Below are 60,948 nucleotides of genomic sequence, written 5' to 3'. Positions count from 1 at the left end.
TTCTGGCTTTGACCTTTTCAGGGGGTTCATCTACTCTCCTTAGACTTCAGCCAAAGAGGCAGCACATGCCTGTAAAGACAGACACTGGAGGGCTGGGCTGCTTGGAGTTCTTGATTGGGGCTCTTGATTTCCAGCATCCTGCTTGGTTGAGGTGCCTCAGTCTTTAAGGCGGAGTGGAGGTGGGGGGGTGGGACAGGGGATTCCAGCCCTTCCCACTCCACTGGGTCCCAGCCCAGGGCCCTGTGTAAGTCAACTCCTGAGTAGGGGACCTCCCTACATCCACTGCCCAGGGCTACTTCCTACCACTGTCCCTTCAATTTGGGGTGTGACCTCTATAGTCCAAGCCACTGTGGCGGCTTGTCTCTAGTAGTGCCCCCTCATGGACCATGAGTGGCGCCCTGCCATGGTCCCAGGTTCCTCTGGGCAGGGCAGACATAAGTTTGGCAGGGTCAGAACCCCCACAAGGTCTCTGTGCTTCGGTCAGCTGGGTTTCTCTTAGGCTGGGTGATCCTCAGCCTCTTCCTTAGACTCCCTTGATTCTTTCCTGGTGTCTGCCTTCGCTGCCAGGATAGTGACCCTTCCCCTCAGGTAGGGAGGCAGCCAGCTCCTGCCTCTTCGCCAGTCAGCCCCAAACTGAGCCAGGTTCTCTCTTTTTCTCTCTCCTCTGGGCCTGACACTGGCTGCAGGTATAATGGGGCAGGGCTAGCTGGGCACAAAGGCTGTCCTTAACCCTTTCTATGCTGGTGGACAGTTTCTCTGTTTCATGGCAGACGTGCTCAGAGAATACAATACACTTAAGTGCATGTAACATGTTTGTAGTGGCACTATGTAGTGAAGACAGAGAAAATATGGCATTTTAAATAATAACATTCTGTACATCCACACATAGGCCAGAATGCTTGTAATAATTTAGGCCTAAATTTAGGCCGAGTGTCTCCAACAACCTTTGGATAATTGGGGTATACTTTTATTTTGGAACAGAGTGTCCACATAAGGCACTATTGAGGAAACGCTTATTCTGCAATAGCTATGCTGGTCAATTTCCCTGTGTAGACAAGGCCCAAGTGACTAAAATGCATGATGTTTTGTTAGCTGTATTTCACTTACAAGTTTAGTCTTGTCTAGAAATTATGTTAAATCAGTAAGTAGTTCAGAGTACTGAGGCTGGAGAAACTAATTACATTAACTAAGCCTGCTACTACTATTTGTTATAGGAAACTGTGCTTATCTACAGCAAAAGTGAACAATGAAAAACCCTGAGTGTTTCAAAGAGTTTAGCTTAGAAATCACATCTCTTTTTCATGGTCAAGAGAATTGATAGTTCTTAGAGAGAAAAAAAGCAAAAAGGAAGAAGCTTTGAACTGGCTTGTAAACTAAAGATTTTCCCATCACTTGTACCTTTACTTAAAATAAGGCTTTTATTTTAAGTAATAAAAAAATTTAATTCCAGAAAAATTAAAATAGTTTCAAAATGATACCTGCATATTGTATTTTGTGTATAATGGGAGATAGTCTTATGCTGGTATAGGTGGCAAAGCTTGGCTATATATACCTGGAAAAGGTAATTTCGAGCTGTTTGGGGATTGTTTGATAATTCATTTTCCCGAATTTTTAAACTCTACTTTAGAATTGTATGGTTGAACTGACACAAGCAATTCCATAATTCCACTGGCTGATAAACTTGCTTGGAGATAAATAAGGATCTATATTTAAGGATCCTATAGTTCCACACTGGTGCCAAAATAGCATAGAACTAGGATAAAAGTTTGTCGTTGTACCATGGTTGTGATTAGACCCTGAATTAATGTAACTGATTTATTATGTCTTTATAAACTGTAACATCCCCTGTTCAGGTTTTCAACATTGTAAACACTATCAGCTAAACATTTTTATTTTGCTTTCTATAATTTCTCATTAGCTTTTTAAATGCCATTTTGGCTGATGAAACACATAAATTCATAGTAATTCTCCAGCCTGTACTTTATGGACAGAGAGCCAAAGAACAGCAAGAAACCTAATAGAAGTAACTAGCTGATTCAAATTCTTCAACCAATATGTGTGTGTTTTTAATAACATCTTTCTCACAACTAATAAGGTTAAGTGAACTACCCACTGTGATGTGTATCTAGTGGAAAAGAGGCTTATTTAAATGACGAAGGCAAGAGGATCTCTCACAGTGCGCAGAAGGAAAATGAGCTCCACAGAAGACCTTGACTATCCTCAGATCTTATTTCAATACAACAATGGGTTTTTAGTCTCAAAGGTAAGAATTACAAATAATGCCTGGAAATTATATTAAAACTAGGTAGGTAGAAATTTCCAAACTCAGTTTAGATGGTTATTTTAAATCTTGAGAAAGGAACAGACTCAATACAAGGGGTCCCAATTTTAACCTCAATCTCCTAGTAGTTTGTCAGATTTTAACTTGAAATAGGCATGATGAAAGTTTGCAGGAAAAAAACCCTGTAAGAGACCTTCAAGGATGGGCCAACTCTGAGATAATTTATCCAACTCCTGGAATTTAGGGGTTTTGGGTAAAGGGAACCCAGATCTGAACCAAGTTGTATTATTATAAAGTCTTCCAAATTATGCTTTGCTAAATTAAAATCACCCACAATCGTGCCAGTCTGTTTTGCGAATAGAATATCTCCACATAACTCTACATTTTGGGTTTTTCAGATAAACAGACCACAGATCCAAATGACCCTTGGTTTTGATTTTGAAAAATCCAACCCCAGATAACACAGTTTTGCAAAAATATTCTCAACTACAGTGAATTTTGCATATCTGTACTTACCTTGTGCTGCAAAAGAGAACACAGTGGCTTAGTTATATTTTGGCAAATTATATCCATGGGCGGGGAGGGAAAACAGATCTAGTTTAATAACTGCCTTTCAAGAAACAGAATGGTAGTAAGGCAGAGGTGGAAACCCAGAGATTTCATTTCCCTCTTTGAAGATTTTTTTACAAACCATGTGTTCCAATTAGTATTTAATATTTCCTGCTCTGTCAAAAGCCAACACAGCAAAACAAGAAATACCATTCATAGGTGTGTGTGTGTGGGGGGGGGGGGGAAATTAAATGCCCAATGAGTCTCCTTTCCACTGTGGAGAGAATATAGGGTAGTTTAAACAATAACAGTTTTTTAAGCACTCAGAGACGCAGTGGATGGCCAACATTTTTCAAATTCACACTCTTAAAATATATTTTTGAAAGATAATCTGAAGATAATTTTGATTCTGCTGGATAGTGTTATGTTATCTCCGAGAGGGAGAGGGGGAACTCTGTGGAGATTTACAAAGGATCATGGCAAGAAGGAGATTAGAACTGCTACATCTGGCATTTTCGTGAACTTTTTCTATGACAATAAAATACGCAATCTAGCATTATGTGTTCCATGCTAGATAGAAAAACATAAATAAAAAGACATTTGTTACAATTTGGGGATAGTCTATTAGATCTATCTAAGGGCTCCAAAGCTTTTAGGATTGTTTCTGGCTTTGATGCATGAGACTTATTGTTTTTTTAACAATATGTCACATCATCAGTCCCTTAATCATAGCACAGTGCCTTTAAAAGGTGGTATTGTAAGGGTCTGTTCTAAACCTATAAAGGCAAAAAAAAAAAAAAAAAATGCATACACAATACCGGCCTTAATATGTGATCATTTAATGGGTAGTTCAGCAGGGAACAGAAATAAAAGAAGCAGTGCAACTTAAGCAATGGTCTCAGTGCTAAAAGCAACTGCAGCATTTTGATGGTTGAAAAACACTTTAATGGTGGTTTTTACAATTCTTGTAAAAAATTTTCACCTAAGGAGCTGCTCATCAGGGGGCATCAGCACTTTTTCTTACTCCACTGTTTCCACCGCCGTTTGCTTTCAGATTATGTTTACCGCCTGTGAATTGGGAGTGTTTGATCTATTGCTGGAGTCAGAAGGGCCCCTGTCTTCAGATGCCATTGCTGACCGTTTGGGCACCAGCGCCAGCGGAATGGAACGGTTGCTTGATGCCTGTGTGGGATTAAAGCTCCTGGGAGTCGAAATGAAAAGTGAAGGAGGTAATGTTGTCGGGAAGGGAGAAGACTAACAATTAAATCACTGTTGGTTTTAAGGCCTCATTCAATAGTATGTGTGTGACTGAGTTATAATATTAAAAGCAAAAATGCCAGAATGAGGGAAGAGGTACAATGTGGTTTGAGAAATCTCAATGCAGCAGATTTACAAAAACTGAACGTGGGTAGGAGTAAGAGAGTAAAACAGATACATAGTCACTCTTCTACCCCTCCTAAGAACCTATTTAACTCATTGGACCAAATTCACAAGCAATAGTAATTACCCATGTGTAAGGGAATTTGAATTTAAGCAGCTGTAAGGGAATCTAAGAGAATGTTGTAAGATGTGTAATGAATATATAGTCTGGAGGCCAGAGGATGGTATTAGTTACACTAATTTAGACTTCTTTAAGATCTCCCGCTAACTTGGCCAATTGTCTTTATATCTTTATATCTTTATTACATAAAGTGCAGTTTCAGATTTCCTGAGCTAAAGACAAGAGGTCAGATCCTCAGCTGGTATAAATGGGTGGAACTCCATTGAAATTGACAGAGCTCTGCCTGTTTACGCTGGTATGGACCTCTGCAGTGTGAAGTGCACTTTAGAAATATTTACAGATAGCCTAGAAAGAGATGTGTTAAGACAAAGTAACCCTGATTGAAAATCCTATGTATACAAAGAAACTTCTTTGCTGTGTGTTCTCTGCTTTCAGCCTGAATTGTGCCCTCAGTACACGATTTAGCAGGCAGAAATGAGGAGAAAAGCCCACAGACAGCAGGAAAAGACTGTACCTGATACATCTACTCTTCCTAATCTGTTGTATTCCATATGCAGCAAACATCGGTGGATCTCTCTGTAAATGCCACTCACACATTTTGCTGACAGAAGCTGCAGTAGGTGTTCTCCCCATGGGAATCAAGCAGTGTTCTAAGGATTAATATTATCCCATTGGTACACAGGGACTGCTATAATAAACATCCAAGAAGAGTGGCCTTTTTACAAGTACCTTCTCTGCTCTTAGGCCACGTCTACATGGGGAAGTTATTTTGGAGTAAGGAAGGGGGAATTTAAAGCGCTATAGCCATTACACAGTAGCTCCCCGTGTGGATACTCTTATTCTGGAATAAGAGTTGGCTTGTTCCAGTTTTGCTTGATCCACTTCCAAAATGGATTAATCTAAATTGGAAGAAGATACTGATATTCCACAATAATAGTGTCAGCATGGGGAGCTCTTACCAAACAGCTATTCCAGTCCATTTCACCATGTAGACAAGCCCTTAGATATCTGTGGCCACTTCAGAAGCCACCTACACCCTTTCCATGGCAACCAGCCCAGCTGCAGGAGCATAAATGAGGCAGCATCCACCCTACTAATGGAAATTCAGGTGGATGCTTCAGAGGAACTTTTCACCTCCGTGGCAGCTGCCTGGGTGTAGAGCACACACAGCGACTCTCCTGGAGCTGCCCAGACCCCAGTCTTCCCATCACACAGAGTTGAAGAATAGATTTAAAGCCTAACCTGGCTCTCATTGAATTCAGTGGGAGTTTGCCTGTGCTGTAAGAGAGAGAACACATTCTATACCAGCCCATATATCTGTCCACGAAAGAAATATTGTAAGCATAGTAAGAGCCCAAAGCTTTGCATCTGTCAGATGACTCCCATAATCAGCCAGTGAGAATATTGAAATTCAGTAGCACTAGATGACCTCAGAAGTGTCTGAGCTTTTCAAGTTAGGGATTATGGGTGGTATTATGTCCTGGGGACTTAACTCTCCCTCTTGGTTTCCTCACCAGACGAAAAAAGACTGGTATGTTAGGTATTATTGCTGAAATAAGATGCTTTTGAGCACCTACACTAAAAAGCATAGTGGAAAGAGATGTCACCACAGGCGTTTGGCTTATACACTTTCACAAAGAAATGGTGATGGTGATGGGGTGTGCTTTTTACATCCTGGAATCCTTCATTCCAGATCTTGCAGAATCTGATGGGTAGATATGGTATGCTATGCATGCGTGCTCCCAGACCTTCCTCCATCTCTGGTCTATCTAGAGTGGGGAATCTCCTGCAGTTTCCTTTTTGCTTTGGTTGCATTCCTACAGCTTGTTCTTGTTACACAGATTATGCTGTAAAACAGGCTTTGCACAATGACAAGTTTGTAAATGTTAACTTACCTTCTTTTTCCCTTTAGCCTTTTACAGGAACACAGAGCTTTCCAACCTCTACCTTACAAAATCAAGTCCCAAGTCTCAGTATCATAATTTGATGTACTACTCCAAAACTGTCTATTTGTGCTGGCACTACCTGACAGATGCTGTGAGGTAAGGAGATGAAATCTTATGTCGTTTGTACAAAACTCATGTGCCAACATCCATTGCAATAAAGCACTTTGCTACATTTGTGAGCCTGCTCAGGAAGAGGCGTGTCTTTGGAGAAACAATAGAAAATGAAGATATATGTAACCCACACACTTCCTGGGTGTGGTGCTCTGTCCCATGTAGTAGCACTGAGACCACTTGGAGATTAATGAATCTGCTACAGTGTTAGCTAACAGCCATGTGGCTTGAGGGGCATGCATTTAGCTCCAGAAGTCCGAGGTTCAATCCTGCCTGCTGATGATACAAACACCTCTACCCCGATATAACGTGACCCGATATAACATGAATTTGGATATAAGGCGGTAAAGCAGTGCTCTGGGGGGGGGCGGGGCTGCGCACTCCGGTGGATCAAAGCAAGTTCGATATAACGCGGTTTCACCTATAACGCAGTAAGATTTTTTGGCTCCCAAGGACAGCGTTATATCGAGGTAGAGGTGTATTGACTGGTAATTGTTTCAGAAGTTGAAACAAAGTATCACTATCAAAGTATACTTGTTGAAGTGCAAAGTATCACTATCATTACATGAGCTTATGTTTGCTAGTGCTTCAGTGGATGAATTCACTGCAGATTCAGGAAACAGACTTTTATACTATGCTTCTTTGTTGTATCCCAAGGGGAACATTTAATCATGATAATAGTTTCTGTGGAGGGAAGCCCTCGGCCAGGCAAATGATGATGAGGGATGCTTGCAGGGATCCTAATTGGTTGTGTTGCCAAAGGCAGAAGAAAGTGAGGAAGGAAGTCAGTGTATATTGGGCCAGAATCTCAGCCGGTACAAGTCAGCACAGCTCTTTATGGCGCTGTGTCAATTTACACCAGCTGAGGATCTGAGCCCTGTCTCTGGTACATCAAATAGCAGTTGTGTTTCCTTCCTCTTAGTGGTGTCCAATAATGAACTTTAAATAATAACAAAGTAGAGACTGATTTCCTTTTTGAATCTTTTGGTGTGGCACAGACAGTTTTCAGAATGATTCAAGCAATCAAAGAGTAACCCTTGTAATGCCAAAGGTGATTTCCTTTTTCCTGAATAAGTTTAATTAAATAGGTACCTTAATAAAATTGCCACCAATGCAGCAAGGTGTTAAACCAAAAATATGCTCACAATTTTGTAATTTTTTTTAAGAGATGGGAAAAACCAGTATGAGCGAGCATTTGGCGTTTCATCAAAAGACCTCTTTGAGGCTCTCTACAGGTAATAATCAATTTAGTGTTGGGACGACTTTTCTATTTTGTATTACTACTTCAGTGGTGAAATATGATGATTAGTCCTATTCACATGAAAACCCTGTCATTTCAATGGTATCCAGTATTGAGAATATCTGGTATTTCTAATATGCTTGTCATTTGGTATCAAAGCAAAAAATTCTTACTTGCAACCTATCATGAAAAGTTTGTTATGTACCATAGTTGGTATAATGGAAAATTCTGTTAAATGAGAAACATCTGGGGACCCTTAGGCTTAGCATCAGAACACACTGCTAGATGATAAGTGTAACATGTTTTTCTTCCAGTTAGTCTCATAAAAATGTAGGAAACAGGGTGGATATATTTTTAATGTTTTGAATAGCTACTAGTGTAAGTTTTTTTTACTAGTGGTCACCGTAGTCTATTGTGCATGCTGGCTGAGAAGCATTAATAATAATTAATAATATAGTATTTGAGATAAAAGTTAGTGAAAGAGTAATATTATGCTAGCCATCAATGAATGTGTCATAATTTACTTGTGCTACAAATAATGTTCTTTCAAATCACTAGATCAGAAGAAGAGATGATCAAATTCATGTATGGTTTAAATGCAATTTGGAGTATATGTGGCAGAGATGTGATTGGTGCATTTGACCTTTCACCTTTCACCGTCATTTACGATCTGGGAGGTAAGTGTCATCAGAACATTTAACTGTCTTCTTTTGTAAGCTATGGATAAGTAGCACTTATACTACGACCTGTGTGAGCAATGGAAAAACAGGACAGACTTCAAGGCCAGGATCAATCACAAGGGAAGCATTTTACATTTTGAGCCAAAGTCGTATAAAATTATGAAAATGATAAAAGCATTAGAAAGTGGAATGTTTTTCTCAGTCTAAAGAACCCCATAGATCTAAGCAGCAGCTTATTTTCCTTCTCATTGATTGGGTAGGTTTTTCTTCTTCCATTGCTTAAGAAATTCTACCAAAATAGCTTCCAGGCTACTCTTCACTTCATTCAGTGACTTTAGGTTGATGAATTGCCTACATACTTCTTACCCCCAAACAGCTTTACCGTTGTCTCTGTATTTCGATCCTGTCAGGATTTATAGCACCATGCAATCTCCATTACTACGTCTCCCCTGATGTTTTGCTCTCCCAAGTTTCTAAAACACAGAAAGCAGAAATGAAGTCTGGCTAATCTGGTCTGGCCATTTTCACTTCTCATCCTCTAAAGCCATTCAGTATGCCTCAGCTGTGTCTTGTTCTTCTTTGCAGTGGCCTTACCTATGATTTTCTGACTAATATTGATGACAAATTTCTCCTGGAGCTGTGCATAGCATTAGACCAGCCTCTGCCAATGTAGTTCCCTTATGGCAGCAAATATAGCCCCGTAACAGGGGTAGGCAACCTATGGCATGCGTGCTGAAGGCAGCACGTGAGCTGATTTTCAGTGGCACTCATACTGCCTGGGTCCTGGCCACAGGTCTGGGGAGTTCTGCATTTTAATGTAATTTTAAATAAACTTCTTAAACATTTTAAAAACCTTATTGACTTTACATACAACACTAGTTTAGTTATATATTATAGACTTATAGAAAGAGACCTTCTAAAACCATTAAAATGTATTACTGGCACGCGAAACCTTAAATTAGAGTGAATAAATGAAGACTCGGCACACCACTTCTGAAAGGCTGCCAACCTCTACCCTGTAATTTGGCTGTAAAAATTCTGCAGATATTTTCAGTCACACAGCAATCACGTCTGTGCTTTTCGTGATGCGACTGATGTATTAAGGTCTGCTGCAGATTATGATGATGATGATGTTTTCAGTGTTGTGTATTATTATTTCAAATTTTTCTTGGCTACATTTGTTGGGTTACTTGCATGCCCTTAGCCCTGATTCAGCATCAATGGGAATGATCATGTATTTAGGGATAGACCTGTACTTAAGCACCTGGGTGAATCAGGGTCCGTAAGCATGATTTGTTCTGCCCTCTGACTACTTCATTTTAAGTAGATCTTGCTGGGAAAATGAATCTCACACTGCAAAAGTTTCAAGGTTTTAGAAATAAACTGTATCCCAACTTGGGATGAAAAGCCAAAATCTCAAACATTTTTGCAGAAGAGAAATTCTGGAATACTTCATTTTAGAAACACCAAAGTGTTTCACTGTTTCCCAAATGAAAGATGCTTCTTGGGAGCCCTGCTCTGAGGCAACCTCACCACAGGAGCTGCAGAGGAGCCAGAGAGCTGGGGGATCCCGGAAAACTGCTCACCAGATGGGCTGCTGGTGAGGCAGAGTAGGCAAGCTGGCAGGAAACCAGGCAGGCTTCTATTGAAAACTCGTCTGGTTTCCTTTTGAAAGATTTGTTGAAAATGACATATTCCCATGGAATATTTTGCATTCGACGAAGTAGCATTTTCTGATGGAAAAAATGTGTTGTGGAAAATTGATCACCAGCTCTATTTTAAGTACGTTATCCTGAAGCTCAATGTGTTCAGAGCCATGGAATCTTTCCAAAATGTCCCATGCCCCACCCATCACTTGAACACAACTTATAGTTCCTTTTCCCCTCTCCTGCCTTCTCCCCAAGACAAATGTACTGGTTGTCTTGCAATTTCAGTCCTCTGCTTCCCAGACTGGAATCAGTGTTTTTATTACAAGGGATTTAAAAGTGTTCTTGGTGGCTGTTTGTATAGAATTAATATTGAAGAGCCACTATACAATTTGGTAGTCTCAAAATTTGGACCACTTGCTTCCCTCCCATCCTTCTTTCTGTTTGCAAAGTCCATGTACAGAAAATCTTTTGGTGCCCTTTTTCGGTCTGAATCCAAACCCTAAAATAGTTGATGGGAATTGTCCCATTGACTCCACTGATCTTTGGAGAAGGCCATTGTTGAATGCTCACTGCCCGCAGTCTTATGCAAATGAATAGCTCTGCAGGAACAAAATCATGTGTTTGTGGGATGGAGCAAAAGCAGCCGAAGCAGAGAAACCAGATCCGTTTTCAGTTCACTGTTGTAAACAGTGAGAAAAACATGAATTTAAATATCATGGGAAAAATAACCTCAACATATGCTGTCCTTTTAAGGTAAACTAACTCAACTCATGCTCCTCACCAGTTTCTTTCCCCCTCTGGGCTTTGTTTTTACAATACAAACAAAACCCATCCTGAACATTAACTGTAATGTTTTGAATGGTGAATACTGGATGTGAATCTTTCACATTTTTAACAATTCAGTTATTTTGCTCATGTCTCAGTGTGGCATTTTCTATATACCAAGACCTGGCTTTGGTGTAAACCTAATGGGAGGAGGTAAGGGCTTTTGAAATCCAGCTTGTAGGGAAGGGTGCCTAGAGTTCTAATGCATTGCTGCAGCGACTGTGCTGATTGTGACTATGCTGGGACACAGGAGACTTGTGTTCTATCCCAGCTCTGCCCCTGGCCTGCTGGATGACCGTAGGCAAGTCATTTCCCCTCTGTGGGCCTCTGTTGTCCCATCTGTACAATGGAGATTATGATATGTGCCTTCTTTGTGAAGTGCTTTGATATTCATAGATTAAAAGCACTATAGACTCATAGACTTTAAGGCTGGAAGGGACCACTGTGATCATCTAGTTTAATAGCACTATATAAGAGGCTAAGTATTATTATTTGCTATATGCATTCCTAAATATTGAAGATGGGAGCTTTAAAACAGAAGAATGGTTCATCGATTTTAGATAAGGGGAAGCTTTTAGTTTCATGCAGTGCTGGTTGAAATTTTTTCAGAATGTTTTCATAAAAAATTGAGGTTTCTGTTTTCCAGTGTTCAAAACAGACCCAATTTTATTGGTTTAACACCTCATGTTTTATGGCAAACACTGAAATGGTTATCTCCATTCCTGTTTAACAAAATAGAGGGTTTCAGTGAAATAAACTTCCAGTAACTGCTTTCATTTAAAAAAAAAGTCCTAAAAAGTTAATGAAAACTAAAATTTAGAAAAAGTCAATATTTCATAAAGTTTTCATATTCAAACTGGTCATTTTTTGAAAGAGAAAACTCTTCATTTGAAAATTTCTAGCCAGCTATAGCTGCATCACACTGTGTTGTTAAAACAATATCCTTTACAGGCTGGTGGTTAGATCAGAGGACTGGGAGCAGGGAAAATTGGGTCCTATTTCAGAGAAGACAGATAGGATGGGAGACCATGAACAAATCACTTATCTCTTTTGTACTTCAGTTTCTACTTCTGTAAAAATGGATAGTAACATTAACCTACCTCTAAAGGCATCATGTGTCTGAGTTCATTGCAGTCTAAGTTTCTTAGATGGAAGATATTATAAAAATGACCAATATTGTTATATTTGAGCATTTACCCTGTATTTCACTTTCACTATAAGGATGTGCAGGTGGTTTGGCCCAGGAATGTATTTCTTTGTACCCAAATTCTACAGTCACAATTTATGACCTACCTAAAGTAATACAAGTGGCAAAGGAGCATTTTGTACCCCCAGAAGAACGTCGGATCACTTTCCATGAAGGTAAACTTGGTTCATTTTGTGTGTGCTCATATGCAAAGAAAAATGTGCTGAAGGGACCATGTTTCATTATAATAGAGTGTAATGAGCAATGTACGCCATTTGAGCTTGGTTACTCACCTGGGAGAAGCTGAGCTATTAATTGCCAAGGATGCAAGTATATTCCAAGGCCTTGAACATCATCCCAATTAAACAGCAACGTAAAAATTAAAAACCAAACTCCATGCTGTGTGCCTCCTAGCCCTTCGGTGTCACGTGGTGGGGATGCAGCTTTACTGAACAATTGTGGGGAGGTCCAAAGTGTGCAAAATTGTTGAAAACAGTAGGTTGTGTAGATTAGTGCAATGTGACTGGCAACAAAGGCCCATAAGGAAGTCCATGTTACATTTGAAGGGATAAATGCTGTTGGGGTCCTGTTATGATATAAATTGAGTGTTGAGACATCTTGCTTTTAGATGTCTATTTTTACCGTTTAAATAAAAATAAATGGTCAGTTTTGGGGGAGTGGGGGTCGGAGGAGGAGGGGAGAGACAGAGAAAGGGGATCCAGCAGTGAAGAAGGGGAAAAAGTAGAGGGGGGTGATGACCTAAAAGCAAAGACAGAGAAGTGTGACAGACGGTTTATATGGGTGAAGCAGACAGGAAAGAGAAAGAGAGAGAGAAATGAAATTGGCATTCAAGTGGATGGATAAAGAGCACACCAGCAATTATTCAATACTGGGAGATTTGCCCCCTAAGTGGGCTGTGAATCTTCTTTATTTGTATTGTGGTCCCACCTAGATTGGAGGAGGTTTTTTAAATGTAATTGATGTAGAAGAAGGTGAAAAATAACTTTTTTTGGTTTGTTTAGAGAACTCTCGCCATCCCTTTCTTTTTACTGCATTACGTGTACGTTCATTTCTGTCTCTTCGGAGAAATTGTGAAGCACTAAAATTTTCCCAAAGAATCAGATATGTCTCTTAAATGTTTGGCTGCTTACATTTTTCAGGCCTCTTCCACACTTAACACGAACAAACCCCCTTCACACTGCCACACAGCATTGAGAATTTTTGCCATACACGCTTAGCATTGGCCGTGAGCATGACAAGCCAAAAGAGTGTAGTTTCCCAGCAAGTCTTTTGAGTAGTTTTGGAGCTAGCTTGTGCTTTTTGCAACACCAAATTTAAAATGTTTGCTTATTTAGGCCTGTTTTTTGCATTGTTTTTCTTTTTTGTTACAGGAGATTTTTTTAAAGATCCAATTCCAGAAGCTGACCTGTACATTTTGGCTAGGATCCTGCATGACTGGGCAGATGACAAGTGTATGCAGCTACTAGCAAAAATCCACAAGGCTTGCAAGCCTGGTATGTTTTCCTCTTTGCAAAATACAGACTTATATGCATCATTTGGTTTGGACAGGGTTTTTGTGCTTTTTTTAAAAGGTCCATTTGAATGAAAGATTAAGTAAAGAAACATACACTGAAAACCTTTCTCCTTTTAAGTCAGTGATTTGCATCCAGGCCATGTGAGTAATAATGGCCAATGTGAAAATTTTCACAATTGGTTTCTAGGTTTGGGCACTTCACGTTAGACATGGAAGGCCAGATATTTAAAGTTATTTAGGTGCCTAATGATGTTGACAAGCACCTCTTCAATTTCTGAAAATTGCTAATCTGCATTACTACGTGCCATGGGGTTTGATTTTCAGAGAGGCTGAGCAACCACACCTCTGGGGTTCATTTCTGCTGGCATAAATAAATGTTTCAATCCCAGCTACTAGGTTCCCCTTCAGTCTCTACTTTTGAAGTACAGGAAATAAGTTAATTGATGCACAGAATCCCTCTTGCTATTTCATTAAATACTAGAGCAATATAACGTGATTTTTCTTTTCATTTAAGGGAGATCACTAAGGTTTTGGAAATACCTAAAAATGCAGTTGAAAAATAAGCTTTAGCGTCCTCCTCTGACAAATTAACGTGTTTGTTTTTAAATCTCTTTATCCCACCAGGGGGAGGAGTGCTGCTGGTTGAAACACTTTTGAATGAAGACAAAACTGGGCCTTTGGAAACCCAGCTTTACTCTATGAACATGTTGGTTCAGGCTGAAGGAAAAGAACGAACGCCAACCGAGTACAGCAAGCTCCTCGCTGCAGCTGGTTTCAGAGAGATTCAGGTCAAGAAAACAGGAAAGCTCTATGATGCCATTTTAGGAAGAAAATAATTCTGTCTCTTCTTTCTTGCCTCTTGTTAGATGTGTAAATGCAGTGACGTGACCAGCTTTTACTAGACTGCAGCAGTGAACCCCGCTCATAGTTAACCTTGTCACTTTCTTTGTACAACAATACACTGCTAGAACATTCATTCATTATGTATGTTGAGCCTACAGGGATTGACAGTGCTTGAATGTGACTCCTGTTTGGTTCTGGACTCTAACTGTGGGAATAAAGTAATTAACACATGTTTAACAAGAAATAGCATGAGAAAGCAACACTATGGAAAGCTTATACTCCTTGCATTATACATTTTTTCTATTCTGTCAGACTTTGTACTTTCCCCACTTTTTGCATATTTAACATAATGTCTGACCCGTCTGGGTTTGTACTCAGCTTTCTTCTTGCAAATATAAACTGTACATCACTGTACTGATTACTGTTGGATGCACTGAGATTCTATGAAAATTTATACAGTGTAAAGGGAGTGAACTCTCTCTTGTCAAGATTTGCCATCTTTCAGTTTCTTCAAATGTTCCTTAATTCAGTCTCACATCAGAACAACAAGAGGACAGTCAGTATAATGAAAAGTATGAGATTCAAAACTAATTAAATGAAGTGTTTCCCCCCACACTGTCTGTGGCACTCATTGCTACAGGATACCACTGAGGCCAGGAGCTTAGCTGGATCCAGAAAAGTAGTCAACTTTTATATAGATAAGACTATTCCCCCTGTTCCCTCCTCCTTCTTAGCAGGCCCAAATATGCCTGCAATGCACTCCCACAGTCCCACCCCTTACAGCTTAGGGTCATGTACCATTTTGGGCCTGGGATCTTTATCCCAACCCTTTTGTACCCCATGGGAGGGGTAAGGAGTGAGGTTGTGCTCTTGTCAGTATTTCTTTGGTCTTTTAGTGTTTTATACCTCCCCGACCCTCACACCTTTGCCCCTCCCAACTGGTTGCTTGATTTTGCCTTGAGATAGTGGTTGAGGCAATCTTAAAGTGTGCTCTGAGTAACACTTTAACTGCTCTATTCTGTTCCCATTGTACTAACAAATCCAGCTGACTAGGCAGAAGCAACATCACAGTGTCTTTGTCCCTTGTTTACACAGATTAGTATAAGAGTATCAAAAAGTCAACCCCAAAATTCTATTCCAGGCTAACAAACAGACCTATATATTAACACTGATTCCTGGGTATTGGGAGTTAGGAGGATAATTTTTCTGGAAGCAAGTCATCCCTCAGACACCTTAACCTGGACTGAGCTGACCTTTTGAGGTGAGGTAAACGGAGTGGGTTTGCCTCATCTGTGGCACTGTAGTTTGCCTCACCAGCTGAAGGCAATGAGTACAGAAGTCATGTGTTGGAGACCATGTGACTAAGAACCAGGCTTACTGGGAGATATAAGGGCAGCATGGGTTTAGTCAAGAGAGAGACTTCAGGGAAAGCAGATGTGGGTCCAACTGCACCTGCCCTGCACCCCAACCCTCTGCCCCAGCCCTGAGCCCCCTCCTGCACCCCAAACCCCTCATCCCCAGCCCCACCCCAGAGATCACACCCCCAGCCAGAGTCATCACCTCCATTTTGTGTCACCCATCACCTCCATATTGGTGCACATAACAAAATTCATTCCGCAAATGGACGTCAAAAATTAGAGGGAACACTGCTTGTAGGGGGGAAGGTCGCAAGGTTATTGTGGGGATGTTGCAGCATGATATGGTATTGCCACCCTTACTTCTGCACTGCTGCCTGCAGAGCTGGGTCCTCGGTCAGCAGCTGCCACTCTCCAGCCACCCAGCTCTGAAGTCAACAGTGCAGAAGTAAGAACCGCATATTATGGTATTGCCACCCCCAATTTGAGAAACGCTGGTCTCTCCTGTGAAATCTGAATAGTATAGGGTAAAAGCACACAAAAGATCTGATTTAATGCAAGGAGACCAGATTTCATGGTCTGTGATACATTTTTCGTGGCCGTGAATTTGATAAGGCCCTAACAATACCTCTTCCTAATAAGCATCAATTCCCCAAGCATAAACCCTCAGTAACTATGTTGGCCTTACACAGTATCCTGATTGGCAAACAAAGCAGGTATAGCTCCAAGTCCTGGATGGAGACGTTTTTTCTTCTCTTCTCTTTCCTTCTCAAGTACTTGGTCTTGTTAAATGTCCCCTGAAGCAGGGTTTTGGCTACACCAAGGCTCTCTGTCTTACAGCATCACTGACCGCTGCAGATTTAATTGTGGAACTAACTAGCTAAGCAACTAATGCTGTACGTATGATATTCTTAGTACTTATGTCCCTTGCTCTCAAAAGCCTCACATCCCAGAAATATGCACTGTGGGTGTTTCATTACTGGTATTTCTAATTATATTTTAGAAGGGACAGCAAAACAGACAGAGACCAAAGGTCAGTTGACGGTTACCCTCTCATCAATCACTCATTTGAGCTATTAGTGTGGTGCCATCCAAAAGGGTCATTTTGATCCAGCTCATTATGTTCCAAGCTCACTGATTGCGTGTCTTTTGCATTTTCTTTAGGTTTGCGAGCTGCCCAGCAGCTGATATGACCAAAGTTTCAAGTTGAAACACACACACGGATAGAGCCTCTGATTAACCAATTTCAGCACTCTCAGTAAATTTCAGTACCAACTGTCTGATGCCAAGAGAACCCTGCTCCCAGAATCCTCTAGCAAATTCAGACATACCAAGCCATACCAAACTCATGCTCACCACATTCATTCATATCAATCACAGTAATTCATAATAATAATTTGGCACTGTCCCAATGTAATGCTGACAGAACCCGGTCTTTGGCAGATGGGATCGAACCTGGGACCTCTAGAGTTTAGTGCAGGGGTCGGCAACGTTTGGCACGCGGCTCGCCAGGGTAAGCACCCTGGCGGGTAGGGCCAGTTTATTTACCTGCTGACGCGGCAGGTTCGGCCGATCGCAGCCCCCACTCGCGGTTCGCCGTCCCGGGCCAATGGGGGCGGTGAGAAGCGGTGCGGGCGAGGGATGTGCTGGCTGTGGCTTTCCGCCGCCCCCATTGGCCTGGGACAGCAAACCACAGCGAGTGGGGGCCGCGATCGGCTGAACCTGCCACGTCAGCAGGTAAATAAACTGGCCCGGCCTGCCAGGGTGCTTACCCTGGCGAGCCGCGTGCCAAACGTTGCCGATCCGTGGTTTAGTGCATGAGCCTCTACTGCATGAGTTAAAAGCCAACTGCCTAATAGCTAAGGCTGTAGAGCAGACTATTTTTCTCTCTCCCTCTAAGTGCTCTCTGTGCCACTAGATGGGACAGAACAACATACCTCAGTCCCAACCCCCCTGGGGAAGAGGCTAGGGACACTCCTTACCAATCAGATTAAGTGAACTACCCAGTGTGATCTGTATCTAGTAGAAACGAAGCTTATTTGAACAAGAAAGGCAAGAGGATCTCTCACAGTGCGCTGAAGGAAAATGAGCTCCACACAAGAGCTTGACTATCCTCAGGTCTTATTTCAATACAAGAATGGGTTTTTAGTCTCAAAGGTAAGATTACAAATAATGCCTAGAAATTATATTAAAACTCATCAGGGGGCATCGGCACTTTCTCTTACTCCACTGCCCCACCCCTGTTTGCTTTCAGATTATGTTTACCGCCTGTGAATTGGGAGTGTTTGATCTATTGCTGGAGTCAGAAGGGCCCCTGTCTTCAGATGCCATTGCTGACCGTTTGGGCACCAGCGCCAGCGGAATGGAACGGTTGCTTGATGCCTGTGTGGGATTAAAGCTCCTGGGAGTCGAAATGAAAAGTGAAGGAGGTAATGTTGTCGGGAAGGGAGAAGACTAACAATTAAATCACTGTTGGTTTTAAGGCCTCATTCAATAGTATGTGTGTGACTGAGTTATAATACTTAAAGCAAAAATGCCAGAATGAGGGAAGAGGTACAATGTGGTTTGAGAAATCTCAAAACAGCAGATTTAAAAAAACTGAACGTGGGTAGGAGTAAGAGAGTAAAACAGATACATAGTCACTCTTCTACCCCTCCTAAGAACCTATTTAACTCATTGGACCAAATTCACAAGCAATAGTAATTACCCATGTGTAAGGGAATTTGAATTTAAGCAGCTGTAAGGGAATCTAAGAGAATGTTGTAAGATGTGTAATGAATATATAGTCTGGAGGCCAGAGGATGGTATTAGTTACACTAATTTAGACTTCTTTAAGATCTCCCGCTAACTTGGCCAATTGTCTTTATATCTTTATATCTTTATTACATAAAGTGCAGTTTCAGATTTCCTGAGCTAAAGACAAGAGGTCAGATCCTCAGCTGGTATAAATGGGTGGAACTCCATTGAAATTGACAGAGCTCTGCCTGTTTACGCTGGTATGGACCTCTGCAGTGTGAAGTGCACTTTAGAAATATTTACAGATAGCCTAGAAAGAGATGTTCAGACAAAGTAACCCTGATTGAAAATCCTATGTATACAAAGAAACTTCTTTGCTGTGTGTTCTCTGCTTTCAGCCTGAATTGTGCCCTCAGTACACGATTTAGCAGGCAGAAATGAGGAGAAAAGCCCACAGACAGCAGGAAAAGACTGTACCTGATACATCTACTCTTCCTAATCTGTTGTATTCCATATGCAGCAAACATCAGTGGATCTTTCTGTAAATGCCACTCACACATTTTGCTGATGGAAGCAGCAGTAGCATGCTTTAAACAAACAAGAACATTGGTTTTTTTAAAAAAAAATTTGAATGAAACACAGGAAGCATACAAATGCTGTTGTGAGAGGGGTTTTCGAGCAATAAATAACTTGTAACATTGTCTTTGGATAATTTCCAAAATCTGCAGTTCCAAATGATCAATTTAAATTAGTGAATGACAAATGTATTCAGCGTTCATGCCAGGCCCCGTGCATACAAACCTCTTCACAATTGTTGTACTTACTTGCAACCTCTCAGATTGCTCCTCATAGATCACACACACGTACACACCCTCCCAGCTATCAAGCTGTCAGGAGACCCTCTCCCCAGTCCTTCCATGGAAATCAAGCAGAGTTTGAAGTTTCAAAAACAGACTCCAACGAGAAACTGCAGAATTGGAATTAATTTGCAAACTGGACACCATTAAATTAGGCTTGAATAAAGACTGGGAGTGGATGGGTCATTATACAAAGTAAAAACTATTTGCCCATGTTAATTTTCCCCCTACTGTTACTCACACCTTCTTGTCAACGGTTGGAAATGAGCCACCCTGATTATCGCTACAAAAGTTTTTTTCCTCCTGCTGATAATAGCCCACCTTAACTGATTACTCTCGTTATAGTTAGTATGGCAACATCTATATGGGGAAGTTATTTTGGAATAAGGAAGGGGGAATTTAAAGTGCTATAGCCATTCCACAGTAGAATAAGAGTTGGCTTGTTCCAGTTTAGCTTGATCCACTTCCAAAGTGGATTAAACTAAGCTGTCAACATGGGGAGCTTTTACCAAACAGCTATTCCAGTCCATTTCACCATGTAGACAAGCCCTTAGAAATCCGTGGCCTCTTCTGAAACCACCTACACCCTTTCCATGGCAACCAGGCCAGCTGGAGGAGCACAAATGAGGCAGCATCCACCCTGCTAATAGAAGTTCAGCTGGATGCTTCAGAGGAACTTTTCTCCTCTGTGGCAGCTGCCTGGGTGTAGAGCACACACAGCGACTCTCCTGGAACTGCCCATACCCCAGTCTTCCCATCACACACAGTTGAGAAACAGATTTAAAGCCTAATCTGGCTCTCATTGAATTCAGCGGGAGTTTGCCTGTGCTGTAAGAGAGAGAACACATTCTATACCAGCCCATATATCTGTCCACGAAAGACATATATTAAGCATAGTAAGAGCCCAAAACTTTGCATCTGTCAGATGACTCCCATAATCAGCCAGTGAGAATATTGAAATTCAGTAGCAGTAGATGGCCTCAGAAGTGTGTGAGCTACTCAAGTTAGGGATAATGGGTGGTTTTATGTCCTGGGGACTTAACTCTCCCTCTTGGTTTCCTCACCAGGTGAAAAAAGACTGGTATGTTAGGTATTATTGCTGAAATAAGATGCTTTTGAGCACCTACACTAAAAAGCATAGTGGAAAGAGATGTCACCACAGGCGTTTGGCTTATACACTTTCACAAAGAAATGGTGATGGTGATGGGGTGTGCTTTTTACATCCTGGAATCCTTCATTCCAGATCTTGCAGAATCTGATGGGTAGATATGGTATGCTATGCATGCGTGCTCCCAGACCTTCCTCCATCTCTGGTCTATCTAGAGTGGGGAATCTCCTGCAGTTTCCTTGTTGCTTTGGTTGCATTCCTACAGCTTGTTCTTGTTACACAGATTATGCTGTAAAACAGGCTTTGCACAATGACAAGTTTGTAAATGTTAACTTACCTTCTTTTTCCCTTTAGCCTTTTACAGAAACACAGAGCTTTCCAACCTCTATCTTACAAAATCAAGTCCCAAGTCTCAGTATCATCATTTGATGTACTACTCCAAAACCATCTATTTTTGCTGGCACTACCTGACAGATGCTGTGAGGTAAGGAGATAAAATCTTATGTCGTTTGTACAAAATTCATGTGCCAACATCCATTGCAATAAAGCACTTTGCTACATTTGTGAACCTGCTCAGGAAGAGGCGTGTCTCCGGGGAAACAATAGAAAATGAAGACATATGTAACCCACACACCTCCTGGGTGACATTGACTGGTAATTGTTTGGGAAGCATGTTGAACTATTACTGCACGAGCTTATGTTTGCTAGTGCTTCAGTGGATGAATTCACTGCAGATTCAGGAAACAGACTTCTATACTATGCTTATTTGGTGTGTCTCATGGGGAATATTTAATCATGATAATAGTTTCTGTGGAGGGAAGCCCTCGGCCAGGCAAATGGTGATGAATAGTGACTGAGGGATGCTTGCAGGGATCCTAATTGGTTGTGTTGCCAAAGGCAGAAGAAAGTGAGGAAGGAAGTCAGTGTATATTGGGCCAGAATCTCAGCCGGTACAAGTCAGCACAGCTCTTTATGGAGCTGTGTCAATTTACACCAGCTGAGGATCTGAGCCCTGTCTCTGGTACATCAAATAGCAGTTGTGTTTCCTTCCTCTTAGTGGTGTCCAATAATGAACATAAAATAATAACAAAGAAGAGACTGATTTCCTTTCTGAATCTTTTGGTGTGGCACAGACAGCATTCAGAATGAACAAGCCAGGGGTTCTTCCTCCCCCAGTTTTATTTGGGGCCTCAGGATGCAGCCAACTCATGATGGTGGCCATGCCGCCCTGTGGGCCAGGAGCTCCATGGCCACCAGGGGTCTGAAGTCCCACTGGGGGCCCTGGACTGGGATCCCAGGTGCCCTGGGACTGGGAGCCCAGCTGCCCTCGCTACCCTTTGGAGCTCCACTTCCCCCATGGATGGGGGCCAGGACCTAGGCTGCCCCACCTGCCGAAGCATTGGGCCCCTGAAGCCCCATTGCCCTAAGAGCCCCGCTGTCCCAGGAATGGGGGCTGGAGTCAGATAGCCTGAGGGCCAGGGACTGGAAGCCCGGCTGCCCCAGGGGACCCCGCTGCCCCCAGATGGGGGATGGGAATCTTGCTGCTGCCACTGCCCTGGGGGCCTCGCTTCCCCATGGATGTGGGTTGGGAGCTTGGCTGCCCCAGGGGACCCTGTGCCCTGACTCCCGATGTGCTGGGGCCCCTGAAGCCCTGCCACCCCGGGGCCGAAGTACCTGCTGCAGGCATCCCCGTGGCTGGAGGAAAACCGGTTGGTGGCCGCATTTCAGAATCACTGATCAAAGCAATAACACAAAGGGTAACACTTATACCTTAATAAGTAGAATAAAATGGGTACCTTAATAAGCCAAAATTTTCACCAATGCAGTAAGGTGCTAAAGCACAAATACCCCATATTTATTTTTCTTTAAGGGATGGGAAAAACCAGTATGATCGAGCATTTGGTATTTCATCAGAAGACCTCTTTGGGGCTCTCTACAGGTAATAATCAATTTAGTGTTGGGAGTTTTATGCTTTTCTTTTATGTGGATGACTTTTCTATTTTGTATTACCACTTTGACTGTGAAATACGGTGATTAGTCCTATTCACATGAAAACCCCGTCATTTCAATCGCATCCAGTGCTGAGTCTCTGGTATGTCTAAGGTGCTCATCACCTTGGTATCTAAGCATCAATTTCTTACTGGCAGCCTATCATGAACAATTTGCTATGTAGAATGTTTGGTAGAATGGAAAATTCTGTTCAATGAAAAACAGGTGGCGACCCTTAGGCTTAGCCTCATAGCGCACTGCTAGATGATAAGTGTAACTTACAGTAAGTCTCATTAAAATGTAGGATATGAAACAGGGTGGATTTATTCTTAATATTTTGAATGTCTGCTAATGTACGTTTATTTTAATAGTGATCGAAATAGACGATTGTGCATGCTGGCAGAGAAACAGGGTTTAATATAGTATTTCAGCTAAAAGCACAAGAGTTATATAATGCTAGCCATCAATGAATGTGTCATAATTTACTTGTGCTACAAATAATGTTCTTTCAAATCACTAGATCAGAAGGAGAGATGATCAAATTTATGTATTTCTTGAATGATTTTTGGAGTATATGTGGCAGAGATGTGATTGCTGCATTTGACCTTTCACGTTTCACCGTCATTTATGATCTGGGAGGTAAGTGTCATCAGAACGTTGAACTGTTTTCTTTGGTAAGCTATGGATAAATACTGCACTTGTTCTACGACCTGTGTGAGTAATGGAAAAACAGGACAGACTACATGGCAGGATCAATCACAAGGGAAGCATTTTACATTTTGAGCCAAAGTCGTATAAAAATTTGAAAATGATAAAAGCATTAGAAAGCAGAATGTTTTCCTGAGTCTAAAGAACCCCATAGATCTAAATAGCTGCTTATTTTCCTTCTCACTGGTTTGGTAGGTTTTTCTTCTGCCATTGCTTAAGAAATTCTACCAGAACAGCTTCCAGGCTACTCTTCACTTCATTCTGTGACTTTAGGTTGATGAATCGCCTACATACTTCTTACCCCCAAACAGCTTTACCGTTGTCTCTGTATTTCAATCCTGTCAGGATTTATAGCACCATGCAATCTCCATTACTACGTCTCCCCTGATGTTTTGCTCTCCCAAGTTTCTAAAACACAGAAAGCAGAAATGAAGTCTGGCTAATCTGCTCTGGCCAGTTTCACTTCTCATCCTCTAAAGCCATTCAGTATGCCTCAGCTGTGTCTTATTCTTCTTTGCAATGGCCTTACCTATGATTTTCTGACTAATATTGGTGACAATTTTCCGCTGGAGCCATTCATAGCATTAGAACAGCCTCTGCCAATGTATTTCCTTGATGGCAGCAAATATAGCCCTACAGTTTGGATGTCAAAATTCTGCAGTCACACCACAATCACTTCTATGAGCCAAGTGATGTATTAAAATCTGCTACATATGATAGTAATGTTTTCAGTGTTGTGTATTATTATTTCAAGGTTTTCTTGACTGCATTTGTTGGGTTATTTCCATGCCCACGGCCTTGATTCAGCATCAATGGGAATTATCATGTATTTAAGGATGGGCCTGTGCTTAAACACCTAGGTGAATCAGGGTCCGTAAGCATGCTCTGTTCTGCCCTCCAACTATTTCATTTTAAGTAGATTTGGCTGGGAAAATGAATCTCACACTGCAATTGTTTCAAGATTTTAGAAATAAACTGTATCCGAAATTGGGATGAAAAGCCAAAATCTCAAACATTTTTGCAGAAGAGAAACTCTGCAATACTTCATTTTGGAAACATCAAAATGTTCCCAGAGGGGGAATATTTCATAGTTTCCCAAATGAAAGATGCTTCTTGGAGGGAGCTCTGCTCTGTGGCAACCCCACCACAGGAGCTGCTGAGGAGCCAGGGTGCTGGGGGATCCCGGAAAACTGTTCACCAGATGGGTTGCTGGCAAGGTAGGGCAGGCAAGCTGGAAGTAAGTAAGTTATCCTGAAGCTTAATGTATTCATAGCCATAGAATCTTTCCAGATTGTCCCATGCCCCACCCATCACTTGAACACAACTTAAAGTCCCTTTCCTCCTCTCCTGCCTTCTCCCCAAGACCAATGTACTGGTTGTCTTGAGATTTCTTCTGTGCTTCTCAGACTGGAATCAGTGTTTTTATTACAAGGGATTTAAAAGTGTTCTTGGTGGCTGTTTGTATAGAATTAATATTGAAGAGCCACTATACACTTTGGTAGTCTCAAAATTTGGACCACTTGCTTCCCTCCCATCCTTCTTTCTGTTTGCAAAGTCCTTATACAGAAAATCTTTCGGTGTCCTTTTTCGGTCTGAATCCAAACCCGAAAATAGTTGATGGGAATTGTCCCATTGACTCCACTGATCTTTGGAGCAGGCCATTGTTGAATGCTCACTGCCCGCAATCTTATGCAGAGAAATCAGGTCAGTTTTCAGTTGGTTGTTGTAAACAGTGAGAAAAACATGAATTTAAATATCATGGGAAAAATCACCTTGACATATGCTGTCCTTTTAATGTAAAATAACTCAAGTCACGCTCCTCACCAGTTTCTTTCCCCCTCTGGGGTTTGTTTTTACAATACAAACAAAACCCATCCTGGACAGTAACTGTATGGTAATGTTTTGAATGGCGAATAATGGAGGTTTCTGTTTTCCAATGTTCAAAACAGACCCAATTTTATTTGTTTAAATTCTCATGTTTGATGGAAAACATTGAAATGGTGATCTCCATTTCCTCTTTACCAAAATACAGGCTTTCAGTGAAAAATACTTCTAGTTATATTTTTTTATTAAAAAAAAATCATAAAAATTTCATGAAAACTAAAATTTAGATAAAGTCAATATTGCACAAAAATTTCATATTCAGAATGGCCATTTCTTTGAAAGAAAACACTCTTCCTTTGAAAATTTCCAGCCAGCTGTAGTTGCATCATACTATGTTGTTTTAAAGCAATACCCTTTATGGTCCAGTGATTAGATCACAGGACTGGGAAACAGAAGAATTGGGTCTTATTCCGGAGATAGGCTGGGAGACCATGAACAAATCACTTACCTTTTTTGTACTTCAGTGTCTCCTTCTGTAAAAATGGATACTAAAATTAACCTATCTCGCAAGGCGGCATGAATCTGAGCGCATTGCAGTATAAGTTTCTTAGATGCAAGATGTTATAAAAATGACCAATATTGTTATATTTGAGCATTTACCCTGTATTTCACTTTCACTATAAGGATGTGCAGGTGGTTTGGCCCAGGAATGTATTTCTTTGTACCCAAATTCTACCGTCACAATTTATGACCTACCTAAAGTAGTACAAGTGGCAAAGGAGCGTTTTGTACCCTCAGAAGAACGTCGGATCACTTTCCATGAAGGTAAACTTGGTTCATTTTGTGTGTGCGCATATGCAAAGAAAAATGTGCTGAAGGGACCGTGTTTCATTATAACAGAATCTCATGAGCAATGTACGACATTTGAACTTGTTTACTCACCTGAAGAAGCTGAGGTATTAGGTGCCAAGGATGCAAATATATTTCAAGTCCTTGAACATTATCCCTATTAAACAGCAATGTCAAAAGAAAAACAAACTCCATGCAGTGGCCTTCCTAGCCCTTCCAGGTGTCACCCTGGCGGGAGGGAGGATGTGGCTTCACTGCACAATTGTGGGCAGTCCAAAGCAGGCTAAATTGTTGAAAACAGTAGGTTGTATAGATTAGTGCAATGTGACTGTGCACAAAGGCCCATAAAGATCTCCATGTTACATTTGAAGGGATAAATGCTGTTGGGTCATGTTACAATATACATGTGACCCACTGCCGGGTGGTTTCCTCTTTAATTAGATTCACCAACCCAGTAAACAAAAGAGCTCCTCTCATACCACACTGCTTAACAAGAAGCCAAAACATGCAGTCCCCTTAAGCATTCCAGCCCCTAGTTCGCAATCCAGACAAATAGATCTTGTACAGTGAAAGGTTACTGAGTGTGACCCAATTCTCGTACATTAATGTTCCTCAATCTCAAAGGATTAGCCACAGGTCCCAGGTCAATAAATATTTCAGATCTTACCAAAATCAAGCTGCCAGTCAATGTTTAGTAAACTAACTAAGAATGTATTAAAAATAAAGAAGAAAGTTCTAAAATAGGTAAAAGATATATACACTACCAAAAAAAAAAAAAAATTGCTAAGTCCTGAGATCAGGTTTGCAGCTTTGATGTAATAGTCTGCTGATTTGCAGAAGTCTCTCTGGCAAACTTCCAAAAGCTTGGAAGGGCCTCAGTCCCTAGCTTAGAATACTTCTTTTGTTATAAATCTACAGTGCAGAGAAGTTTGGAGCAGGAATGAGGCAAGATGGAGTTTTCTCAGCTGTAATTTATACCCTCTGCCATGTGCCTGGAAATTTACTGTCCCAAACCAAGCCCATCATACAGGTACATGGAGAGTTACTGTCCAACATGGATTCTTAGGTCATATGTCCCCACCACATGTCCATACATGTTTTGCTGAATCACATTAGACGCCATTGGCTCCTTGCTATCTGAGGCATCCTCAGGAAGAGGCTATCTGGAAAGATGATTCTTTCTAATAGCCCTTCCACACTTGGATAGTCCATCCACAATGGGCTGTCGAGACTGGATGTAAACATCCTTGTGGGCGTCACTCCAAGAACAAACACATTTGAGATACAAATACATAGCCAATATCATAACTTCACATACAGTGATGATACATAGATTTTAAACAGGATTTGTTAGGATGTATCTTTTCCATTGTTATCTTACATGACATACTTTGTACAAAGTTTGTTGCAATTGTATAATAGTGATACCAGCTATGATAAATATAGTTATCCTCAATCATATAGCATCATCCATCACACCAGTGTAGGGGTATGTTGGTTTTAGGTGTCTAGTTTTACTATTTAAATAGAAATAAATGGTCAGTTTTGGAGGGTGGGGGTCAGGAGAGGAGGGGAGAGACAGAGAAAGGGGACTCAGCAGTGAAGAAGGGGAAAAAGTGGAGGGGACGGGGGATGACCTAAAAGCAAAGACAGAGAAATGTGACAGCTGGTTATTATGGATGAAGCAGAGAGGAAACGGAGAGAAAGAGAGAGAGAGAGAGAAATGAAATCGGCATACAAGTGGATGGATAAAGAGCACATCACCAATTATCCAATACTGGGAGATTTGCCCCCTAAGTGGGCTGTGAATACTCAGCATGACAAGCCAGAAGAGTGTAGCTTCCCAGCAAGTCTCTCAAACAGTTTTGGAGCTAGCATGTACTTTTCGCAATACCAAATTGAAAATGTTTGCTTATTCAGGCCTATTTTTTGCATTCTTTTTCTTTTTGTTACAGGAGACTTTTTTAAAGATCCAATACCAGAAGCTGACCTGTACATTTTGGCTAGGATCCTGCATGACTGGGCAGATGACAAGTGTATGCAGCTACTAACAAAAATCCACAAGGCTTGCAAGCCTGGTATGTTTTCCTCTTTGCGAAATAGAGACTTATATATATCATTTGGTTTGGACAGGGTTTTTTTAAAGGGCCATTTCAATGAAAGACTTTCTCCTTTTACATTAGTGATTTGCATCCAGACCCCATCAGTAAGAATGGCCAACTTGAAAATTTGCTTCTAGTAATATTGCCGAGTTTCCAGAATTGTCCTGGAATCTCCAGGAATTAAAGATTAATCTTTAATTAAAGGTTATGACATCTGACAAAACCTCCATGAATACATCCATCCAAAGTTGGCAACTCTAGCTTCTAGGTTTGGGCATACACTTTAAACATGCAAGGCCACATTTATAAAGTTATTCAGGTGCCTATGATGTTGGTAGGCACCCATTCAAATTTTGAAAATTGCCAATGTGCATTTTTAGATGCCTAAATTATTTTAAAACTCTGGCCCATGGGGCTTGATTTTCAGAGATGCCGAGCAGCCACATCTCTGGTGCATTTCTGCTGGAGTAAATAAATGTTTCAATCACAGCTACTAGGTTCCCCTTCACTCTCTTCTTTGAAGTACAGGAAATAATAGCTAATTGATGCATAGAATCCCTCTTGCTATTTCATTAACTACTGAAGCAATATAACATGATTTTTCTTTTAATATAAAGGGGATCTCTAAGGTTATGGAAATACCTAAAAATGCTGTTGAAAAATAAGCTTTAGTGTCCTTCTCTGACAAACCAACATGTTTTTAAATCTCTTTATCTCACCAGGGGGCGGCGTGCTGTTGGTTGAAACACTTCTGAATGAAGACAAAACTGGGCCTGTAGAAGCCCAGCTCTTCAGTCTGATATTGTTGGTTCAAACTGAAGGAAAAGAACGAACGCCAGCCGAGTACAGCAAGCTCCTCACTGCAGCTGGTTTCAGAGAGATTCAGGTCAAGAAAACAGGAAAGCTCTATGATGCCATTTTAGGAAGAAAATAATTCTGTCTCTTCTTTCTTGCCTATTGTTAGATGTGTACATGCAGTGAAGCGATCAGCTTTTACTAGACGGCAGCAATGAACCCCGCTCATAGTTAACCGTGTCACTTTCTTTGTACAACAATACACTGCTAGAACATTCACTCATTATGTATGTTGAGCCTACATGCAGGCCACATGCAGCTCTTTTACAGTAAAGTGCGGCTCATGTAGGCCCCCCCTAGGGTGACAGCTGTCCTGATTTTATAGGGACAGTCCCGATTTTTTGATCTTTTTCTTATATAGGCTCCTATTAACCCCCACCCGCGTCCTGATTTTTCACACTTGCTGTCTGGTCACCCTAGCCCCCACTCCCATTCTCCACCTACCATACCGCACCTGCAACTCCCATGTGATAACAGGGAGGGGCCGCTGCTTTAGCTCTGCAGGGAGAGAAAGCAGCAAAAGCAGCACTCTCCCTGCAGCTCTCAGCTGTTCGCTGCTGCCTGTCCCATGGCTGCAGCTTCCAGCTTGCTGGCTCCATCAGCTGCCATGCAGAGAGGAGCCCTGGTGACATCATGTGACTGCGTGGGGCCAGCAAACCCTGGCAAAAATTTGGGTGGGCATATGACCCCCCGGTGCCCCTCCCATGCATTGACTCTGACTTCTGCCCAGCAGGGAGGGAGGTCTCGGGGCTGCAGCCCCCAGGGGTGTGCTTGCTGGGGCTCAGCACTTCAACAGGAGCAGGCCTGGAGCCCTGGCAGGCGCCTCCTCCGAGGCAGAAGCCCTGAGACCTCGCATCCCACAGGGCTGAAGCTCCAAGGCCCGGCTGGTGAACCCTGGCTCTCGAACTTCTGAAGATTGTGTCATGTGGCTCAGAGGGTCAGTACGTTTGGCCACGACTGCTGCAGGGACTGACGATCTGCTAGTTTGAATGTGACTCTTGTTTGGCTCTTGACTCTAAATGGGGGACTAAAGTAATTAACACGTTTCACAAGAAATAGCATGTGGAAGCAACTGTGGAAATCTTATACTCCTTGCATTATACATTGTTTCTATGCTGTCAAACTTTGTACTTTTCCATTCTTTGCATGTTTAACATAACGTCTGACTGGCCCGGTTTGTACTCAGCTTTCTTCTTGCAAATATAAACTGTACATCACTGTTGGATGCACTTTGATTCTATGAAAGTTTCTACAGTGTAAAGGAAGTGAACTCTCATGTCAGGATTTGCCATCTTTCAGTTTCTTCAAATGTTTCTTAATTCAGTCTCAAACCACAGCAACAAGAAGACAGTCAGTATAACGAAAGGTATCAAATTCAAAACTAATCACCTGAAGTACTTTTCCCTACACTGCCTGAGTTTTGGAAGAAATAAAAACTCTTATTCCAGCTGAGTATCAACTGACCTCTGAGTATTGGAAGTTAGGAGGATAATTTTTCTGGAAGGATGTCATCCCTCAAATATCTTGGCCTGGGCTGAGCTAACCCTTTTGGGTGGGGTGGGGTGGGTCAGGGTGGGGTTTGGACTCAGCCTCATCTGTGGCACTTTCGTCTGCCTCCCCAGATGAAGGCAATGAGTACAGAAGTCATGTGTTGGGGATCATGTGACTAAGAACCAGGCCTGCTGGGAGATATAAGGGCAGCCTGGGTTTAGTCAAGAGAGAGATTGCAGAGAAACTAGCTGTGGGCCTAAGTGTTTCATTAATGAGTAAGACCTAGCCAGGAAAGGGTTAATAAGGAGGCGGTCTAGGTTGGTTGCATATGAAGAGGTCCCAAGAAGAAAAGTCAGGGTAGTTTGGGTTATGAGGCAATCAGCCCAATTGTGTAGGGTCCAATGGCTGGACTGATAGTAGAAGGTGGGTGCAAATTGTCCCTCCCCTCTCACTACCTGTCTTCTTGAAAGCAGGGTATTATACTACATACCACTACATCAGGACTGTAATTAAAGCTCTGATAATGCCTGTGCAGAGCTCCTTGAAGGACTGGAGCCTAATTAAGTACCTTATCTCAGGTCCCTATTAGACTGATATATGAGTACTACAAAAGCAGCTGACATACAACACTATAAAAGCACATTTCAATGAACTTTGCAAAAAGCGTAGGCCAGGCGTTCCTAAACTCTTTCACAGAGTAGGCCACTTTTTAATTCACAGGTTGTTTTGTGGACCCCTCTCATTCAGAATCACATGCCCCATTCTCTTTCTCATTTGTGATCATGTAACACTCCTGTGGCTACTGTAGCAGTTGCTTACAATGGAAAAACATTTCATTTTCTCTGAACTGTCTTAAGGTGATTAAGCAGCTGGAAATAAAGTTAAATAGCGCTGACTCTTCTACCAGCAAACTTTCCATGGACCATGGTTTGGGAGACTCTGCAATAGAGCAGGGTCCTCAGTAAGATATCTAGGTGTTGCTGGGAAGAGTCCTCGTAAGATTCCAAGTGCTGCTCTGAGGACAGCATGTTGTATGCTGGGATAGAGAACTTCAGTATAGTTATCTCTATACAACTATGGGCTGCATGTGTTTTATAATTCAATGTGTATAGCTATAAACTTTAGATGGACTTTCCTGATTGCTAATTTTATGATTTAAATGGTATATATTGTATAGTGCTGAGAGCCCCAAGTCAAGTTTTTTGTCTGCTAGGCACTTTACAAACACAAAGGTAAAAATGTCCCCTCTCTTACAGAATGGAAAATACACTGTAAAACATGATGGTGTTATATATGAATTGCATGGCTTGCTAGAAATACTTCTCTTGTGAATCAATGGCTTTCTGAATTCATCAGTGTACGAATTACAAGCTCCACCCCAGCTGGGAAGGTCCTTTTGGTTTTATGACAGTAAATATTTAGTCAGAAGTGATCATGCAGACTAAAGTAATGGTAGGTTTGTGCGTCCGTTTACAGTGTGCTTTTAAATGCTGGCAAAGCAAGATCATTTCCCACTTGCATCTCATGGGTAAGGAAGGGGGAGGAATCAATGCAACATTCTGCACTACTATGTTATGAGGCTTGGCAATAGCCTTGCTAGTTGCTGTTGTGTTGTGAGTAATGTGCTCTGCTCTCATTTTTGTCTTCATAAACAACTATCGATACTGTCTTCAGTGAACATGAACACAATCACACAGAGAAAGGGAAGTTGAAGACTGGCAGAGGTGACAATGATGAGTTGATTCAGTGTATGTCTACAGTACGAAATTAATTCGAACTTATTCTATTCGAATTTTCAGAAGCAATTTTATACATTCGGTGTTGTGTGTCCCCACTAAAGCGTGTGAATTCGGCAGAGTGCATCCACAGTACCGAGGCTAGCATCGCATGTCAGAGTGGTGCACTGTGGGAAGCTATCTCACAGTTCCCACAGTCCCCGCCGCCCATTGGAATTCTGGGTTAAGCTCTCAGTGCATGATGGGGCAAAAACATTCTCGTGGGTGTTTCCTAGTGTGTGTCGTCACTCGCTCCTCCCTCTGTGAAAGCTACGGCAGATGCCATACTGCAAGCAGATGGTGCAGTACGGTGCACTGCCTGTCTCCTGGTACTATGAATCGACCTCGCATATCCTCTCGTCTTTCTATCTACTCTTTTATCTAACCATTTCCCACCTTTTTTCAGCCACCATGAACCGAGCAGCACAGCTTCCACCACAAACTCTGCTCTCCCGCTCTTGCATCACTAGCTAATTTCTCCATGTTGTCTGTCCTGGGCTCCCATGGAAGCTACAGAAGGCAACGATTTCCCGCCATTTTTTGGCCACCGTGAACTGAGCCGCACAGCTTCCGCCACAAACTCTGCTCTCCCACTCTTGCAGCTCTAGCGAGCTTCCTGCCTCCGTGAAAGCTACAGAAGACAACCATTTACCGCCTTTTATCGGCCATCTTGAACCAAACAGCTCTCCTACGTTTCACGCCCTTTTTCCATAATTACCCATGCAGGTCCCATAGCGCAGCAAGCATGGAGCCCACTCAGATCTCCTCTGCAGTTTTGACTATTATAAATACCTCGCGCATTATCCAGCAATATGTGCAGTACCTGCAAAACCGGGCGAGGAAGCGACGACAGCGTGATTACTATACCGATGAGGACATGGACAGAGACATTCCTAGAAGCACGGCATGTGGCGATTGGGAGATCATGGTGGTGTTGGGCCAGGTTCATGCCATGGAATGCCAATTCTGGGCCCAGGAAACAAGCACAGACTGGTGGAACTGCATAGTGTTGCAGGTCTGGGATGATTCCCAGTGGCTGTGAAACTTTCATATGTGTAGGGACACTTTCATGGAACTTTGTGACTTGCTGTCCCCTGCCCTGAAGCGCAAAGACAGCAACCCTCACAGTTGAGAAGCGAGTGGCGATAGCCCTGTGGAAGCTTGCAACGCCCGACAACTACCGGTCAGTCGGGAATCAGTTAGCAGTGGGCAAATCTACTGTGGGGGCTGCTGTGCTGCAAGTAGCCAATGCAATCATTGACCACCAGCTATCAAGGGTAGTGACTTTGGGAAATGTGCAGACCATTGTGGATGGCTTTAATGCGCTGGGCTTCCCAAACTGGTGATAGACGGAACGCATATCCCTATCTTGGCCCCGCAAGGGGTACTTTTCCATGGTGCTGCAACCATGGTGGGACGTTTCACCGACATCAACGTGGGATGGCCGGGAAAGGCGCATGACGCTCACATCTTCAGGAACTCTGGTCTGTTTGAACAGCTGCAGGAAGGGACATACTTCCCAGACCAGAAAATTACTGTTGGGGATGTTGAAATGCCTATACTTATCCTTGGGGACTCAACCTACCTCTTAATGCCATGGCTCATGAAACCGTACACAGGCACCCTGGACAGTAGTAAGGAGCAGTTCAGCTATAGGCTGAGCAAGTGCAGAATGGTGGTAGAATGTGCTTTTGGACGTTTGAAAGCGCGCTGGTGCAGTTTACTGACTCGGTTAGATCTCAGCACAACCAATATTCCAATTGTAATTGCTGCTTGTTGTGTGCTCCACAATATCTGTGAGAGTAAGGGGGAGACGTTTATGGTGGGGTGGGAGGTTGAGGCAACTCGCCTGGTGGCCAATTTCGCACAGCCAAACAACAGGGCGATTAGAAGAGCGCAGCAGGGCGTGCTGCGCATCAGAGAAGCTTTGAAAGCCAGTTTCATGACTGGCCAGGGTACGGTGTGACAGTTGTGTTTGTTTCTCTTGAAGTTACCTGCCCCTGATATATATGAAAGGAAATAAAGTCACAATTGTTTAAAAACCCTTCTTTATTATTTGTTGCACAACACATTGAGAGAAATCAGAAGGTAGACCGGGGGGAGGGGTATTGGGTTGGGGGGTGGAGGAAGAGGGAAGGACAAGTCCAGAAACCAAATCAAAAGTTCACATATGCCAACTTTCTGCTGCTTGGGTGATCCTCTGGGGTTGAGTGTGTGAGTCCCCATAGTCTCCCCGCTCATGTTCTTAGGCGTCTGGGTGAGGAGGCTATGGAACTTGGGGAGGAGGGAGGGCAGTTATACAGGGGCTGCAGCGGCAGTCTCTGGTCTTGCTGCCTTTCCTGCATTAGATCCACCATACAGCGGAGCATGTCAGTTTGCTCCCCCATGAGCTTGACCATAGCGTCCTGCCTGCTCTCATTGCACGTGTCCCTCCTCCCTTCGTGTTCCTGAAATGCTTTATGGGACTCCGCAATTGTTTGCCTCCACGCATTCATCTGGGCCCTATCAGTGCAGGAGGACTGCATGAGCTCGGCGAACATGTCGTCCTGAGTTTATTTTTTCCACCTTCTAATCTGGACCAGCCTCTGGGATGGAGTAGATAGGAGCCGCATTGAAACATTTGCACCTGAGGGAGGAGAAAAAGGAAGGGTAGTATTTTAAAAGAGAACAAAGGGGACACTCTTTCTCAATGAAACAGGCAATTCATAGTACACAGCACATGTTCTTTCTGTACAAGTTAGCATTTTGCCTCTTATACTGAAGTGCCTGTCACTTTGGTGTGAGTAAGCCATCACACATGAGCAACATAATTCAGCTTGCAGGCAGCCTAGGGGCACGTGGGATTCTGCTTCTTCCACATTCATTTAAATGCTTTCAAACTGCTGGGCCCCCTTTCCCATAGCAAGCAATGCCTGGTGGGTTTGCCATACAAAAGGAGGGCTTGCGGGGTCTCTGGGATGATCGCTGCACACAACACCCCCGCCACCCCCCCGCCCCCACCGCGTGGCTCCAATGAGGCTCTGAGCAGGGATGAGCCCTTTAAAATAAACGCAAACAGCCCAGCGTGGCTGGGTTTTCCCCCCACCCCCAACGCATGGCGCCAATCAGGCTCTCACTCACCAGAAGTACCTTCCCCAGGGTCATGGTCCGGGAGCCCACCTTGGGAGTGAGGGGAGGCTATTGTCTCCAGCATTAAGAATAGTTCCTGGCTAGGGGGAAAACGGATTCCCCACTTGCCGCCTGTGCACTGTCCTCCTCCTCCTCCTCTTCGTCCTCCAATGACTCATCCTCCTTGCTCCATGCAACTCCCCCCTTGCAGGTGTCCACGGACAGTGGTGGGGTAGTGGTGGCGTCACCCCCCATAATTGCATGCAGCTCACGGTAGAAACGGAATGTATGGGGTTGTGACCCAGAGTGCCCATTTGCCTCCCTGGCTTTTTGGTACACTTGCCTGAGCTCCTGGATTTTTTACGACACTGCTCTGTGTCCCTGGAGTAGCCTTTTTCCGTCATGGCCCTGGAGACTTTAGCATATGTATTTACGTTCCTTTTTTTGGAACGTAGTTCTGCCATAACAGATTCATCTCCCCAACATGCGATGAGATCCAGTACCTCCCATTCGGACCAGGCTGGAGCTCGTCTGCGAATCCAGGACTGCGTGATCTCTTGTGATGGTGGACTGTGCTGATGGTGACCAAACAGGAAATGAAATGCAAAAGTTCTCGCGGCTTTTCCTGCCCACCTGGCTAGTGCATCGGAGTTGAGAGTGTTGTGCAGAGCGGTTACAAGGGAGCATTCTGGGATAGCTCCCGGAGGCCAATAATGTCAAATTGCGTCCACAATACCTTTAACCTGGGATTGTGATCTCGATTTAAGCGCTACTCCACTTGCCGAGGTGGAGTACAGAAATTGTATTAAAGAGCCCGGATCGGCGGGTAGCGATCTATCTATCCGGGATCGATTTATCACGTGTAGTGCAGACGCGATAAATCGATCCCCGATCGCTCTCCCGTCGACTGCTGAACTCCAGCCCAGCAAGAGGCAGAAGCAAAGTTGATGGGGGAGCCGTGGCGGGCCGCGAGGACGCGAAGTAAGTAATTTTAATTCGATCTAAGATATGTCGACTTCAGCTACGCTATTCTCGTAGCTGAAGTTGCATTTCTTAGATCGTTCCCCCTCTCCCAGTGTAGACCAGGCCTCAGGAGAGCGGGGCACAGTTCCTAGCTATGCCATAGACTAGCTGGATGTGCAACTCAAAGGTAGAATAAGCCAAACAGTAGTAGTATTCTCAGCTGGCCTCCTGGCTGTAGCTACTTATACTGAACAGCTTATTTAGACCTATGGACTGCACTGAATTTCCTTTGGAATGTTTGATTTGGGGCCACACTTCGGAGTTCAGAATCATCCTCTGTTCAGCGGTATTAAAAAAAAATGTGGCAAGTCCATTCTCCTTTTAGTTCACACTATCCCTACTGCCTCCGTTCAGCCAGATCCACCCTGTGTAAAGATCCATGTCCATTTGGTATGTCGTGCCTGGATATGTATTTACTAGATCTCTCTCTTTCATTTAGAGGGCATCATGCTATCTGTCTCTTGGGCACCTAACAGAAATATAACTAAGTACACAATTTATTTGGAAAACTAGCGCCAGTGCTCTCGCACGTATACAGCCCTGCATATTGGGAATTATCACTGGAAGTGCAGGCAAGTGTTAAAGGACAGAAGTGTCACTGAGGCTGGTATAATACAACAGAACACCAGCTAGCACTTTTCAATGAGCTAGTATTAAAATGATGGACCAGTAAAAAGGAATCAAATTGCTGTGAACAAAAAGAAAAATATGTCCTGGGCAGTGGGTAAAGGAGGCTGGTGGAGACTCAGCCTCCCCAAACCTCTGCTACTGCTCCCCGCTGCAGCCCTGGGCCTGGGCTGGGCCGTGGCAGGGTTCAGAGCTCCTCTGGGTGGCCTGGGCTCAGGGCTTGGCCAGGGCTCGGGGCTCCTCTGGACTGTTCCGGGTGCTGGCGGGCCAGTCGGGGCTTGGGGCTGCTCTGGGCTCTGGCGAGCAGGCCGGGGTTTGGGGGGTTGGAAGGGGAGGAGCGGGGTGAGGCTTTGGGTGGAAGGGGTGGGGCTAGATGCCCTGAACAGAGGGTGCACATGCCACCCATGAAAAATGTAAAACAAAAAACAAAAAACACGTAAAAGCAAAGACCAGCTAATATTACAAAATATGCACACTATTAGGTAACTCTTTATAATGAATTAATCTTCCTCAATTTTTGCTGTTCCTTTCCATTTTTGTGAGCACTTGTTTGGATTTACTTGTCCTATTAAACAGACTTTGCAGATTTCGTGGGTAGGAGCAGTTATCTCATTTGCCAGTAGGTGTCACTATTGTTATATTCTTGTTATACAGTTGAACTAGTCGCTTTCATTATGTATATAAATGCTGGTGAGAACTACATAATAAAGTCCTGTGATGACAGCTAAAAATGTTATGCAGTGTTCTTTCAAATATTAATGAGGATCAAGATAAAACCACTGTAAGAGCCAAGGGTGAAACTTTCCTGTGTGTTCTGTGGGAGTGAACATGCATTTATTGTGCAAACTTTGGCCAGGATATATGTATGGAAGGTAGCAGACTTACATCCCACAATCCTCTTGTTTAGTGCATGCCTCCATTTGTAAGAGTCACCATCTCTGGAGCTTTTATTATTATTTAGCAGTAACCAGACCAGGGTTGCCAATTTTGGTTCCTGAAGGTTTCGTCACATGACATGATCTTTAATTAAAGATTAATCTTTTAATTCCTGGAGATTCCAGGACAATCCTGGAGGGTTGGTAACCCTAGACCCTATCATCCTAGGTGTTGTTCAAACAAAGCATCCCTGCCCCAAGAGTTTGTTACAGTCTGAGACCCTGAGCTTGGCCGGGTTTATGCCGCTGTTTAACTTGACAGGCGACAAGCCGTTCCATAGGGCTGCTTGCAGTGCATAAAGTCAAACACTTGCTTAAGTGCTTGCAGGTTTGAGATCTACAGACAAGTGCTAAGAGATGGGTGAAGCAAGTGGGTGCAGGGATGGGGCAATTAAAGTACAAGCGTCGATTAGCATAGGCTAGCTGTGTGAACAATTTGTAGCAAATCAGTAGCAATTGCCACAGAAGTGCCTGTTTGGCTGGGGTCATGTTCCCTCAGTATGAGGGCCTGGCTGTTTCTCTTCCATCTGATATTGCTTTCATCAGCATTGAAGTGACTGTCTGGTTTCATCTATTACTTTATTTGTTTGGATTTTTATAGCAGCAATCTGTCTCTTGGCATTTCACAAAATTTAATATAATGATAAATACAAAAAATCTAATATATTAACTAATTTGCTGCACAAAATTCCCACCTAAGCCTCACCCCACCTACCTCACCAACCCATCACTTCACCAAATACAATACTATTTGCAGAACAGAACTTCTTTGTGTCAGGCAGCTATTTGGATCATTGTAGGAGGTATTCTGGGTTGACTGTGCTGCCCACCACAGAAGGCATGTCCACGGGGCAGGACTTGACTGATCCCAAGGTGGGGGAGAAGAAGACTCTTTACTTCATGGGATCAGATGGGCTTTTCCTTTTGCTGTAGTTGACTGCGATGATTCTCTTGCCACTGACATTCCAGTATCCATCCCTTGCACTTGATATGTCTTTGGTTAGTAGGAAATTTTTGGTAGTGTGAAAGAAGGGATTATCTAGGAATTAATCATATGTGGCTCTTGATAGTAGTCTGCTGTAGGTTTTTACAAGATAGGCATTGGTATATAATGTCTTGCAAGGAAGTACTGGAAGCTCAGATAAAACTGTTACTTGCTTATACTTATGGCAGGTCTACACTACGGCAGAGATCGACACTCTGAGATCGATCCACTGGCGGTCGATTTAGCGGGTCTAGTAAAGACCCGCCAAATCGACAGCAGCTCACTCTCCAGTCGACCCCTGTACTCTACCCCCGACAAGAAGAGTAAGGTAAGTCGACAGGTGTAGGCACAGTGGTAACTTGACCTAAGGTACATCGACTCCAGCTACGTTATTCACGTAGCTGGAGTTGCATAGCGTAGGTCGACGTAGTGTAGACATAGCCTTATAGAAGTAACTACTTTAGTGATTGACGTACTTTTCTGTAGTTATATCCTAGCTTTCTTTGCCCGTAGATATTAAAGTGCTTTACAAGGGATATCAGTATCATTATCTCCTGTTTACAGATAGGGAAACTGAGACAGCGAGGTGATGCTGACTTGCTTAAGGTCACCAAGTCGGCCATGGGCAGAATCAGGAATAGAACCCAAGTATCTAGACTTCCCATGCAGTGCTTTATTTATTACACCATGCTGCCTCAAAGCTACAGAATATTATGAGTTGAACTGATTTGCTGATCTGACTACAACTAGAGCCCACTGTATAATGGTAATAACTACGCATTTACCTTGATTAATTTAACAAAGCTTTTTTTATAAGTTCACAAGTGGATATTTGCATTTGTAATAGTCACTTCACTGCTAGCCCTGTGTCACTGGCAGCATATGATCATGTTAATTGAAATGGGAGTAGGATAGGATTTTGCTTCGTAACTTACTATAGCAATAGTATGTCAGTATTAGTCTATAGTGTAGATAATGGCACTTGCACAATGACTGGAATGCTTCATCCCTCCAACTTTCTATGCCAGCACTTGCATGTGTGCAGTTGGTACCTTACAATGATACTTAGGGTACAGTAGAACCTCAGAGTTACAAAGACTGTGGCAATGGAGGTTGTTCATAACTCGGAAAGTTCATAACTCTGAACAAAACATTATGGTTCTTTCAAAGTTTACAACTGAACAGTGACTTAATACAGCTTTGAAACTTTACTATGCAGAAGAAAAATGCTGCTAATTTGTTTTTAGTAGTTTATGTTTAACACAGTACTGTACTGTATTTGCTTTTTTCCCCTCTGCTGCTGCCTGATTGTGTACTTCTGGTTCCAAATGAGGTGTGGTTGACTGGTCAGTTCATAACTCTGGTGTTCCTAAGTCTGAGGTTCTACTGTAGTGGACTGAGAGTAAACAACATACTGTGCATGCACAAATCCATGATTTCTGATCTCCTCCTCCACCCTCCCAGTGAGTCGTGATTGTGTTCCTCACTCAGGAGAACTATGCATATGCACAAAACAAAACTCTTTCATGTTTATCCTGTGTTATTTGAGGGTAAAAAAGTCACTCTTGAACTACAGGATTTTTTCATAACTTCTTGACTCAAAAAGATGCTCACATTTAGAATCTAACTCATATTTGGGTTGAGGCCGTGGATGTATTTGGGTTGAGGCCCTGGATGTGATGTTCCAGGCCAAAAGGAAAACTTTTGACAGAACTGAATTGGGTGTTCATGCTGGAAAAACCTTCTCAGCGTAACTTACTTCTGAAGCCCGTGATTGGGTAGGTAAACTCAACCTTACCAACTCTCATGATTTTATTGTGAGGCTCATGGTCTTTAGTGTCTGTCTTAAGCCCCAGCTTCTGGAAGGAGATGATTACATGAGAATCTCAGCTTTCATTTAAAGAAAAGTGTTTCTAGTGCTCATGTTTGTGGATTAGAGTTTGAAATGTGACTTAAGTGCAACCTCAAAGCTGAAAAACTAGGTGCCAAATACAAACAGCCCCAACTGTTATTTCTTTGTAAATCTCATGGCTGCTTTTGGGGGGGGAGGCCTGACTCGTGATATTTTGAGTGCTTGGGGTTGTCTGTACTTTCTCTCATTACACTTTCAGCTGATATATATTTAAATTTACTTTGAAGATTGGTAGAGTTTTCTTTACAGAATGAGTGACTTTTGTGATAATATAAATAGTTGAGCACTCAAAACTGTGATGGGTGCCTCCTAGAAACAAAGTCCTTTCCCCAAAGAGCTTACGACTAAATGCCTCCATCCTGCAGGTTACTCTGTGTAAGAAGACCCCTGAGTCTACAGGGAGCTCCACTGACTTCAGTGAGGCAGTGCATGGCTCTGTCTATGCAGTGTAATTTGCACATGACAAATGAACGTTGAGAAGGGGGAGAACTGGGAAAGATCATGTAATTGATCACAGGCATGGTCTGGTCCCTTTCCATTAAGAGTATGCGGGAGGGGAGAGGGGCAGGCTGTACACCATCTCTCTTCTCATAGGTGACAGAGCAGAAGTGAGTGAAGAGGGGGACAGGCATAGGGAGGTCATTCCATGTATAACTGGGAGCTAAGTATCCCCCCTGCCCCCCAAAAAACAGTCCTAAGGTGTCTTATGGGGGGAATTGTGGTGCAATCTGGTCCATTACTGCTCCTGAGAGGCCAATTAACCCACCTGGCTGCACCTGGAGCATGGGCCAAGCCTGATTAAAGATGAAGCCCAGGTAGGAAAGGAGCTAATTGGGGAAGGGAGCTACAAGGGGAGAGGGAAAGTAGAGAGAGGATCCCAGAGATATATAGAGAAGCAACTTTAAAAGGCAGGACCTGGACTGCCCAGGGAGGCATTCAGCTGAAGAGGAACATCAGGAGGGAATTCCCACTCTGGGACTAGCCCTGATGGGAGAAGGAGCCTGGGAGAAGACCTCTGGGAATGGACCTGAAAGAAGGCCAACTACAGGTGGAAGTGGAGGAGCCAGACTAGGGGCAAGACTCCAGGGAGGTAACTCTTGAGAGTCAGTGTCCTGCAGAAGAATGGAGAGCCAGGAAAGATTCAGGATGGTTTACAAGTTTAAGCCTGAGGGAGAGGCCAGAAGCTGCTTTCACTGTGGGTTGTGTGTCACTTTTGAATGTGGTTCAGCCTCCAAGGAGAAGCCTGGGGGCCTCTACTCTGGCAGCAGAATGGAATGGAAGAGGAGCCCTGGAGGGGCAGAGGATGTCAGATTGATGACCAGTGGTTGGACACTTTTTGGGACACTAACTTGGCAGGGGAGAGATGTTAAAGTGATCTGGCCAGAGGGCTGAGTCAGAAGAAGATGGGCCCACTACAGGGCTGTAGTTGCTATCAGTAGGAGGCTTGAGATGAGAGCCTGCTATGCCAAGCTCAGCCAGGAGAGGGAACTCCAGCAGTAAGTCCATTCTTCTATAGGGATCCCATATCAAAGGCCACTTCTGAATATGTTGACACTAACTACTGTGTTCCTTGGTTTTCCCATCTGTAAAACTGGGATGGATAATGCCACTGTAAAATGCTTTCAGACCTGCGATAAAAGATGCAAAGTTTTAGTATGACATACACACAAACTTCAAATTTGACATCTCTCTCTTAAACAACTCATTTTGGTTTTGAACTTTCTTAACAAAGGTTCTAGAATCCTCCTTAAATATGTGCTGTATCTCTCGGACTTCAGCAACAACAAATGCCCACGACTTTAGCCCAGAAATGTCAACTTACATGATTGTCGACCCCATGTATTCAAAGATGAGTTAGGCCCCCCAAAATCATGAGAGTGTTTAAAATATTAAATTTGGAGTTTATTTTATTTGCTTTCAGGTTTCTGAAGCTTCAGCATTGCTCCTCTGTTCATGGTTCCAAGCTTTTCTCCACAACCGGGAGAGATAAAAGCTTTTTTTAAATGAAAGCTGTGGTTTTTCAGATCCATATGATTCCCAGAACTGGGGCCAGAAAAAACAAACATGTGCAAACATGTAGCCAAGTGTTTCCCTCTTTTTTTTTCTTTTTCTTTTTTTTCAACGAATAGCAGAAAGAAAAAAAAGAAAAAGAAAAAAAAACCAGGGAAACACTTGGCTACATGTTTGCACATGTTTGTTTTTTCTGGCCCCAGTTCTGGGAATCATATGGATCTGAAAAACCTCAGCTTTCATTTTGTTCTGCTATGTGCTGCAGGCTCAAATGCAGGCAGGTTGGACTTCAGCCACGCCACAGCCTTCACCAAAAAATATGGAACTAATGTGAGGCAAGCAAAAATGCAGTTAGCCTAAACTGTATTGTTCAGAAGCCTTCAGGTAGAAAGTGAAGGCTGGATTCACTTTGAATCTGAAAGCAAACTTCCTATTTTTGGGGTGGTGATACATTTCCATCATGTGGAGTCTTCAAATCAAGACTTGACATCTTTCTAAAAGAGATTTCATTCAATCACAAGTTTATTGGGCTTGATATAGATATTGTTGCCCAAAGTTCTGCGACCTGTGGTATTCATGAGGTCAGATTAGATGGTCATAATTGTCTCTCTTGACTTTAAAATCTGAACCACAATCCACTAGTTCCCCAATGAGCTAGCCGATTTACACCAGCTGAGGATCTAGCCCTATAAACCTATACTATGATGCAATATCAAGCTTCCAGGCTAGAAGATTTCCCCCCCCCCCTCTTGAATTGTAGTGCTTGTGCAGTGTGGGTTACAAGGCATGAAGGTGACTTTGCCAGGAGCACCTGCTTTTGAGTAATCTATTCTGAATGCTTTTTAAACAAAGGAGGGTGTTACTTCCCGCAGCAAACATGCACAAAAACCAGAATAATCCAATGAAGTTGGCAGTGATACATGTGGCTGACTCAGTTTTTTTTTCTTTAAATACAGTTCAGAGAAAATATCTTGCTTATTCAACTACACCAAACATATTATTTGCATGCTAACGAATAGCCTGGGGCAAATGGTAGTATAATATATGAATTAATTACCCTTTTCAGTGACTGAATTAAATGGCTAACATGTTAACCCTGTGACGTTGTGCAGTCTATATGGTTTTATAAAAACATAATAAGAAGTGAATATAATGTAACTGGAATAGTTTTATAAAAATATGATAAGTGAATATAATGTAACTGGAATATGCTTCATGCAAAAGGTCTCTTGTAAGGTATCATTACAAAGCTTATAATCTACTGAGTGTGATCATCCCATTTGTATAAATGTACCACTCTTGTATCTAAAACTAGAAATATGAAATATAACTCTGAGGGCCTATGGTAATTATGTAAAGTGTGGGCCATTAATGATGGTTTGGAATCTTGATGACTCCCATTAACAAGGACCATTGTCTGCAGATAGCTGTGTTTACCTGTTAGCCTTCCTGTATATGTGTGTGCTGGCAAGTGGGCAATGAAGTCTTGCAGTGACATGTGATCATGTCACCTGAACTGGAATCCATCTTTAACCTGGTGCTTTTCCAGTGAGGGGGGGTGGAAACCCAGAGGGACAAAGGGTTCCCGCCTTATGCAAAAGATATATAAAGGGGTGGAAGAGAACAGAGGAGGGGAGGAACCATCATGAAGAATCCCCTAGCTATCACCTGAGCTGCAACAAGAGCTGTACCAGGGGAAAGAATTGTGCCCAGGCCTGGAAGGTGTCCAGTCTGAGAAAAAGCTTACTGAAGCATCTCTGAGGGTGAGATTATCTGTATTCAGTTTGATTAGACATAGATTTGCGCATTTTATTTTATTTTGCTTGATGACTTACTTTGTTCTGTCTGTTACTACTTGGAACCACTTAAATCCTATTTTCTGTATTTCATAAAATCACTTTTTATTTAGTAATTTACTCAGAGTATGTATTAATACCTGGGGGAGCAAACAACTGTGCATATCTCTCTATCAGTGTTATAGAGGGCGAACAATTTATGAGTTTGCCCTGCATAAGCTTTATGCAGGGTAAAACGGATTTATTTGGGTTTAGACCCCATTGGGAGTTGGGCATCTGAGTGCTAAAGACAAGCACACTTCTGTGAGCTGTTTTCAGGTAAACTTGCAGCTTTGGGACAAGTGATTCAGACCCTGGGTCTGTGTTGGAGCAGACGGGAGTGTCTGGCTCAGCAAGACAGGGTGCTGGAGTCCTGAGCTGGCAGGGAAAACAGAAGCAGGGGTAGTCTTGGTACGTCAGGTGGCAGCTCCCAAGGGGGTTTCTGTGATCCAACCCGTCACAAACCCTTTGCATTTTTAACTGAGGAAATGTTAGATGTACCTTGAAGGATTAGCACTGCAAATGTAGTCTGTGTCTGAAAGAATCCCTCTATGCCACCTTAAGCACAGGTGTAAGTTTCAGTGTGTTCTCTCCCTGAACTCCTGCATGCAACACCAGGCCCATCTGATTATCTTTCACTGTTGTAACCCTGGTCCTCTCCTGCTCTCCCTACTCCTGCAAGTGTCTGCCATTCTTGCTATATAAAGCCTAGCTTAATTGTCAGGCCTCCAGGGTGTGGAGTTGTCATTTGATGTGTTTGTAAAGAACCATGTGTGCCCACGGAGCTCAGCGAATAAAGAGATCGCACTCATTCATAGCCAAAGAATTCTTACATGGTTTCACTAGCCAGTACTGAGGGGCTGACCATATGAGAACAGTGCATAGGTGCTGGAACTAGGCTTGCAGGGTGTGTGTGTGTGCTGCAGCACCCCCTGGCTTGAAGTGGTTTCTGTTATAGACACGGTTTACAGTTTAGTTCAATGGCTCTCAGCGCTCCCCACTATACAAATTCTTCCAGCACCCCGGAACAGTATTTAGAAAATCATGTTCTTGCCTAGGCTGACCTATTATCAAAATAGCTTCCAGTGCATGCCGACATGGAGGGCACAAACCGTGTCCTGAAAATCTTCCAATCTAAAAAACTAGGGGGGCGGGGGTGTGTGTGTGGAAAGTTGAAGCAACATATGAACAAAATGGTCTGGTGTATATAAATGAGAGATGGGGAGGTACTTAAATAGCTAACAAAAGATCCCATGCCCAGGGGACTAGCATATGGGTGCACTGCGTCTTAACCAATCCTAAGGTGTAAGGATGGCCAAGAGGTTAGGGTGCTAGACTTGCATTGCAGGAGACCCAGGTTCAGTTTGCTGTTTTGATACTGAACTCAATAGACATGACATGCCTCAATGTCTTAAAATCTTTGTTTGTCTGTCTGTGCCTCAGAATCTTGTTTGTAAAATAGCATTTCCTTATATCATAGGATAAATGTACTTAAAAATAAAGATACTATAATGATAGGATTACTTAAATACAATCCTTTTATGACCTAACACAGTGGCTCTCAACCTTTCCAGACTACTGTACCCCTTTTCAGGAGTCTGATTTGTCTTGGGTACCCCAGGTTATACCTCACTTAAAAGTTACTTGCTTACAAAATCAGACATAAATGTACAAAAGTGTCACAGCACATAATTAATGAAAAATTGCTTATGTTCTCATTTTTACCGTATCATTATAAAATAAATCAATTGGAATATAAATATTGTACTTACATTTCAGTGTATAGTATATAGAGCAGTATAAACAGGTCATTGTCCATATGAAATTTTAGTTTGTAATGACTTTGCTAGTGCTTTTTATATAGCCTGTTGTAAAACTAGGCAAATATATAGATGAGTTGATGTACCCCCTGGAAGACCTCTGCGTACCCCTAGGGATACACATACCTCTGGTTGAGAACTACAGACCTAATGTATCACATGGTCTCTAAGGGGCAGATTCTACCGGTGTTGATGTTAATGGTGGTTTTTGACCTGGACTGCAAGAAGCGCAGTATTGGGCTTTTTTGGTGTATATAAATTAACTCCCTAATTCTGTGAATTAATTCATGAAGTTGTGAAAATGCCCTGCTGTATGTGTCAGACTCATCACTTAGTGGCTCAGGGATAATTTGGATAAGCAAGATGAACAACTGACTTGTTGACATGCTCATTTGACATGACAAGATTTCAAGATGCTGGGAGTATAAAGAACTGTCTCAACCTGTCATTAACCAGAATACACCTTTAAAATGAAATGAGTACAGAATAACCATTCATATGTTTTCGCATATTAAAGATGAAATTATATTTGTTAAGTTAAATGGTGATGATGTCAGGATAGTCATGCACCACACCGTCATACTGTATATATTCCTAGAAGATTAAAACCAAGCCTCCAGTTATCTATACTACTATTGCTTGGATGTCTGTCTTTCCTCATGCACTTGGTTGTCCAGACACAAGCCAAGTGCATACTGCAGAGTATAACAAAATATTCCTTGACACTCTGTTTAGCTACATGACAAAGGAAATAATGTAGAATGGTTTATGGGGATATTATGAAGCCAGCATTTAATTAACAATTCATAACTTCAGAGACAAGGTGACTATGACAGGGTTCATATGCTATTTCATCTGGAGCCTTATTCTTACATATTCTCTCAGTTCTGTCCTCCTCACCCATCTTTTTTTTTTTTTTAAACTTTCTATCTGACTTTCACTTCTTCCCCTTTAATCTCCATTTTTCTTCCTTTCTGTATTGGTGAAATAGGGTTTTCTCAAACCTAGAACACTTGTAAAGTGTAAGATATTAGCCATTCAGTCAGAGTGAGATTTTTCTGAGCCGCTTTGGAGATTCAGATCCCAATTCCCATTCATTTTAACTGTGCTCAGGTGGTCTGGAAAACTTCAGCCTAGATACGTAATGAGCCAAAAAAGTTTTCTAGTCCTTTCCACGAACCTGGTTCTAAGGATATAAAAAAGAATAGACCACTGAGCTAAATTCTGCTCTCCATTTCCCTGCCATGAATCCAGAGAAACTTTATGCTACTCCGGATTGTAAAACTGATGTAAAAGAGCACTATTTGGCCACTATGTTGGTATAGGTTTTTATAACTAAATTACAAATACCATGAAAAAGATCTATTCTGAAGATGAAGAATAAACTTTCAGCCAAACACAGCTGCTTCTGATCTTTCCTTTGCTGCTTGTGGGAATATCACTTTGTAAAGAGCAGTCCCCCTCACCAAGATTCCCACTGGTCCTGATATAGAAATCGCGAGATCTCATGGAAAATCTGCCTTTTCTGGGATCAGCCTGCCTTGCTATGTGGGAATTGAGACGTAAACCCTGCTCTGTACAAACTCTGTATGCTGCTTTGGGAGTTTAGTGGCCCATTTGGGTTTAAATACCTTGTGTGATGGGATCTTTCTAGTTGCGTTATTCCCTGTTTTATGATGGGTCTTTAAATCTGATTCAGCAATATCCAGGAAGGCATCTATGATCTCCTTTAAGCAGCTTACCACTAGTGTGACTAGTCATAGCAAAACCTCAACTTGGAAAAGAGTCACAACCACCAGCTATGTATAATCCAACATTCAGGGCCTCCAGACAGCGAGGATCTTTACTAAGAGGCAATTGGAGGTGGAGTTTTGTTTTCCACCTCGCGGGTTTTGAGCTGTCCTTACTCGTAGTGCTATGAAAAACGATAAAGCAGTGACAGTCATTAAAGAAGAATGAGAGGTACAGGCACAAAGGCACCCGATTCTAGTGCTGGCGCAGACAGGCTTGCTTTGTCAGGGAATGCCTCCTGCTGGTAAGGAGTAGCACCCTTTGTACAACAAAGTTTTTACAACAGTATGTAAACCCTGAATGGCATAGGATCCGGATTTGAGTTAACGCCTTTCCTCTCCCTTCGCGTTATTGATGTAGCGATTCTCAAACGCTGACTCTCGTTTCCTAACCTTTTTTGTAGTGTGGTGGGCAGTGACCTTAATTATGGCTGATGCAGGAAACTCTTTCCTGGAGGGAATCTATCTTCCCCCACTGCCAGAAACCCTTCCTGATCCAATAGACCTGCTCATTGCCATGCAGCTCTGCTCTCTGCTGCTGGTTCCTGACTTGAGTGCTGGGTAGGTAGTACGTGGTGTAAAGGAGGTTCCCATTGTTTGGTGCAGGTGGGGAGGGCTGCAACAGGAAGGCAAGTGTTGGCTAGGAAAGTGTGCTTGTTTAGGGAGTGGAGGAGAAAATGCACGGAGGGCTGAGGACCTGCAGTGAGTGTTTTATTTTCCTGTCCACAGCAAACATAGAGGCTAGTGATATTCATCTTCAGCTTTCTCACTGCGTCATGGCATACATGTAAACATATGCAATAAAACAAATAAAAATACAACAGCTGGTATCTTTCAAAGTTAGGTTTCCAACATCCTTAGGGCATGTCTACACATACAGTGCTGCAGCTGTACCGATTCAGCTGCAGCGTGTCTGGGGAAGATGCTCTATGCCGACAGGAGAGAGCTCCGTGAAACTCTCCCGCCGACATAGCGCTGTGCACATGAGCACTTATGTCAGCGTAACTGATGTCGCTCAGGGAGGTGGTTTATTCACACGCCTGAGCAACAAGTTCTGCTGATATAGGCTGTAGTGTAGATGTCTTGTTGAGGTGTGATGATGATACAGCGCATCTATGCTAGTGTCCCTATCTGTTCTGTGGGTGCATTCTTTCAGGATCTGCTTTTAGACTAAAGATTTTTTTTTCTTTTTCTTCTCAATTAAAGTCCTGCCCCCACCGCAGAGCAATCCAGCATTGGATCTCCCTTGCTGCTTAGGCTAGGTCTACACTACGGGGGGAGGGCGAGGGGGGTTGACCTAAGATACGCAACTTCAGCTACGTGAATAGCGTAGCTGAAGTTGCGTATTTTAGGTCGATTTACCTGGCTGTGAGGACGGCGGCGAGTTGACTGCTGCTGCTCCGCCGTCGACTCCGCATCCGCCTCTTGCTGCGGTGGATTTCCGGAGTCGACGGCAGAGCGATCAGGGATCGATTTTATCGCGTCTTCACTAGATGCGATAAGTCGATCCCCAATAGATCGATTGCTACCCGCCGATCCGGCAGGTAGTGAAGACGTGCCCTTAGACCTGAACTGACCCATGTGCCAGAGAAGTTCTCACTTGCCTCGGGCAGGGATTCATGATGTTTCCAATCTAGTCTAAGAGGAATCCCTCTTATCTTCACATGCTTTTAAGCATTTGCTTTTAATCCTCTTCACTATGAATCACATCCACTCATTGTGATTTTTGTAATTCCTCATAAATGTTATGAATTATATTATTTCCTGTGTGCATTCTAATTTCATATCCCCACCAAGAAGTAGCTAGGCAGGCAGCAATGCTTCTTGGCATATAGGGCACTGGCATGCCCCAGATTTCCCTCTGGAAGCTTTGCTCTTTTCTGTCATCTCAAGAACTAGCTGTGGAACAGTCTTTGTAATATCTCATATTCAATAACAGTAAAACTGTCTCCCCCAGATTGTGTTATTCTCCACGTCTCAAAAGACTTTTGCTGTCTCGTGCTTTTACCACTGTTAATGTTCTACAGCCATTCCCCACTCTACCTGATGGGTGTTCCCATGGAGAGGAAGTGGAGATCTCTATTCAATTCAATTTTATTTTCCTCAGGATGTCCTTCTGAGGTTCACCAATACATAGTTATTTCTGCCTTTTAAACCAAGCAAGTATATCACAAGTTATTTTGGCACCCTGCTGGTGTAATTTATAATCTGCAGCACTACTGTATCATTACTATATGCCACTGCTAAAAATATAACTATTAGAGAGACAAGGTGGATGAGGTAATACCTCTTATTGGACCAACTTCTGTTGGTGAGCGAGACAAGCTTTTGAGCTACCCAGAGCTCTTTTTCAAGAACTTGTTTTCTCTCACTAACGGAAGTTGGTCCAAGAAGAGGTATTGCCGCACCCACCTTCTCTCTAATATCCTGGGACTGACATAGCTACAACAACACTGCATAACGTAACTATATGATGTTTGAAAAGCTATACAATCAATTCATACCAAGAAAGTAAAATCCTAGTTGGAGGTACCATGAAGGAATAGAAAGTGCTGTACATTCTTTTTCTTCAATTTCTTTTTGTCTTAGGAATATATCCCAAATTCCCCGTAAGTATAGTTACCTGGGAATTGAAATTCTGCTACATTACCTGAGGTGAATCCACCAATCATACATCTGACATGTCAGACATCAAAAACTGTAGCAAAGACCTTCAATTTCCCCCAATGTACCTGTGGCAGGTCTATTTACTCTTTGTCTTTCTTTGCGTTGTTACCTTTGCTTTGAGAGCCAGACCTCTTTTTCCTGTGGGAAAAGGTCCGTTCTGGCCTCACATTAGTGCATGCTGCATATCCACACATGCTGCACATCTTGGAAAATAGCTACTATTCTAGGGTAAGCATTTATAAAGATATGAGACTTCAGGCTTATTATGGGTGATGTGTTCAGATCCTTAAATAGAAGTGCTTCCAGGGCTGACATAATATAGTCAACTCCCTTAGAATGAACTATATTTTTTTATAAGACTGGAAAGAGGTCAGCATGGAAAATATCCATAGCAGTGGTAAGTGGACCCGGTGCGGCCTAGTGAATGGGGAATTTGGACTGGGACTTGGGAGATTTGGGTTCACTTCTTGACGCTACCACTGGCTTGTTGGGTAAGCTTGGACAAGTCACTCCCCCTCTGTAAAATGGGAATGGTACTGATCTCTCTTGTAAAACACTTTGAGATCTATGGATGAAAAACATTGTGTAAGAGATTATTGTTCTCCCAAGCTCCACCCACTTGTGATGTCAAAATCAGTTGTCATTCACAGTAGAATCTGCAGACCTTCATAACATAATTGTCCTTCTCTACCTCCTGGCCTGCTTTGATCAGCAGTGAAACTCTCATCAGTGTAGACACTTAAATTCTAATCATATAGGTGGAGCTGGCTGAAGATATTTTCATTACAACTTCTTTCCAAAGAAAAAATGACTTTTTGAACAAAATGACATTTTTCTGCAAATAAATGTTTCCTTCACAGTTTTTTCCAGTTTTTTTTAGGTCTTTATTTTTTTAATCAAGAATAATTCAGGTTGTTTTTTTAAACAAACCATGTCTGACTATTTTTGTTGCAAAAAAAATCAAAATTTCAGATACATTTTTTTAAAATTATCCTGTGGAAAAACAATGGCCATTGTTAAGAGCACTATATATAGTCTTCAGAGTTAATGCTGCATTTATACAAACAGAAGCAGCTTGCATTTTTATCTGAGCTTCTATTTCAGCGTCTCTGCAGATGCAGGTATGTGTCACTACATCTAGTTGCAAAAGTAACCTTCAGACAAGGAATTGTATGCGACCATAATTAAATAAAAGCCTACAGCGCAAAATGGCAGTCCCAGGAAAAAGTTCTGCCTTGACAAGATGCTTTGTGCTGGTCCAATGCCACCATTGGGAATGGATAATAAATCATTCAAAAGAATAACTTTCCTGTGTATTAAAAGATTAATTGCAATGAAAAGTTGACTTGGGAAAGGGAAAGAACGCACAATGGGACCTTCAAAAATAAATGCATCTTAAGTCATTTTTATAGCTGTTTTTTCATTGAGTACTTGTGTTTGACCTTGATTGTTCTAGTATGGTTCAGAAAATGTTGGCAGCTTTCTTTTGGAAAGGAGCAATTAACTTAGTTGCCATTGGGTGTAGCTATTGTGTTGTTCTCTTTGGAGCTGATCACAAAACTGCTGTGAAACTGTTTATTTTTGCACTAAGGCCAATGCAGAGGAAATTCTTTCAATAACAACTTGCAGTTTCATAGTATTTTCACAGGATGCCAGAAATCATGATCTTTGTAATGAGCAAAAATATTAGTTTATCAGCTAGTACGACTCAAAGAGAAGCTTTTTGTCACTGGGTTATTTTTAAAAAAAAGACTGAAATATATGTTTAAACTTGTAAGTTGGCATGTGTGAGGAATGGTGCCTTTTCCTTGTTTTGAATAAATTTAGTTTTGAAATAATATTCTGGAGACATGAAAATACTCTAGGATTCATCAGACTTGAGTATGGTATGCAGATCAAATATGTACTGTACATGCCTAGCAAAATTTGCCCCTCCATTCCTACATGAACAGTAACTTCACATAAGGAATTGTGATGGGGTATACCAGACCCTCTGAGGCCCCCTGCTGGAGGCCTCATGGCCCTGCCACAACCTGCCCCAAAAAAGGGCAGTGGAGAGGGTGCTCTAAGCTGCCTAGAGTGACTGTGTGGTCCCAGCAGTCTAGTATAAGAAGAGCTGCAGGGCCAGATGGAGTTCAGTTCCTTGCTGGAGCTGTAGGAGTATGGATGAGGTGTGGCTGGCTGGCTGGCTGATGGAGCTACAAAACCCCAGACAGGGCAGCACCCCCAGAAGCTGGGGAGGGCGAGAAGGAGCCCTGAGCTGGTTGCTGGGACTTCATTAGGACAAGGCCCTGAAGTAAGGGTGAAGTAAGGGTGAAGCCGGTGCGGGGCCACGGGGAAGTGGCACAGGGAATTAGAGAAGCTGTGCGACATAGTTAAAGGGACATAGCAGATGGCTGCTACCTACAGGGTCCCTGGGCTGGGACCCAGAGTAGTGGGTGGGCCCAGGTCCTTCCCACCCCCCATTGGCCACTGAGGGGAAGTGGCCTGGACACGGAGGCACCCCAGAGAGGGAACTGAACTGTAGTGGCCCATCTGGAGGGCTGTAGCCAGGAAGCCCCAGAGAGCGAAGACGTTGTCTCCAGGGAGGGAGCCCTGAGTCACTGCTCTATCCCAGGGCAGGGACAATCTGAGAGCGTGCAGGCACACTCACTTGGCCAAGGGGGTGTTCACGAGAGGTGAGTGTGCCCCGTTACAAAGAAGATTGAGGGATGGTGGGTCTGATGAGTCTTCAAATATGTGAAGGGCTATGGGTAGGACAAGTAGTAATGGGTGTAAACTGCAGCAAGGGAGATGTAGGTTAGATATTAGGAAAAATGTTCTACCTAGAAGGGTAGTTAAGCTTTGGAATAGGCTTCCAAGAGAGGTTGTAGAATCTCCATCATTGGAGGTTTTTAAGAACAGGTTAGACAAACATATCTCACGGAGGGTCTAGGCAGGGGATCTGGAACAATTCGAGAAACTGGAAATCCTGCATATGAGGGAAGCCATGGATTTTATTACTTCAAGCTAGGGGAGTGCTGCTGCTTAGTTCCCGTGTCCTGGGTCTATGTATACTTGGTCCTGTCTCAGTGCGTGGAGATAGACTAGGTGATCTCTCAAGGTCCCTTTCAGCCCCATGTTTCTGAATCTATGGGCAATCTCAGTTCCCAAATTAAGTCAGTGGCAGTTGAAGCTATTCAGCACCTTCGAAAATCAGGCCACTTCTATTCACATGCCTACATTTAGATTTAGTAGCTTAACTTAGACACCCAAGATTGCACACTTCTTATGGTCAAAATTGGCAAATGTGTGTGCACATGTTCTTGCCCGCCCACTAAGGCATTCAAGACACAAACCTAAATTACCAGATGAGGACAAATGTTTAAAAATAAATTCACTTCCACCATTCATCACTCTTGCTCATTGTTCCTTGTCTATACTCTAGGCCAGGGGTCGGCAACATCTGACACACAGCTTGCCAGGGTAAGCACCCTGCTGTGCCGGGCCAGTTTGTTTACTTGCCACGTCCGCAGGTTTGGCCGATCGCGGCTCCCACTGGCCGCGGTTCGCTGCTCCAGGCCAATGGGGGCGGCGGGAAGCGGCGCAGGCTGAGGGATGTGCTGGCCGTGGCTTCCCGCCGCCCCCATTGGCCTGGAGCGGTGAACTGTGGCCAGTGGGAGCTGCGATCGGCCAAACCTGCCGACGTGGCAGGTAAACAAACTGACCCGGCCCACCAGTGTGCTTACCCTGGTGAGCTGCGTGCCAGAGGTTGCTGACCCCTGCTCTAGGCTGTAAGCTCTTCAGGGAAGAGATTGTCTCTTCAACTGCACTGTGAAACAAGAAGCACAATTTTGGATGCTATAATAACAGCTTCCAAACTTGGATTCTTAGGATAGGTCTACGCTTAGGGCGGCGTGTTGACTACAGACCAGTGGTGGGCAACCAGATGCTGCAGCCATGCAGTGCTCCCCCATCTACACTGCTAGTTTTAGTACTGTAGCATCCCTGCTGCTTCCTCTTCCTCCATGTCAGCATTTTTACTGCTGCATGTAGCTACACACTACAGTGTGGACACAGCCTGTCTTTCACTGCTCTGTATAGCTACATGTACCCTACACGCTCCTGCAAGTGTAGACAAGGCCTTAAATGAACTGAATCTGACTCTGATACTCTCTCAGGTATTAGCCTATAGCTCCACATAGGCTAGCTAGCTTGTGTGTAAAGCACCACTACACTCTGAGAGGTTTTGATGTATGGACAGGAGCTGAGTTAGGAGAAACATCAGAGTAAGAGCTCAAGTGAACTCTGCAGTAAAGACAAGCCTTCAGAAGGATATAGTCAAGCTGGTTCTAGCCCAGCATTTCCAGAGGTATTTTGCCTGGCTCATGTCTGATGCCTTTGTGGCTTCGTGCAGGGTAGTGCATGCACCGGGTGCTGTAAAGCCACAGCTATGAGGCAGTATAGCCCATTGGAAACACTATTACAGGATTTGATTAAAGATCCATTGACCTTATGAGCTGGAAGGGGAAAAAACAACCACAGAGTGGATATGATTCATCTAACAGTGGAGGAAAACTAACACACTAAATGCGGTGTTAAAGAAAATTAAGGGAGAGGAAAATAAATTACCTGTAGTTCACAAAACAGTTGCATGATGTGAGAAAAGGGGTGAGAGAATAAAAATGTGGTGGTTATGAAGACAAGTTTTCCTAATTCTTAGATATCCACTACAAAGTGGTTTCTAAGCAACCAGATCATATAGGTAGCCTTTGGAGCGTGAGGTAATCTGAGTTCTGAGACAAAGCGGAAGGAAAAGATTAAATACTGCTAGGGCCAGGTTGAGAGATCACTGGGGGAGTGGGATCGCTAAGTGCAGTCTCTGCCCTAATTGTGCAATTGAAGAAAGGATGATTTTATTTGTACTGAGGATTTCTTCCCAATGTAATCCATAATCTAAGGGACTTGAAAGGGGAAAGAGTATAAGAATAAGCAAGAACTTGCAAGGTACAATAAATTCAGATGTCTCCCATTAAGACCAAATAGACAAAGTGATTTCAGAATTTGTCAGTCCTGGCCTCTCCTTGTCACCCCTTTGTACTCTATACTCTTCTCCAGCTTAACCAATGCCATGCTTTATGCCACCATGGCTTGAATCTTTAGCTACTTTCTCTTCGTAAGCTTCTGTTTATATTACAACTACATTTCTAGACATAAAATAGGACTGCAGGCTTAGCCTCTGTTTTGCAGCAGAGTGAGATCTGCTGCTCTGTAACCAGTGTTTGTAGTCTGCATCCTGACTATTAAATACCCTGTCCTTATTCAGGCAAAAATTCCACTGAATGAAGGCTTGAGCCATAAGGGAGAAAAATTAACATCCAAGATTTAAATAGCTGACTCACTATAGATGTAACAATTATATAATTATGAAAATTTGACTGAAGACACTGAAAGATGTCCAGAATTTTTTTTGCCATCAGAGGAAAAATGATGACCTTTGAGAATTACTGTAATTCAATACCAGTAGCTGTATTTGTAAAGTGTATTGTCAGCTTCCTGTGGCTGAGACCCCCTTAGTATGAATATGCATGTCATGAAATTCCTTGTACCTTCTTTCTTTCTTTTTTTGTTTTAAAATGTGGTTTAGGTGCGCTTAGCTTCGAATATATTACGTAATACATCCCTAACTAACACGCTACATCTGGGGGGTTGATGCCAACAGGCTCTGTGATGAAATGTGCCTGTTCTTTATTTCACCCAAGCATCTTGTTCTGTGTATGTGGCTTCTCTGAGTTTTTCTTTAAACTCACAGGGGTGTGCTGGACAGACTGTCACTGAGGATACTCATAATGTCTCTTTAGGGCCTGCTCTGGCTCCCATTGAAGTCTGTGCCAAAATTCCCATTTCTGAGCAGGATAAAGCTCCAGATCTTTTCCGTGGCAGGGCCTTCAAGCTCAAAGCCCATCGATGCATGTGAGTTTCATTCACTTTTGACGCTGCATATATCAAGGTTAAATTTCATCTGTTATGGTGTCCAGTCTGCTTGTGACAATGTGGAACTAATCACTCTGGCGCTTCCTGCCAGCGGTCATGGGAATTAGCTCTTCTTGCCAGTGTGCCCTCTTCTGGTGGTGCCTTATCGCCATCATTTCTGTTCTGGGACCCACCTCACTCCCAGGACCATGGCATCTTCTTCGGTGGCACAGCCCACCAGCTGTGCCTCATTCGGTGCTTCCCCCTTCCGGGGGAATGTCGCAGTCCCTTAGTCCAGCCGCTTCCTCAGTGGTGAGTGGGGGCAGGGACCCGGGGCCACCCACTACTCTGGGTCCCAGCCCAGGGACCCTGTAGATGGCCGCTGCTTGCGGCATCCCCTCTGACTTCTCATGACTTCTGCACCCTCTTTGCCCTTGCCTCAGGGCCTCAGCCTGTAGATCCCTGCAGTCCATCAGGAGCTGCCTTTAGCTCCCCAGGTCTCTGCCAGCAGCACTGCTCTGTCCACCAAACTTGCTGCCTTCAGCTTGCAAGCAGTGGCAGATTAATGATTTTGCCACTCCTAGGCCCTGAAATAATTGCTGCCCCCGGCCACATATGAATTTGTTTTAGTTTTTTTTTTTTACAAATTCTCATGAGTATGTTTACTAACTGGCATCACGCCGACATTGGTGGTTTCAATCATAGAATCATAGAATATCAGGGTAGGAAGGCACCTCAGGAGATCATCTAGTCCAACCCCCTGCTCAAAGCAGGACCAATCCCCAGACAGATTTTTGTCCCAGATCCCTAAATGGCCCCCTCAAGGATTGAACTCTCAACCCTGGGTTTAGCAGGCCAATGCTCAAATCACTGAGCTCCCCCCCATCATAGGCACCGACTCTGTGGGTGCTCCGGGGCTGGAGCACCCCTGGGGAAAAATTGGTGGGTGCTCTGCACCCACTGGCAGTTTCCCACCCCCTCCGCCCCAGCTCACCTCCACTCTGCCTCCTCCCCTGAGCGCGCTGCGTCCCCGTTTCTCCCCCTAGCTCCCAGCGCTTGGCTTCGAAACAGCTGTTTCATTGCAGCAAGTGCTGGGAGAGAGTGGGGAGGAGGGGAAACGTGGCGCGCTCCGGGAAGAGGTGGGGCTGGGGATTTGGAGAAGGAGTCCAATAGGGGCAGAGTTGGGGTGGAGACTTTGGGGAAGGAGTTGGAATGGGGGCGGGGGCGAGCACCCACCAGCGCTGGGAAAAGTTGGTGCCTATGCATGGTAGAATTGCGGCATTACAAAAATGATGCTATTATAAATTTGCCGCCCTAGATCTAGGCCTTGTCGGCCTAGGAGATAATACACCACTGCTTGCAAGGCAGCCAGTCCACCTCCCTCCTCACGCTCCAGGGAATGGCTGAAGCTGCTCTGTTCTGCAGCCCTTCTTATATAGGCTGGGCCAACCCAGCCAATCAGCCCCTCTCTGATTGGCTGCCTCCTGCACAGCCTCCCAAGGGCTCTATTAACCCCTTAAAGCCAAGTGTGGGGCAGGTGCCCCATCACACTGTTAATGCGTGTAAATCTATCTAGAAAGTCTTACATCAGTTTTATTGCCCCCATTAACATTGTCAGCAGCAAACTTCATCAGTTTACTGTTCACTTTCTCCTCAAAATAAATAGATATTAAGTAACATTGGTCCTAATAATGGACCACTGGGTACTTCCCTCTACATTCTGAGGAGCAGACATTCATTATACCTCTTTGCCTTCTGTTTATTTAGTCATTATTTAATCCATACTGGCACTTTAACCCTTTAACATTTAGTTATATCCTTTAATAGTCTATGTGGGATCACATCAAAAACTGTTTGGAAATTCAAGCAGACTGTGTCTCCCAGGTTGCTTTTGCCTAATGTTTTATGAACACTTACAAAGAAAATGTTGCTTTGGCTCGAAGTTAATCAGAAATCTTTGCTTTCATATAGAAAGTGTTAGCAACCTTGTTGTTCCATCTAAGTGCAGAATATATTAGAGCTGATCAGAAATTGGGGAAATGACTTTGAAAATATTTGAAGTCGTTTCTGATTTGTAGGGTTTGAAATGGGGGGGGGGGGTTGTTCCCCATGCAACCTTTCATGATCTTTATTGAAATTTTCCTGACAATTGTCTCTTTTCTGTTGCACCATTCTGATCCCCATCCAGGAGCTTGTTTATATAATAACTTGAGCTGCCTTGGACAGCTCTTAAAGTTCTCCATTCCCCCCTTCTCACATGATAGCAGTGCCATTATTGGCACCATTAATGACATTCTGGGATGGGTTGGTTTTATGATGTGTATGTATTTGAAACTGTTTCAATGTGGGTTTGAATCAGTTGGTATTTATTTGAATTAGTAAATACACAGGCATTAAGAGTACTGTTTTTCTGTGACATTATTTGTATAGAAATAACATAAGCCAATACTGACAAATGCGTCCTTAAAATTTCCCGTTGAAGGAAATGAACAAATATAACTATATATAATACTATATACAGTGGAGCCTTATCTTTCCCCTCCCCCCAATCACTATGGTCCCAAATTTAGCAAAGCAGACCAGTGCATGCTTAAATTCATTCCTATGCAGCAAAGCACTTAAGCACAAGCTTAAGTTCCATTGCCTTCATAAAAATATGGAAGCCGTTCTTTGTTTTAGGTGTACTCCACCTAGATTCAGTTCAATTTAGGGATAATCGCCACTTAGCCTCAAAGTGTGGGTTCTTATGTAAAATTTATCTTGAACCCCTTTCATCTGAAAATCTCCGAAGAAGCTCTGTCATGCAGTACTGGAAATTGGCTGATGGCAGTAGAGCTGGAAATACAGCTAAAGAAAATGAATCCCTGATGGGTATTTCTGCAGTTGTTAGAAATGGCTATAGGGGAGTTAGTATGGAAGATCACACACTGAATTCTCTTAACCTCCAAGATTCTCACCCAGTGCCATAAGCATAATGTATATTTGAAGCAATGTCAGTGTGAACAGCTCTGAGGTTTTCTAATGGCTCTTAGCAGGTGGAATCGGCAGAGAAAAACCACAAGTAAATCACTTTTTACAATGAAGCACAGTTTCTATCAGTTTGAGTTTATTTACTCATGGGTTTTCCTGCCAGTCCCCCTAGAAATATTTCAACATCTAATGGAACACACAAGTCATTTCCTTCCATGATATTTATGTGGTGTGTACCTTGATGAAGAGTTAATTAACAGGAATCTCTTTTGAGCCTCTAATTCATCTCTGACAGTTTCTCTGGGGCCAAATAAAAGTAGATATTTAAAGGAATCTCAAGTAAATGGGTGACTATCAATTGAGGTTTTAGATAGTTTAACCATGACTTCAGCATTTCTGTCATTGCTTCCACATCCTATTACGTTGCTTCATCTTTAGCAAAAACAAAAACAAACCTCTTCAGTGTCCGCAGCTCCACATTTACCTGTCCAAAGGCTTTTCTGGATGCTGTGAGTGATGTACTGTAGCACTCCACTAAAATACTATAGTTGAAGTGGAAGAACTGTATACAGGATAAATTGCATTGGTATTTCAGAAGGCAGACTCTTGGTTAAACAGAATCATTTGGAAAGATATCTGGAAGTAATGAATTCTGGATGCTTTATAACTAAACTAGCAAAAGATTTAGCTTTGCAATAAATAAAGCCAATAGAGACCTGATTCTCCACTCTGTATACTAGTTTTACACAAGTGTAACTTAATTTTAATGGAGCTACACCAACATACGACAGGTGGAATAAAGAATTGGGGCCCTATGATCTTTGCAAGGCATTCCGCAGTACAGTCTATATGTGCAGTGATGAGGACTAAACAGAAGCTAGATAATTCTCATTTTAAGCTAGGGAGATTTCCTTTTTCCTTTTTGTCTAAGGATGAAATTTTAATCAGACAATTTGGACAAGAAAAGTGCTAGTGAGGACAACTTTGCTAAGTAAGAATTTCTTATATTCTTTACATTAATGTGCAATAGACCTTCTCCGTGTGTGTATGTGTGTGTGTGTGTGTGTCTCCCTCTCCCACACCCACACCCCTTAGATATGGAACTCAGTGACTTTCAACTGTTTCATTTGATTGATATCTTTTTCTTCTGGACTTTCTTCCCTGAGCATGGCATTTGGGGTTGGGATGTGTGTGCACACTATTCACCCCACCCCCACCTAAAAATAACAATAAAAGTTGTTGTAAACTTAAAAATGGGCCAGTTTTCGTGAGACATTTTGCTGTCTATTTTGCAAGCATAACCAAGACTCATTTTCCAGT

General features: G+C 42.9%; 2 protein-coding genes across 2 annotated transcripts; both read left to right on the top strand.

Moving 5' to 3' along the window:
* The first annotated feature begins 2,149 nt into the window (after positions 1 to 2,149).
* On the top strand, positions 2,150 to 14,338 carry LOC135895422 (acetylserotonin O-methyltransferase-like). The gene is made up of 8 exons (XM_065423534.1): positions 2,150 to 2,263; positions 3,885 to 4,059; positions 6,244 to 6,373; positions 7,555 to 7,623; positions 8,187 to 8,305; positions 12,004 to 12,144; positions 13,360 to 13,482; positions 14,127 to 14,338. Exons 1-8 carry the CDS (start codon positions 2,150 to 2,152, stop codon positions 14,336 to 14,338), a joined length of 1,083 nt encoding a protein of 360 aa, XP_065279606.1.
* Positions 14,339 to 17,755: 3,417 nt separating this feature from the next.
* Positions 17,756 to 28,807, top strand: LOC135895406 (acetylserotonin O-methyltransferase-like). The gene is made up of 8 exons (XM_065423513.1): positions 17,756 to 17,857; positions 17,955 to 18,129; positions 20,756 to 20,885; positions 22,272 to 22,340; positions 22,911 to 23,029; positions 25,607 to 25,747; positions 27,727 to 27,849; positions 28,596 to 28,807. The coding sequence occupies exons 1-8, from the start codon at positions 17,786 to 17,788 to the stop codon at positions 28,805 to 28,807; spliced, it is 1,041 nt and encodes a 346-aa protein (XP_065279585.1). The 5' UTR covers positions 17,756 to 17,785.
* The last annotated feature ends 32,141 nt before the right edge of the window (positions 28,808 to 60,948 follow it).

The sequence above is a fragment of the Emys orbicularis genome, chromosome 1 (genome assembly GCF_028017835.1).
Source record: "Emys orbicularis isolate rEmyOrb1 chromosome 1, rEmyOrb1.hap1, whole genome shotgun sequence".
Taxonomy (NCBI): Eukaryota; Metazoa; Chordata; order Testudines; family Emydidae; genus Emys; species Emys orbicularis.
The sequence above is the reverse complement of the archived record's forward strand: the minus strand, read 5'-3'. Positions and strand labels throughout refer to the sequence as shown.

Excerpts from the sequence above, each read along its gene's own strand:
- LOC135895422 (XM_065423534.1), top strand. The coding sequence starts at position 2,150 with ATGACGAAGGCAAGAGGATCTCTCACAGTGCGCAGAAGGAAAATGAGC. Across the intron at positions 6,374-7,554 it reads TACCTGACAGATGCTGTGAG|AGATGGGAAAAACCAGTATG; the intron begins GTAAGGAGATGA and ends ATTTTTTTTAAG. Across the intron at positions 7,624-8,186 it reads CTCTTTGAGGCTCTCTACAG|ATCAGAAGAAGAGATGATCA; the intron begins GTAATAATCAAT and ends TCAAATCACTAG.
- LOC135895406 (XM_065423513.1), top strand. The coding sequence starts at position 17,786 with ATGAGCTCCACACAAGAGCTTGACTATCCTCAGGTCTTATTTCAATAC. Across the intron at positions 22,341-22,910 it reads CTCTTTGGGGCTCTCTACAG|ATCAGAAGGAGAGATGATCA; the intron begins GTAATAATCAAT and ends TCAAATCACTAG. Across the intron at positions 23,030-25,606 it reads CGTCATTTATGATCTGGGAG|GATGTGCAGGTGGTTTGGCC; the intron begins GTAAGTGTCATC and ends TTTCACTATAAG.